This window comes from Mytilus galloprovincialis, chromosome 1 (genome assembly GCF_965363235.1).
Source record: "Mytilus galloprovincialis chromosome 1, xbMytGall1.hap1.1, whole genome shotgun sequence".
Taxonomy (NCBI): domain Eukaryota; kingdom Metazoa; phylum Mollusca; class Bivalvia; order Mytilida; family Mytilidae; genus Mytilus; species Mytilus galloprovincialis.
The window spans coordinates 51414009-51486097 of record NC_134838.1 but is presented as its reverse complement, the minus strand read 5'-3'; the positions used below and the strand labels follow the sequence as shown (position 1 = coordinate 51486097).

General features: G+C 32.1%; 1 protein-coding gene and 1 long non-coding RNA gene across 2 annotated transcripts; both read right to left on the bottom strand.

The window, feature by feature from the left end:
• Nucleotides 1-37317: 37317 nt before the first annotated feature.
• On the bottom strand, nt 37318-40799 carry LOC143080353 (uncharacterized). Its single transcript, XR_012979703.1, has 3 exons — nt 40773-40799; nt 38756-38846; nt 37318-37459 (listed from the first exon to the last, which is right to left on the bottom strand). It is a non-coding gene; the product is annotated as an uncharacterized LOC143080353 (long non-coding RNA).
• Nucleotides 40800-43773: 2974 nt separating this feature from the next.
• On the bottom strand, nt 43774-52513 carry LOC143080289 (uncharacterized). The gene is made up of 10 exons (XM_076256078.1): nt 52359-52513; nt 51319-51539; nt 50632-50782; nt 49383-49612; nt 47941-48195; nt 46759-46854; nt 45925-46017; nt 45286-45327; nt 44829-44932; nt 43774-43962 (listed from the first exon to the last, which is right to left on the bottom strand). Coding segments are annotated over exons 1-10 (1368 nt in total). The 5' UTR covers nt 52361-52513; the 3' UTR covers nt 43774-43788.
• Nucleotides 52514-72089: the final 19576 nt, after the last annotated feature.

The window sequence follows — 72089 nt, the reverse complement described above, 5'->3', positions numbered from 1 at the left end:
CTCAGTCCCAATTGTCGAACAGAGGAATGTTATCGTGGAAATGGAACGTGAATTTACAGTTTTTACGAAAAAAAATAAACAAAATAGAGGTTTAGACAAGTAATTAATTGTAAATCAAAAATTAAAAAAAAAACGGTGATAAATAAAGTCAACAGTAGTATACCGCTGTTCGAAGTTCATAAATCGATTGAGAAAAAAACAAATCTGAGGGAACCACATCAAATATGAGAGGAGAACTACGACACAACAGAAACACAACATTAAAATGTAACACACATGAGATTGGTCATTAAAATCATTTAAAACACCTGCCACGCAGTCAAAGTCAAACAGAAGTAGCCGACGTTTTGCGTAATGTTTCCATTTCTAAAATATTCCAGATCACATGAAAATAAATCGCAACGTGTCCATTATTGTCAAAATATGTTTATTAATTTATGGGCAGTGATCGCCCACCTTAGAAGAAATTAGAAATCAACTTCCTAAAATTTAATATTATTCTTCAATTGAACCTTCACGAAGGCCCCGATTCAACACACAAACACGCGTATACATTATCGGTATTGTTTGGTCATACAAATGTAATAACAAGTGTATAGTATCGCCATTGTTGGAGCATCTTGAGTTGGAATAATATACCGGTTTTTGTTATATTTTTTATATATACATAAATTGATAAATGGCGTCAAATACGTACATTTAATATAAAGTAATTATCAAATACGTAAGAAAACAAATATCACATGTTCATATCTATTTATATCTTGGCTAGCTCACTCGCTGTGTCGGCAAAATTCGGGAAGTAAACCCAATGCATAATTAATGAGATGAAGATCGCAACACGATATGAATTATCAGTTATTATAACACTTCTGTAACTTTGATTTAAGCAGTTTTAAAAAACTTGTTCATAATTTTGTCAAAATCGTAGCTTCTATCCCTTTAACAATTAAGTACAGAAAAACTTCAACTTGAAAAAAAAAAACAACATTACGCCATTTGTAATATCAAATCTAAACACAATATGTTTTTTTTACTGCGAAGACACATGGACGGCAACCTTGTATCTTGATGAAGTTACACATGAAACTGCTAGCAGCATATGCAAAAAGGATGGTGGAGATCTAGTTGAAGCTACAAAAATTTCAAATGATATAAAACGTTCTCTTTCTGCTGTTCCTTGGTCAGATACTAGGTAAGGATTACAAGGCGACGGAGAGGATTTTTTTTTTATAAAATAACTGGATATCAATTTTAAAGGATTATAAATTCCCCACTTTATATCCGACAAAAGAAAAACTCACTTGATTAAATTCTATATTTTATAAAGGAAATGTTCTAAAACTACCTGAGGATAAATGACAAGAAATTTTAGATTATATATCTTACACGTGGTTTTAATGTTTTTGTATTCATAAATTTAACATAGAGATAAATATGTCTCATTCTATTTTAAAAGCAAACAGAGCAGAAAGACGAAAACGCGAAAAACACGAATACGAAAACCATAACGTCGTGTATCCAGCCACTTTAAAAAAAAATTAACAAACACAAATCAAAATTAGGAGGACACGGGTACATGCATGTTTATTCAAATTAGAAAACGGAAAAATTTTTACATACAAAAGCTTATTATAATCTAACCTTCTAAAAACCGAGAAAATCAATTACAGAAAAGTGCAGGTGATGATACTGATGGAAATTTTGTTTTTTTAAACTATTGTATATTTGAATTGTGAAAGTTTTGATATACTTTTCTACATTTGTTTACTATTGTTTTCATTTGAAAGATTGCTCAATGTTTCGAAACTACAACAAAAAGTGTTTTGCTTATCAACAATAATTACGAACATTTATAAAATTCTTAACACATACATTTCGGGAACGATTTTCGCTAGCTAACCAAAATGTAATTATACATATAATTCAATAATAAAACAAACTAAAAATCAATGTAAAATTTGATGATGATCAATAATAATTAAATATGAATTATCTATGACCTAAACTATCTTTATATAATGTGTTTTATTTTCACAGTTGACTGTCATGTCGCAGCCACAGGCTTGTTATTATTTTTTTAAACGTTTTTTGTTTGTTTCTCCCTTGACATGCATTTTAATTGGCCCGTAGCAGGTTTTCAGTTCTGTGATGATCAGCCTATATGCAATCTTGAAAACTGACAAAACATATGATGTATTAAATTAAAATAAATATAAGACATATAACATAAGTATTATTAGGGCTGTGACCAGTTGTTTGTTCAAAACAATGGTATGTCTATGCACATTTACAATCTAAAAATCTTCCTGGTCACACATTTTCGAAATGTCCCACAAATAACAGGCCAATTAAAAATTTTCCCACAAAATCGTAAGCACGTTACAATTTGCCAAAACATACTTATTTTTACATCTTTGTTTTACATGTTTTATTTCTACATTAAATAGTAAATGCTTTAAAATAAAGTTATATAACCAACTCATTATTATGTTTATCAACATGAGAAAATATTTCAGTGTTTCAAGCTTCTGGACAAACCAGGTTGTGCAAGTAGCCATTGAAAGGTCAACATTTCCAAAGGATTATGTACAAAGCAAGGAGCATCTGTGCGTTTATGCTGTCATAAAATATGATCCAGTCCAATTACCTGAAATAGAATTCTTCGTTGACTCATGTAACTCGGCAAAATTTAGTTTTATTTGCATGAGACAAACCAATGAAATTTCTCCTGTCAGGACTGCACGTACAGGTTAGTATGATACAAACTTGTAATGATTGTGTTTTGTTATCATTTTTGTTTTCCCAGCCTTTTATATTTTTTACTTTTCTTAACTATGCTCTTCAGTGTAACTGGTGAAGCATGATCACGAAACACGTTTTGCACACTACAATTATGTATTTGTAGGGAAGTCTCTGTTGCATCTATTCACATAGTGTCTGACCAAAATCGATTTAGAAGGTTATTGAAAAAAAAAGTTAATGTTGGAGACTGAAAATAACGTTATCTGTCTTTTTTTTAAATAGTGTAAAATGATCCAAGACAAAATCACAAATCAAAGCCGAACAATAACAAACATCACCAAAATGACCGCAGTCCGCAAATGCTCTTCCCAGAGACCAAAATATCGATTAAGACGAACCCTATACGAAAGGGGTGTGCTGGAAGAGATCGTAAATGCATGGAAGGGATAATAGTTCGTAATCTGTGATTCTAGTGACATCACCGTGTTCTTAAATGTCAAGGAAACATCCAATTTGTCTTTACGGTACGATATGAAAAGTTCGGGATTGATTAAGGTAAGACAAATTGAATAAATCCATGGTCATTAGTGACATAGTCATTCCATATTGGTCCGTAGATATTTTGAAGGGATCACTCTAACTTAGACATTTTACTTCTTTAGCACGTAACGTAAACACCAATCAATAATATGCTAGTCTTACTACAAAGACAATGAAACATCTCACAATTTTAAAAATGAAATACTCTGTTTTGTCGCAATGTCTGGTTCTTAATTGGCCGTCATTGTCAATTTCTAGATGTAAGTCATGATCGATATGAAATAGACTTAACTTTGCTTTGTGTTCGATAGTTAATTGTTTTAAATCTATATTAGAGTAATACCATTATTGTTTTCCTCTACACGCATTAGTCTTTCTCAAATTTGCACCTTTCAAATAAATAAAAAAACTTGTCATGAGTAAAGTTGTATCGTGTCCAATATACGTACCACACACAAATTTCACATCGCATTTAATTTCATATACTAGGATAAGATTACAACCATCACTGAAAGTTTACCATTCACACTTTTATTCCCTGTGTTCAAGCTTAAGTAACCACTAGAACACACCCGTGATATCGTGGGTCCGTGACTGAATTAAAGTATATAACTATGCGTAAGCCTTATTTTAGTATTGGTATTGTCATCTGATAAAGTCATGCCGATTATAAGATGCACAGTTTTATCTGCTTTCAAACTCTTTCTGTGTGAACCCGTCGACCTGGTACTTATCAATTATTGGTAATATTAATTATTTGGAAAACAAAAGGTCCTGGAATATTTTTTTATTATAAATAAAGTTGAATTCTTTGATTCGCTGTTTTTACGTCATGCCCGGTAACAAATTGAAAACTGTACCTATACGCCTTATTTTACGTCCAGATTTGTAGTATTCGTATTGTTATCTTAGAAAGTATTACTGATTAAAATACTACAATAAGGAACAATTTGACAATGATTGAATTTAGTAGTGTCAACCCTGTGATTATGACCCGTGTATATAGCAAAATCCTAAATACACCGTTAAACTTTGGTGGTGCCCCTGTCAGATGCGGAACGTACAGATAAGATAATAGGTAACAGGTGAATAATTATACTATTAATATCGGTATCGGATTGGACCCGGAACTTGTTAATTATTGGCAACATTAATTATGTGGAAAACAAAAGGGTCTGGAATGGTGTAATTTTTAATCTACACCATTGTCCTAAATTAACTATATATAAAGTTGAATTCTTTGATTTGTCGTTTTTAGCTGATGACGGCTTACAAATTGGACCTCGTTATTTTAGTATTATACAAGTACACACCCGTGATATCGCGGGTTCGTGACTGAATTAAAGTATATAACTATGCCTAAACCTTATTTTAGTAATTGGTATTGTCATCTGATAAAGTCATGTCGATTATCAGATACACAGTTTTCTCTGCTTTCAAATCTTTCTATTTGAACCCGTCGACCTGGAACTTATCAATTATTGGAAATATTAATTATTTGGAAAACACAAGGTCCAGGCTATCCAGGAAAGGGGTATTATTAATCAACAGCATTGTCCTATATTAGTTATCTTAGAAAGTCTTGCTGATTGCTGAATAAAGCTACAATAGGGAACAATTTGACAATGATTGAATTTAGTAGTGTCAGACCTTTGATTATGACCCGTGTATATAGCAAAATCCTAAATACACCGTTTGGTTGTGGGCCTGTCAAATGCGGAACGTACAGATAAGGTAATAGCTAACAGGTGAATATACTATTGGTATCGATATCGGATTAGACCCGGAACTTGTTAATTATTGGCAATATTAATTATGTGGAAAACAAAGGGGTCTGGAGTGGCGTAGTTTTTAATCTACACCATTGTCCTATATTAGTTATATATAGAGTTGAATTCTTTGATTTGTCGTTTTTACCCGATGACGGCTGACAAATTGGACCTCGTAATTTTAGTATTATAGATATGTAACTACCTAAATATTCTATAGAAACGAGTAAAAAAAAATAAAAAATGGTGCACTGAAACACCCAAGATATATGTTTATGACTCTGACATTTTGTATTGCATTGCTATGTAGGATGAATTTCCAACAACTGTCAAATTCAAGAAAACATTTGTTCAACCCTTTTTCTTATGCAACCGGATGTGACGTACTATGATAAGGTAGTATTACACCTACATGTGTATTGTCTCACCACTCTATTGTGGAACGTATAAATAAGACAATATACTAGCTTCGTGAAATTCATCTTGTGATGTCTATTAGTGAAGTCTATGAGTGAAGTCTACCTTATTTACAAATATTTTTGATAACTTTAAAATAAAAGAACATACCGGTGAAAAAAATAATGCAGTTACTTACCATAGGAATTCCGATTATCTCTTGAAAAACATTTCATTCAAATTCAACAAACATGTTATTGATAAAAAGAAAAGCAGTTAGATAAAGTCGGTTTTGGAGATCTAACTGTTTCCACCAGTATAAAAGAGGGGCGAAAGATTCCAGAAGACAGCCAAACTCAAAGATCGAAAATAAACTGACAACGCATTGGTTAAAAAATGTAAACAAACAAATAATTGTACACAAGACACAACATAGAAAACTAAGTTTAATCAACACGAACCCCACCAAAACTGGGTGTGGTCTCAAGACCTCCGGAAACGTAAACAAATCCTGCTCAACATTGGGCACCAACCCCCCACCCACCCCCCGTGGTGCTTATGTTATCAAACCCGGTAAATTGTCTAACTCGGCAGGTTATATTCGTTAAAAAAAGAAGAGGAGTGTAGTTACGACATATGGACCATATCCAATATCATCTGTGAAACGGTTGTTCAATAACCGTCCACCAACACGTGATGGCGTCCGTAAAGTTTACGACGGGATGCTCTCAACTTTTTACAATTTAAAATTCTTTACTTAATAGCTTCCTTGTGAGCAGCAACCCTTTATCAGGGAAATCATGATACGAAATACAAGCTGAAAATATCAATTCAATTGCTTATAAAAGTAGGAGATGTCGTAATATCTAATATTGCCAAAAAAACAACCACCGAGCATGTTTATTGCAAGTATGGTTTGTCTCTTCCTTAAACAATACATTTCTATCTCTATAATCATGAAACAAGGTTCGACCAATTCTTTAGATTTGCTTTCAAAAACTCTTTTTAAGTTTTAAAAGATGAATATTTGTTTAAAGGGTGGATATGAGAACACTAGGAAGCTTCTTCGCCATGCGCTTGTAAGAAAGCTTCGAGTGTGAATGTTATAATAAAGTGTAATTTCTAACAAAACGAGACTTCTTTATTTCACAGGTGAAGCCTATTTTCTCAGGTGGGTAAATATGATTATTGATTTACCATTAATCGAATATAGTGGCAAATCTTACAGCGTTGATGAATGCATCGATGAATGCTACAGGTTAATCAAAACTGGATACGCATGTGGAGCTTTTGAGTACAATTTAGACAATTTTACTTGTCGATTCCTCGAAACTAACTTTGAAACCAATAATACTAAATATAATTCGCCATACTGGGACCATTATATGCTCACAAACACAAAACGTAAGTTGAAAAAACTAATCTTAGATATCAGAAATATAATGTTGTACTCCAGGCTATGAAAATAACATTAATTGGTTCAATTGAAAAAATAACATAATACAAAGAAATCAAAAGCTACGCGTTTAAAAGTTTTACAAAAACATTAAAAAGTAGAGACGATCAATTAAGATATACACTTAAATGGCGCCATGGTTATCATTTATATAACTTGTATCCCTAGACCAAAACAACAGATCAAAGAATAACAATTACAATAACTATCGATAATAATGGAAAAAGTATTTATCACCGAAATATTACTGGTTTGACATCCCTGTCGTAAAAGGAAATTGTCTTCACTTATATTTATTGTATGAACTTAAATATGCGACAATCTGCATGATCTTAATAATTAGACAAAAGCTTTCTCAATTATTTTTTTTCATAACATGCATTTTATCTGCATGTTATTAAGATTGCAATATGCCTTAGAAAAATTGAATATTTAGAATCGGAACAATTCCAGATAATATATATATATATACGTGTAGTTCGCACTAAAATCAATATTTTTTGTTTGTTTTTATTGAGGTTCATAACCATTGAAGATAATGTGGTAAATTTTAAAATATAGACTGAGGACGATATATAACAAATTAAGAGAAATTCAAACTCATAGTAAAAAAAATGACAATTCCCTGAAAAAAAACAACCAAAAGACTAAGTACAGTATGCAACAAAAACAACATAGAAAACAAAATTATGCGCAACACGAATTACCGAAATGTATATAATTAAGCAATCTTAGGCATTGAATACATCATGATCAAGTTTATATTTGTCATCACTGACTACTTATTGTCTTATTTTTACTTTAAATGATCAACACGTTTGATCACTAGAAATATTGACATGTTTTGAGTCTATACAGCACCATATACCAATCCTTTTTTGCTTGCTCTATAAAACTATTAAAGACTTGGCACTACAGCACATATACTTGAGTGTGTAGGTAGAGGTAGTATCTTTGCTTTGCTTACTTGCTAGCTGAACCATGAAATAATAAATAGTCAAGGTCCCAACCATCCTTTGGGTGGAGTCAATATTTAAGCAGAGAAACAATCAAAAGAAGGGACAGCTAGCAAGCAAGGTAACTATACTTCCAAACTCAAGTCTAGCTGCTGTAATACCAGATTCACTAAAACGACAAAATACATTATAATATGACTAAAGACAATCACTTACGATGTTTTTGTATAAAAAAAATAACTGAATTAAACTATGTCTTTCAGCAATTATAGGAGGTTCTATTGTATATGGAGATGAAGGTCTCACAACATCAGGTGGAAGTAGTGGGAGTCACAGTCATGAAAGTACAGCATCGTGTAAACATTTTAGACATACACCTTCAAACATGACTGATAAAAAACAAGGATAATTTGGTCGTATTTTTTTTTTGTTTTTCTCCATGATTTTGATAGTTTCATTTCTCCTTTGTTTTATTTATTTCCTTTTCTTTATCTTTTACTTTAATTCCTTTTATTTTATCTGAGGAAGTATGCAGTGATGATCTATCTTTCACAGTTAGAATTCCTAATCGAATACAAAGTTGAAAAAATTTGAAACCACAAATACAGAATAAGTTATTCCATATCTGACAAAGGCATCTATACATGTGGATATGTGGGTAAGACAAACCAGGCAGTGCATCCAGTAAATCAATTTGTATTATTTATAAGAAGTTAATTTACGACTTCTAATGTCATACAAATGAGAAATTTAGCTAACTTTAAACCAGGTTTAATTCACCATTTTCTACATAAGAAAATGCCTGGACAAATTCAGGAATATGACAGTTGTTATCCATTCATTTGAGCTTTTGATTTTGCCATTTGATTAGGGACCTTCCGTTATGAATATTTCCTCGGAGTTCAGTATTTTTGTGATTTTAAAAGAACCAAGATAAACAGAAACACACTGTGAAGGACAATGAAAAGAATGAAAAAATGAATCATAACAATATTTTTTTAGAATCTCAAATAAACCTGTAATGAATACAATTTTTTTTTCAGCAATTTCAGGAAGCTCTATTTTGCATGTAGATGATTTTCTCACAACATTAAGTGAAAAAAGTGAAATTTTGAACCATGAAAGTACCACCTTAAGTAAGATTTTTCGAAGTCGTCGACAGCTGTATAGTAATTCGATTTAGTTCAAGGCCATATTCTATACATTTTTATGTCAATTTTAATTAGTAAATTGATCCTACTCTGCTTGTTATTTGAAGGAACATTTCTTTTAAAATCTTTAACATAGAGAATAATACATGGCAAAATCCGTATCATATGTCGTATCATCCCAAGACATCAATATCAGCCCAAGGGCCTTTAGACCCGAGGGATGATATTGGTCAAGGGTGATACGGTATGTGATACGGATTTTGCCACGTATTATACGCTTTATCATATATTTCAACAGAAGAGTATTATATTATATGAACTGTTTTCTGATCCATAGCACTGGGTTACCTTCAGTTCTACTTTTGTCTTGTTTCAAAGGCCTTAAAAGAACTGCTCAATTACTTATCCGAAGCACCTGGGTTACCTTACAATTTGCGTGCTGTTGTTTTAAAAATAGTTTGTTTATTATTGTATTAATTTGTGTGTTTTGTATTTTTTAAAGTTGCATTTAGTGTGCCAAAAAAATGAAAACATACAATATGAAAACTTGACGTTCGTGACGTCACATACCAAACAATGACATCATTCAAAAAGTTGACCTATTTTGAGGAAAATTTTTCTTAAGCAAAAAAAAACCAAAACTGACTTTATGAAAAAAAAAGTATGGGTGTGTTAAAGGGTAAGGGTGTGATAAAGGGTATGTGATAAAGGGTATGCTATAAAGGTTGCGCATCAAAGTTGCACGATATTGATTAAACAGCAGGCTATTTATCAAATATGCAAAACTACTGTATTTACTACTAAACATATAATAAATTAATGTAAACACTAAAAATCGCGATCATATAAATAGTGCACATTGAATATTTATGTTTTTACATTTGTTTAGCCGAACAAAACAACGAAACGGAATATAACCCATCATTTAAAGGTTGGTATTTTACACATTTTGAAATGAATACATTTGTTGTTATATTTATATCTTACCAGGCGCGGACTCAGACGAGAACCGACGGGGCAATCTTGCCCTAAAAATAATGTACATGTAAATGCATTGTAAAAATTATAGCTACTATATTGACAAAATATGGTCCTTCTAATTCTCCCCTCCTAACATCAAATCCTGGATCATTAGCATCTGCAGACGATAAGTTTGTAAAATTATGTTCTAGATGGACATTAAGTTATGGCTCGTCCATATAACAATATAATTACACGGCAATGTAAATATGCTTATGTGCAAACTTACCTATGCAACTAAATACAAATACACAATGTGTTCATATAGTTTGTATAACCAGGTTGTGTTTCGTGAATACTCACAATACACATTGACCATTTTTCGTAAGATTGAACTTATTTCATAGAGTCGCCTTTTGTTTAAGCTGTCATGAGCGATTAACACGTAGAATATATATTAAGTAGAAGATACTGCGGCTTACCGTTATGAAACTCATGCATTGTAGCTCATTCTTTAGCATTAGGTGTAGTTTTTTAACAGAAGTGAAAACTGTTGCTCGTCTTTTTTTTTTTTTTTTGTTTTTTTTTTTTTTTTTGCAATATGGTTTTCACAGTCAATTTGCTGCCTTTATGTGTAATATCTATCACAACGGCTTTCGTAGATTTTGTTTAAAAATGAACTAAAGCGGCTATTATGCAGCATCAAATATTCGAACATGAGTTTATAAAAGGACTACTAATTATTAGTGTTGTCAAATCGTACACTTTTGCCTAACCGGTTACTCGTATAATCGTTCGACCGATTAACCGGTTAACCGGTAGTTTAAGGTAATGTTTGAAGGCCTTATCAAAAGTATCCTACACATCGATGTAAGAAGATGTGGTATGAGTGTCAATGTGACTACATTCCATCCAAGTCATACATGTACGTTTATATAATACGATGAATGGAAGTTTGGCCTTTGGTTTTATAAGGCTTGTCTGTGAAGATTCCTGTCGAAGTTTGACTTTTAATAATCAAAAACACGGTATCAATTATGGCGTTTGTACTAACTTCAAATTGAAAAATAAAAAGAAACGTCTTGATCTCGTAGAATTGAATATGTCTGAAACCGATGATTCTTCCATTTTGTCTTGTTGTCTCCAAAAATAATTTGAGGTGTTTCAATTAAAATTAATTAATCCTGATATTCATACCATCAAGTATACATTGATTACATTCACGTTGGTTTACAGTTTTTAGCATTTAGTTATGACAAAGACGTGCACGACGCACATTCAGATGCAGGTCTACATAATATAAGATCAAAAGTGAAATAATGAAGTAAATCGTAAAATTTAAGCGTATTACTGATTAAAAATTACTATTAAAAAAAAATATATGAAACTAATTATGTTTCTTTAAGATCTTGCCCCGAGCTGAGAGACAAGTTTTGATTAATTTTATATTTTTGGATTAACAATATCAATCTGTATACTGGACAATTGATCCGTCAAATTAATTACCACGACAACATTTTTTAAAGACAAACACAACTATTTAATGATTTCAATACAAATTTATATGAAATCTATTTAAATTGAAAAAAGTCCGGTTAACCGGTTAGCTTTTTTGGTATTCGATCGTTCGAACGGTTAACCGGTTAACCGTTGACAACACTACTAATTATATCTCAATCTCTCTTTTTCACAGGAATGACATTTTGGACTATAGTTTTAGCAATAGGAGCAGTCTCCGCTTTTAGTGGTATTTTTCTGATTATACAAAGAATTTTGAAAACACCACAAACACATGATGTAAGTTACAATGTACATTTTTTATCGGCATAAATTAATAACAAAATAATTGTACAATGAAATTTCTTAGTCTGTATAGTCAGGCATGTACGCAATGTATTGTAGGAGCTATCAATGTATAAGAATTGCATACCGAGGCATTTAAAATTTTACCACGGAAATATTTGCCACTTTTTTTTTAGTGTCAACTGCTAGAATTAAATATGAACCCAAATTTTCAATATTATCTTTAAATCGGTAGATATTGGACAATAGAATAGCCTTGGTGATAAAAAAGAATGCTTCCATAAATGTTTAGCATTGAACACGTGTAACTAAATAAATGTAAAATGGTAAATGGATATCGGTTCTGGTGTAATGTTAACACATTGTTTATGCCATAAAACATTATTTTGCACTGTTAACGAAACATTATTTATAGGATATAAGTCAACTATTTTTAATCAATACAAGTTTTTCTTACAGACAAAAATAACAGTTTTGCAAAAATTCAAAAAGAATACAATATATATATATGCAACATATTTGAGATGATTTTAGTTAATGCTTACGGCTCTGATGAAAAGTTCAAAGGAATATTTTGACATTATTCTCATCGAACTTTTTTCTTTATTTTTGCACCTGAAAAAGCGTTCCTTCAAAGAAGATGTAACGATCTACATGGAAAATTGCTTGTCTGTTGATGTAGCAAATCCTGAAGATTGGACCGGCATGGAATATTTGAAAGCTCATAATGTGCCACCAGAAAGCTTTATTGGAATTATTACTATGTTAGTAAATGAAAATGCAAAACTTGACAAATCGAGAGCTTACAAAATTGAATGTTTATAACAATTTATCTATTAAAAAAGGCAGATATGCGTTTTAACGGTGTGTATGTTTGATTTATGTTTCCGTGCAGATTGTAAAGAGAAGCATCATACAGGATATATGTTGTATCATATTCATACAGTCTTATAAGTTTTGTAAATATATTTAATGTGAGGCTAGTTGATATGGGTTGAGTCGACGAAAATTGAAAAACTGTGTAATTTTAAATTTTACGACAGTTATAGTCATTGAAAGTGTTATTCGTCGAACAAATCGGTATGTCTCAGATATCTATATTTAAAATAAAAACTGTATGTGTTTTAATACTATGGTTATCATGTTTCTTACAGTTACACAATATAACAAAATGAAAATTTGATACATTTATGAAATCCAAATTGCAAAGAAACATAATGATACATTTTGAATAGTGATTAATGAATATCAATTTTACTGTTTAGTCTTTTTTATATATACATTTGATATGGTTCTGTACTTCCTGTCATTGAGTTTTTGTTTTGATGATAATTTTTGACTGCTTGTCTTTCCTATTTGCTAATGTGCTTTGTCTGTATGTTTTTTTGTTTTTTTAGTTTTTTTTTTACTATGGCCATTTTATCACAGGGGACCTCAATATCGCCCAGGCCAAAGAGGTTAAAAAATTTGAAAAAGGACCAAAATATCGCCCTCCATCTAAAATAGATAAGAAGAGTGTCGCTACATAATGTAAAACAAATGCTTTTTTAAGGTGTTGGTAGATCATATTGTAACAACTACATCTTGTAATATGTCAATATGCAATGATGAAGAAAATACTTATACTATTTCTTTTGACCACATTCCTTTGAACTGATATTTTTGAAACTACATAAAAGTGAAAGTACCGTATGTGATACTAGCATAGGCTACAGAACATAGTTAATTGGGATAATTTTAATGAATATGTTAAAAAAAGGAATCAATCAAATGTAAATGGTACCCTAAAATCATAAATATACCGTCTGAGTGCATGTAGTGTACAATATGAGTTGCAAGTAAACATGTCATTGGCTTTTAATAGAACAATTGTTTGATCATATCATTTGATGTCTTAGAAAGGCAAATGCACCATTTATATGAAACACACCTAAACATATCCAATACGTTCCAGGATTGAATGAACATGTAAAAAACTCACATGATATGTCATGTGAAGGTTTTATTTCTCTCGCTATGGCAAACATTTCGTAAGTCATGATATTGCCCAACTTTTAGATTAATGACAACTACACTTGTCATGATTGTCTTTTAAATATATATTGCGTAAATATAAATTGTAAAGTGAGCAACATAGAGCTGATGCATTAGCAAATTAACTTTCAAGTAAAGGCATGCGTGGTTTTTGGAACGAAATTAGATATGAACTCAATAAAAACATACGTACAACTTTCACAAGCTGTTAATGGAGCATCTGGTTCTTCCGAAATTGAACAGATATTACGTGATCATTTTGATTCTTTATTAATCTCTGTAACTACTACGACTTTCAAAGATGAAGAAAAACAAGGTGTAGTGTCTGTTTGTTTTCAAAAAATGCATAATAACTGTCATTGAGGTGCAATACATTGTAAAATCATTAAATGATGGAAAAGCTGCTTACAGGAATGATGCAGATATTGAAAATATGTATCGTAACGTCTATGCCTGTTCGTTGCGTTATTTAAATAGAATTTACCCGTGTACTTTTAGTACATATCATCAAATCCAATTCGGGTGATCTTACTGAGAAAGACAATTATAGGCCGATTTCTATTACATCAAGTTTGTTTAAGTTAATAGCAAAATATGTTTTCAATTGTTTTGACAACTAATGTACCTAAGGTTTGAAGGTAGTCATTTCACTGGCCTGTCTTTTTGTATTTAAATACATTGTAACTGTTAATGAATAATTGCATTTAAATTCGATTATTTTAGCCTAAGCGTTATCTACCGCTCAGGGTAAAATAATGGATTATAAAAGACCAGCCCATGGTTAAATGAAAACAAATCTACGGCTGCCATGAATTATTTGATTCTAATAAGACAAATTCGGTAATTTGTTAACCGTTAAAGCATACATACGGTACTGTTTTAGCTGTTCCGTTTTACCCAATTTTGATAATATTAGTAATATTATATAATTCAATGAATTTTTTTTAATCACATTTTTCACTTGTATATTTTCTTCCAATGTAATTTTCGTTCTGAGGCGTACTAGAAGCTTTAAAACGACAGATATTTACGTTTGATTTTTTGGTTTACGGAAACATACTTGTTTCGTCACCTTGTTTCGTAGCCATGTCAAGAAAATAACATCATTTTTCGGAATTTTCGTTTTTATGAGATTTCACCATGAAATATAAATTGAAATGGACTGATTTGTTCATTTTCCTGTAGAATAAATATATTGTATCTGAATCTTGGCCTACGCAAACTTTGAAATTGGGTTTTGATGTCGAAAATTGAGAATATCTGGTAGTATAAATAAGTTGATCCTAACGCGACACAGCCGTTTTTGTGTATAACTGCGTTTGCGCTAAAGATAGATATATTGTGATAATACTGGTTGACGATAATAGGACATCAAATTAGAATTAGTTTTAAACTTAAAGGAGTAGGTCCAGTAAGGGCCGATTTTGGCCTTAAATTCCAGGTTCATCTAACGAAAGATTTTGGACACTTTTTAAACACTTATTATAAGTGTCTATTGCAGTTGATTCAGTTAGTTTATGTGAAAGCTTTTAACTAAGTTAGTCATTAAAAACGCTCCGAATCAAGCTTAAATATGAAAAATCTATCAAATATGGCAAAAATGTCCAGGTATCAAGCTTGGTTTCCAGGTGAGGTTAATTAGGGGATTTTTTTTTGATTAACAAAGGAAAAAAATTAAATAATCCTGTGGGGTACCTCGACGTTACTTAAGGTAAGTTAAACGCTGTGAATCATGTGACTCACATATGTCACTTAGAGACGGATTAACGAAATTATTGAGAAGGAAATTGTACTAAATTATGTAATCCTTTATTTTCTATATTTTGTGAAAAAGTATTTGTTAATTGACTTGTAAATTCTTTATGTAACATAATTTTACCAAACAATGCTATGAAGATTAGAAGTTATGAAACTATATTTTTTCCATGTGAAATCCGATATCTGTAAAGTTATAAAACTTAGAAATGAACTTTTATTATAAAAATCATGAAAATAAGAATCTTTATTAAAACATATAAATATAAACAATAAAACATGCAAATCTGAAACAAGAAGTGAAACGTGAATTTCCGCTGTCACACATACATAACTCTTAATATTGTTCTTCGTTTAGTTATTCTGTAATTGATAATTATGTCAAAATTTGATTACGACTGATACGATGCTTTTTGTCCGCAATTTGCTATTTGTCCTCTTTTGCTTTATGTCCGATAATTTTGCTTTTTGTCCGACACTTTTGCTTTTTGTCCGCAATTTGCTTTTTTTCCGTTTTGCTTTTTGTCTGATAATTTTGCTTTTTGTCCGACACTTTTGCTTTTAGTCCGTTGCTTTTTGTTCGTTTTGCTTTTTGTCCGCTGATTTTACTTTATGTCCGATATAAAAACGTATATATTTTTGCAGGTTTTATTTTGAACTTCGAAAAATCATCAGAAGGGTATCTTATTTAAAAAAAATATATATATGTCTGATTACCACACCTACCAACCAGGATGTACCAATACGACTGAAATAGAACATACGGGGTAAAATTAAAGTTTTGTCTATAATTTTGAAAACCATTAAAAGAGAGAAAATCTGACAGCAGCAGGATGTTGAGCTCTACCAATTGTCAAAACTGTCAGATGACGTCCAAATTATCTGTGTCCCATGAACTCATTTCCCATTTTAATTTAGGATTAATTGCCCAAAAATGACAAACTTTTTTGCCTTCTATCTTGAAAATTATAATAGATAACTTAACAATGATCAGCAAGATCAGTTCTACAAATGAGACAACATGATCGAAATCGTTAATCGACTCCTTATTACAGATAATGTCCATTGATGATGATTTTGCCCATTTTTTCTTCTTTTTTTTTTGGGGGGGGGAGCGTTTTTTTCCTTATATCTTAAGTCTACAATAAAGACAATATGAAGGCGACTACTTATTGGAGTTCTTGCCCTTTAAATGTAGTGTCTTTCGCATTCGGCTTGGATTGTGAATAACAAGAAACCCTAAGGTCTAATTTTTAATCATTGTAGCAAAATTTCATGCAGAAATGCAGAAAACTAATGTGAATTTTTATGTAAAAGAACAATTTTATAAGAATTGAACTGATAAATATAGATTTTTTTACAAGCGTAGATTTTATTTGTTTGATTTTTTATGTTTTTTAAATTGGCATTTTGAGGGGAGATTTTCTGAAAGAATCTACATGAACTTTTGCTGCCTTAAATTTTAGCAGGAAAACACGCACGTGCCTCTTGTATCTATTGATATTTCCAAAGTCTTTTTCAATTCTATAGGTGTAATACCACCATTAATTTTCTTCTATTAGTCTTTGTTAAATTTGCACTTTTCAAAAAAATGTACAGAATTTATCTTTGTTTCGTCACTCATAAAAAGTGTTATCCTGTCCAGTTCTATATTTTATCTGTGTACAAGGTTTAGTCACCATGTAACCTCAAAATTACAAAATTTTCTAAAGAAATCCCAAATAAAAAATAATGGTGTTTTGAAATACCTAAGACAAATGTTGATGACACAGAAATGTTTTTACTGCAATAAAATGCAGGATTAATTACCTGCAACTGTCAAATTCAAGGGAATATTTTTTTAGACCTACTTTCGTATACAACCGGATGTGACGTACTATGATTTGGTGGTATTACACCTAAAATTAGCTTCTGATCACATAATACTGTTTTCCCCCGTATAATCCAAACAACTACCGCGCTGAAGTAAAAATGTATGTCTATTATTCATTTTTCATTATTCAAATTCAATGATGAATAGTTCATTATTCAAATTCAATAATGAATAGTTCATTATTCACGATTCAACGTTAAGTGAGGAATAATGAAATAGTTTATATTTCTGTATTCAAGTTCAAGTGAATAATGAAATATAATAATATGTTTTAACTGTGACACTATATCCCGTGTTTCATAATTCGTCCTTTTCGTATAATCTAACAAATTTTCAATTTAATATGCAAGAAAAAATGAAAACACTATGTGAAATAATGATCTTATTTAGTTTCGGAGGATAAACTAGTGGGTTTTCCTAACTATTTTTAACAGAAATTCCTTGGTTTAATGTATGAACGAACTGAATACCAAAACATATATATACAAAAGTCAAAATACTAAACATTGTCTTTTTTATTTTAACAAGACTTTTGGTATTCTTAATCCTCTGTTTATAGATATAACATGTCGATTGTGCCGCAATGACCACAAGAGGGATTACAAAGGACTTAAATGCCAAAATACGCGTGAAAAAAAATCATAAAAAGCAGCCAATTTTGAATAATGAAATGGATATTTTGAAAGATAGAATGGACTGCTGTGACCCTTCAGCCCTAATAATAGATATACATGTACCTTATGACTCATTCGAAAGCTTATTGTTTTGCTAACTTATACGTCATTCAAAAGCGTACCAACAGAGAAACAAGAGGTGTATAGCCTATATCTATATAAAGAGGAATAAAATGGTTAAATTACAGTATGTTCCGCATTGACCATTAGAGGGCTACGGAGGACTAAAATGCCAAAATACGCGTGAACATTAAGAAATAGCTTATTTTGAATAATGCAATGAACTGCTGCTACCCGTCAGCCCCTAAATACAGAAAATTTTATACACCAGTTGAAAGCCTATAGATGGCGGAATAAAATGGTTATAAAATATATGTCCTGACGTAACCATTAGAGGGGTTGCGGAGGACTTAAATGCCGACATACGCGTAAAAATTAAGGCATAACCAATTTTGAATAATGAAATGGATATTTTGAATAATGGAATGGACTGCTGCGACCCTTTAGCCCCTAATAATAGATATACCCAATACCTCATTCGAAAACTTATCAATAGAGGAACAAAAAGTTTATAGTCAATATGTTCCACAACGCCTATTAGAGGAGTAACAGTGGACCTTAATGTAGAAATACGCGTGAACATTAAGAAATAGTTTACTTTGAATAAGGCAGTGGACTGCTGCTACCCTCGGCCCCTAATTACATAAATCTTTAAACTCAATTTGAAAGCATATAGATGGAGAAATAAAGTGGTTATAAACAATATGTCCCGCAATGACCTAAGACGGGCTACGGTGGACCTAAAGGCTAAAATACGCGTGAAAATTGAGAAATAGTTAATTTTGAATAATGAAATGGATGTTTTGAATAATGGAATGGACTGCTACGACCCTTCAGCCACTTATTACATTTACAGGTATACATTACGTAGCAATAAAAAGTTAATAAATCAATATTTAGATTTACTCTCATAAATAATAGTTGAAGTTATGAATATAGCATTTCACATTTACATGATGATTACCGGTACACTAAAAAACGCAAATGGATTAAAACTACTATTGAAGATTCAGTATCAGATTTATACAGTATGTATAGCAAATATGCATAGCCTGTACAATGTCATTGTTTGTCACTCAAAGAATCGTACACTGTGAACTTTTTAACACTTAACACAATATTTTATAGACTGAAATGCTGAAAACAAAGTTCAAAGTTTTCGATGAGGTCAGGGTTTAAGACGTTAAAAACTGATTAAGATATGTAAACGAAATTAAGAGGCATGAACATCTTCAAGCTTCTCTAAAAATTCATTATTTCTACGATATATATCCTGAAATTAGCACATTGATCGTCGGTGTATAGTATCATGTGCAATCATACCACATCTCCTTATCTTATCCAAAATGTTATGCTTTTTTTTAAAATGAAACCCCAAAACATTCGAATTTGATTAGAAACGTAGACATACTTCATTAAAGGGTCTCGGTGGCCGAGTGGTCTAAGAAGTTACTTCTGTAATCACTAGCGAGTCAACACTGATGTTGTGAGTTCGATCCCCGCTGGTGCGGGTGCACTCGTCTTCAACCTTAATTTCTCCTTTCAATGTTGATCTATTTATTATTTTCATTCTGAATGTCTTCACTTGCAGGACTGAATGTCCAGCCAAAAAGTTTCAACTTTCAAGATTTACAGCCGATTTCATTGAGTGTGAAGCCAAAGGTAAAATCTTTGGTAAGCTTGCTTGTTAGCTGAACCGTGAAGTCATTATAATGTAAGGTTTTCTACCCTCCTTTCGAAGTAGCATAGACCATCAGACAGATAGATTGGTAATCTGCTGGACTAGTTTATTCTTAAAGGAGGGTAGTTAACCTGACCTAACAATGACTTTATGGTTCATCTAACAAGCAAGCTAACTAAAAATATTACCTTTGACTTCACACTCAATGAAATCGGCTGTAGTATTCACCAAGTTCAACCTTTCCGGTATTGAATAAATATTTGAAGTTAATTAAAAAAAATCTTATTTATTGCATTAGGGATATAAGACTGTAGTACTAGTAGTGAAAGTTGTGCCTACAATAGCAAGTGAGAGGGAAAACAAGTTCAACTACTGTTTTTGGTGAATATTTAACAACTACCCTAATTGTTTTTTAAGTAGCAAGAAATATTGACCAAATTTGACATTTTTAGAATATTTGAAGAATAATAGAAATCCGATGGCAATACATGCTTCAATTATTTGTACAATAAACCTATTAGGTGTTAAAGCTGTATCTCAAAAACTGTAGGAGGATAAACCTACTCTTTATATTTATAGCTTGTACCAAAAATACCGGACATTTAAAGAAAATTTTATTAAAAAATCAAAACCCTGTAGACATACACACCTCTATTATAAATAAAAAGCGTTTTAGGTCAAAAACTGAAGGAGATTGCTAGACGTATATGTCCGGACAGAAACAGACAAACGGACGGATGGATGGACGGACAGATCTAAATAAACGAACGTGCTCGACATTTTGTCCCGTGAGAGGAGGGGGGAATGTGAAATAGTATTAAGAGGACATAGTTTCTGTACATGTACATTAAACAGCTAGGTAAGACGTACCAGTGCACTCCAGGAATCGGTATAGGTTTGGCATGAAATTTTGTCACTTACATAGAACTCCAGACAAAACAAAATACACATTCGAAATGGCAAACATACACACATGTTTTTTTCGCGCATACTTCATAAGTTTGTTTGCCATGGATCTTATCCATTTGTAACATAAAGGTTATTCCTGATTAATTTTTCGAATTATTTTATAATTAAAGGCGTCAAGAAACCTTTGGTGACCCCACAGTTTAAATGTCTATCGTAGGTACGTCGTGAACAGTGGTCGTTACAGACAAACGTTCACGTAAATTGTCCCAGTCAATGGATGAATTTAATGTGTCAATCAATGGCCACAGCTACACTGTTTTGAATTTCATTCTAAATAAAAATTAATTCACCATATTTCAAGGGACACAACTCTGTATTTTGCTGCACAGTGTTAGACTATTTTGATCATTATGGGTCTAATTTCACGTACAACATATTTTTTTAAGAGAGTGACATGTCTTGATGACTGGATATGACATAAAACAATCCGTACGTGATATTCTGATCAATTATAGATCCCGGAATGATTTCGTACCCGTGCCGTTCACTGTGACGTATTATAATGACTAGTCAAAATATATAAACAATCGGATTATTTTTCAAATTTTTAGACATGAGCGCCAACGTAGACCACCATGATATTTTATTATGTGAAAGATACATAAGAGTACAGTTGATGGTTGAAAATTTCAAGATGGTCTACGTTGGCGCTGATGTCAAATTTTGTCTCCGAACATGACGAAATTGTAGATTTTTTACACTTTTCGTCGTTTAGGGCTTTTCAAAGTCTCAGTTTGAACATATTTGAGTACATAACACCTTAAAATAAGATTCTACATGGACGATCAGACACTGCAGTTCATTACACAGGCGTGATGGGTTTCAACTTCAAAGTTTAAAAATTCTCGAAAAAGGGGGGCCAGAAACGGTCCTTATCATACCTTGTCCTTTTGGCCAGAAGCAGAATTTCAATCACTTGAAGTAATACCTTTTTGAAACTGTTAACATAACATGTCTATCAAGAAATCAAATAAAAATCATGTCATTCATCTCATTTTTTGGTAAAATTGCGTCAAAACTTTGTGTAGAAAAAGGCGTTTGTAGACATTTATTTACATTCATTTCCGGACCTATGACCAGTCTAGCTATGAAAATACGGAGAGTCAAACAAAAAGTGTAAATGTAGAATAAGGACTGACCGATGAGGCAAAGTGTCGATTACAGGAATAAATGATCATAACCATGACATTGATGATAGAAAATTAGAAAGATAGCAAATTCGTATCAAAATTAAGAAGAATGCTTCTGACATTTCCACACGGCCATCGACAGTTGTTTAGCAATGTGGACGGCTGTGCCCAATGAAGATACAAAACGTACCAATCAATGGGCCAGAGTCTTTTCTTAGTCATTGTAATGACAGTTTTATTCAAATCATCCAGCCATCTACACTTTCGTTGAGATTATTCTACAAGTTCAGACTAGTTACTACTTTACATTACAATTCGCGGCAGCGATAACCTGGTCCTTGTTTAACAAACAGACAAAGAGAAAATGCAGTTTGCCGTTCCAGATACGAAATACAAAGGTATACGCGTGGTGAACGCTACAACTCGAAGAAATTTGTATGCAGCATAAAAAATTTCATCCAGCTCATGCGTGTGTCTAGCGTTTACCTGTACGCTACACGCACGTTATACATACACTAAAAGCGCGTTAAATTAACGCGCTACAGATAAGTTTGAGACACGTTTAGGACACGTTGTATACGCTTTGAGATCGCTCGATTTTAACTAAAACGTATGCGGGTGTGTTTTTAACAAACACCCCATAACAGAATGTCCAAGATAGGACCGGGACGCGTCTCAAATACGTTTAAGAAACTTTTTTCCTTCAGAGCGTGCATTCCAATTACGCCAAAAACGTCAGGCATACGCAACCATACGTTTCTTGAACACCCGATAAAAGCTTAGGTACGCTTCTCGTACGCCCAATACACGCTTATAGCTGGTTGTGTACACGTTACAGATATGATTCACAGGTTGAATGCATCCAACATTACTAGCGTACTGGTAGCGTACATGTTTTTTTACACGCCCGGCGTACGTCAGAGCTAAACGCTGATGTGTGACGCCGGTATACGTTAGACAAGCGCCAGACATACGCCAACATGCGTTACGTGAACGCCCGATGAACGCTTATGTACGCATCTCGTACGCCCAATCCACGCTTAAAGCTCGTGGTGCACATGATACAGATATGATTGACAAGTTGAATGCATCCAAAATTACTAGCGTATTGGCATCGTACATGATTTTTTACCATGCCCGGCGTACGTCGGAACTATACGCTGATGTGTGACGCCGGTATAAGCTTTCTCGTTAAAACGACTTTAAAATAAAATCTAATCAAATTTGAACTAAAAAATGTTAATTTACCTTTAAATTAAAATATCAAGGGCAGCAACCCCAAAACGCGTTGACTAATGTAACTGGAAAAGCTCGGGCCGATAGATCTTGACATGATGAATATTTTTATCCCAGGCTCTAAATGCTTTAGTTTCAGAGATATAAGCCAAAATCTACATTTTACTACAATGTTCTATTTTTGGACATGGCGGCCATCTTGCATACACAAGAATTGCGGACAGCTCAGCTGGATGGCCTTATCAACTATCTCACAGAGAGCAGTTATCATTGAATTTTTTTAACGTTATTGTCTATGGGGAATTATGGCCACTAGTTAGATAAACGAATACTTTGCCTATACTATATATATCATATAAAATGAACAAATTATGGAGATTGCACCAATTTTACAGCTTTAAATTTTAAAATGGTGTAATAAAATTCACTTTATCTTGAAATTTACTGGTGTCCTCATCGTGTTGAACGTTGGGGCATCTTCTGGTTGAATATAGCAAATACGAAGTATACATGTCTAATAAAAAAAAATCATATTTAATTCATTTTTTATTGTAAATTAAATTAATGAATTATACAGTATTGACAAAATGTTTTCCTTTCAAATGGTATAAAAATCATCATTTTAAAATAATGTTTACTTTTGTCCCTACCTATGCTTTTAAAATTGGAACTTCATAATTTCTGTTATGCATTACAACGTAAATTCAGAAAACTACGATTGACCGTATTCAAAGACTAATTGTGGTTGGTGTTATTTAGTTAAATTCTCCTTTTTATGATGTGATTTTTTTGATTTTTTTTACATCCATTATTAAATAATAAATATATCTATTTAGGTTTTAAGCAATACACTAATTGCTGTCATACCAAAGAGGTCTTTAATGTAACAACAAAATTTATTCTAATGCAAGAACGTTTGTAACGTTCATTTTGATTGGATAACGTCACTTTCTTACATGGCATCAATTGACAATTGATGCTATGAAACGTACGCGCAAGCGCAGACGGCATATGACAGATTTTAAATACATGTTTTAACGTTATTTCTGTCAGTTTCATTAGAATGGAGATAACAATATTGTATTTTAAGCTCCGATGGCATCAATATGGGATTTGATGGTCGCAAATTCAGTTTACTGGCGACGCGTTAGCGGAGACAGTAAACGGGCATTTGCGACCATCAAATCCCAAATTGATGCCGTCGGAGCTTAAAATACAATACAGTTATCTCCGAAGTATTGTGGTTCTGTCGACATCTTTGAGAAAAGTACAAAAAAGGGATGTTTTTTTTTTCTAAAAAAGGCTCTGTCTATTTAAACTTGTATAGTTTCGAGTAATAAGTATTATATAATACTTCCATGGTCTAAACTGACTGCAATATAAACACGAATGTGTCAATATTTACATAGTATATAAGCGTTCCATGGGGCCACGATAAATCCTTTCCAGTGCTGTATCACAAATCAATACCATATGTTACTATTTTATCTTATCATGGAAGTATTATATTGAAAATAAAGTATTTCACACACAGGCTCTTGTTGAGCGTCCCCCCTTTTTTCATTTTATTTTGGTTAAGTTTTATTTGAAAATATTCTTTTCATATTTCATTTTTTTCTTTCTTGTAAAACTCTTATTCTGGCGAGTTAAACATACTTATTTATATTTGTTGTCCTCTATTCTTTTATATAAGAGTATTCTTATTTCTACACATAAGAATATACAGAGGGTTATACATAAAAAAAAAAAACGAATTTTATTTTAAAGTGAAAATTAATTGAGAAACGTTGAAATATGAACTAATATTTAAAAAAAATGATTAAACAAACAACAAAAAAGGGGTGAGCTAAACGAGCACCTGACTTTCATGTGTCATGACATTCCTCATTGACAAATGTTTTGCGCTTTTAGATATTTTGTTTCTGTTTTGAATTATTTTCGTGTGTTTGCTTATAGACAGCGGTTGTTGGGAATACTCAATAAAAAACCTAAGATAGGTTACAGTCTTTCCTAAATCACAACAATTTTGTGTCAGGATTTCTGTATATTAGCGGTCATTACTGGTTCTTTGTTTATAAAATGTATTAAATTTCTATTCCGTGTATGTTTGGTAATAATATGCGATTCTCTCTAAACTTGCGAATAAAGAAGATTTCCTACTTTGTGTCTATCACTGTTGGAACAATTAGGTCTAGTTGAGTTTCGAATATTTGTGAATAAATTATTGAAAATGGACGTCTTACTAAACTCCAAAAATTAAACACATAAATTAACTAAAATTTTAAAAAAACACACAAGACTAAAAAAGACAGATCAGGAGCTCCTGACTTGGGACAGGCGTAAAAACGCGGCGGAGTGAAACATGTTTTGTGAGAATTCAACCCTCGCGCTATACATTGTTCCTCTGGCAAATGTAGAATAAACGAATCAAAACTTGTTTATACATTTGTCTTAAATAAAGTATACAGAAATAACAATAAATACATAATTTAATCAAATAATTTTCACATTCAATGACAAAATCAAACTTTACAGCTTTTCTCTATTCCACAACTTTGGTTTTACACCGTTACTTTTCAAATACAATTTTAGAGAATGGTCTGTATCATATATATTGTTACAAGGAAGGCTTTGGGTAACAATATTGTGGCGAATGTAACCCCATCTTTGATGGGATGGGTCAATAAGGTTTTGTCATTATAACCATATAATATGTTGTTTATAAATAAGATTTATTGATTTCATTATACATGTTTTTCATTGTGTTGCTTCTTCGTCATTTTAATAATAAATGACAGTTTTCAATTCTTAAATATTTGTTTGTTTGTCATTCTTTCATCCCATCATGTGTTGACAAAAATGCTAATTTTTATTAAAAATGATTTTTTGGCAAACTAGGCGGTACTATGGAAAGCGGCATAACTCTTTGTTCTTATTTGGTAGAAACGCAAATACCAAGTTATTCCTTCCCCTGATCATGTTATATGATCTCAGAAGGCGCTTCAGTTGCAGTTAGAAGTGGCAGGAAAATTTTGGAACTAAAAATTATACCCACCATCCCTCCCTGGATAGCTAATTCGGATTTTTTCATTATGTTTGAACCAATTTAAATTGAAATATTTTAATTTTGTTTAATAATGAATATTGTGTATTCATGTTTTATTTGGTTAAACAATATGTCAGTGTTTATATTCGAATGTAACACCATCTCTGATGGGCGAATGTAACCCCATCTTTGATGGGATGGGTCAATAAGGTTTTGTCATTATAACTATATAATATGTTGTTTATAAATAAGATTTATTGATTTCATTATACATGTTTTTCATTGTGTTGCTTCTTCGTCATTTTAATAATAAATGACAGTTTTCAATTCTTAAATATTTGTTTGTTTGTCATTCTTTCATCCCATCAAACAGAGCAAGCCTGTGTTGACAAAAATAATCTTCTTGTTCAATTTTATTAAATCAACAGTTAATTTATCATTGATCTCTGCTTCGGAAATTTCTTCTAAAATCAAGGATCATTAATTAAGCTTTATTTCGCTGACCTAGAGTGTTTAAGGTCATTTGTCAACGAATTTGAACTTTTTCATTAGCCTTTTTCCGTTTCTTATTATTGGTATGTCCAGAGTCATATATGTGTGTATATATGTCTCTGGTATGTCCATCGTTAAGGTCTCAGTGGCAAAACTGTTTTTTTCTAATTATTTATTTTCTCGCCATTCATCTGTTTATAGTCACAGTGGGGGTTCCTTCTAAAATCTATTGCGTCTGAAGTTATCGTATACATGCTAAAAATGTATCCTTTATTACGCGATATGCCTAGCCTGGGGTCCTGGCTAATCTTGTCAGTATAGCCAGGCGTGTATCAATATACTGCCTGTTAATGATTGGTTAAAATTTGTCGTGCAATTTTTGTTTAACATCTGTATCCAATCAATTCTTGTTTAATATCAATTAGTAAAAATTAGACTGTAATTATTTTTCTTTATGAATTGATGTATAGTGTTACCATATCTAATTATTAGTATGATGCTAATTGGTAAGCAGAAAAGGGGTTAATTTTTATCAGCAATCGCCTGGTGAGAAAGTTAAAAGCTTAAGATTTCACATAACCAAGGTGTGAATTGGATTTCATTTTTGCTGGTTTACATCAAACATCAAATTTATGCAAATATTTATTCAGCCTCACTTTAGATTCAGAGTCAACTGGCACTGAATCGATCACATGGTATTTGTTCCCCACCTGGCCCTTACGACGCGCAGCTAGATTGTGCCGGATGCCAGGGTAGCGATATGCCTAACGGCAAAGCGACATCTATTGATGGGGTGTTCGTTTAGGGGAGTTATCTTTTCTTATCTTCTGGTCACCAGACGATGAGAACAATATCGGAACCAGAATAGAAAATTCATACGAGTTATCTCGCCTTGAAATTTCCGTAATTCTTGTACATGATTATTGGGCGGGGTCAAAGAATACTTTTTTGAAAAATGTCTGGCGCTTGGATGATTGTGGCCATATTTGCTTTAATTTTGCCATAATTTTAAGATTTTCTGAAAGTTAACGACGACGACGGATGCCAAGTGATGACAAAAGCTCACTTAACCCTCTGGTCCAGGTGAGCTAAAAAGGCAAAACGGACAAAAAGCAACGGACAAAGAGTTAAAGTGTCGGACAAAAAGCAAAATCATCGGACAAAAAGCAAAACGGACAAAAAGCAAAATTATCGGACGAAAAACGAACCGGACAAAAAGCAACGGACAAAAAACAAAAGTGTCTGACAAAAAGCAAAAGCAAACAAAAAGAGGACAAAAAGCAAATTGCGGACAAAAAGCTCCGTATCATACGACGTTAAATTTTCTTGCGTCATCAAAAATCCGAGCATGCCTTAAATCACCACATCTTCCTATATCTACATAAAATCGATCATGCCTTATAACGCCACATAAAACGTGACCATGCCTTATAACGCCACATAAAACGTGACCATGCCTTATAACGCCACATAAAACGTGACCATGCCTTATAACGCCACATAAAAAAGTGACCATCCCTTATAACGCCACATAAAAGCTACTATGCCTTATAAAGCCACATAAAATTGACCATTGCAGTTGGATAGCAGGTCACGGTTTAACCCCAAGTTTATCAGCAACGATAGAGTCACGTGACCGTGAAAATTCAGTAAAAAAACGGACGAGACAAACCTCATTTTTACTCACTAAATACTATTGTCGTAATAAAAAATTATTGACCCAACTAATCGTGAATATACATAGTTTTCACTCGTCAAAACTTACACATCAAATCAAAGTCCTTTATTTTTTATTCTATCTTGAAACTTGGAGTTTGGGTGAACATTGTCAAGTCTCCTGATCGAAAAATCTAAATATTTACGAGGAAACAAAAAATGATGGGCTGAATTTAAATTTAATAAAGCATCTCATTAAGACAAACACTCGATATAAATATCTCGGCAATAGAATGTTGGATACGCAAACGTCAAGTTATTTTCGAATCGAAGCAGTGGTTTTTATGCCGATTTGTGCAACTGGTTATCTCCCCTTAATATCACCAGTCAAATTTAAAAACCCAGCAAAATGCATAGAAAGGAGTTTACTTTACAAAAATTAGAAAGAAAATAAACGAAACTCGATTTACAACTATGTTACAATAATATAAAGGAGAGATACTTCCCTATTTTTCAGAGAAGGACTAAATGTAATAATAAAAAGAAAAAATATTAGTAAAAAAAAAAACAATTCAGAAATGTAGATAATGGCACCTAGATCTACATGTAAACCTAAAAACTCTAGCTATATTGAAATAAATTAGATCTGGCTGATGCCGGAAATATACTTTGTAATATTTATAATTGTATATGGGATCAAACCTAGTAGATTTTTAATTTAATGCAATAAAACATATTTCATACAATCTGAATAATCTTTCTGAAAATTGATAGAATAATAAACCTGATCATTTACATTTTATATTCTATAAAGTGGGACCAAAAGTCACAATAACTTTCTTCAAAGTAGGAGAGCCTTTAAACTGAAGCCTATGTAACTGTCTCTTAGTTGAACAGTAAAATACTGCCTAGAAAATATCCTACAGAAAAGGGATAAGTTTTATACCAAAAATATTGACAGAAAATTCTGTAAAAAAATAATGCTTAAAATTTTAAGTGAAAGTGACACAATTTTGAATTTCGAAATCATTATTATTGTAGAATTTAACTATAAGATTATCTTGCACAGTAGCCCTTTGCCCAATTTCTCATTATATAGATTATGAAAGAAAACTTTTTGAAAAAAATGGGTCTTCTTCTCTTCAGAATGCTGTATCAGCTGCTGTATTGTATATATATTTTACCTGAATAATTGGATATTAATCTCAGAAATGAAATAAAATTGGTGGGACAAATCTTGTGCATTTTACTTTAATAATGTTCAATGATGATTAAATTTGACAAGAATTTGCCAAATAAATTCAATTTTGTAAGAACACATCTTTTGACTTAATAAGCTAGTTTTTGCTCTTATTACTGTAGCTTACTTAGTAAAGAGAAAATAATATAAGCAATATTTTAACTTATAAAATATAAATAGAATTAACGGACCTTCATTTTCTTTTTTAGTATATTTTTTCCTCCAGAATTTGGAAATTGTGCATTTTCTATTGTTATTTTTTGTGCCTTTGTCCATCCATGAATCCATATAGTGGGAGATATTATGGACATAATTGTGCAAATCGTGATCCAAGCATGAAATTTGGTATAAAGGTTGACTAAATGATACTTATAAAAAATCCGCTGCTGGCCAGAAAAAAAAATCTATTTTTCAAGATGGCCACCACACATTTTGGAAATGGCGTCATTACAAATTGGCAATAATTCGTTAATCCTTTGAAAGGTGTGTTATACATGAATGTAAAATCCAATGTTAATTTTGATCAAAAGTAAATAACAGTTCTTAAATTACGACTAGACAATACATTAATGAAACCTCATTACACAAAATGTGGCATCCTTAGGGATTAAAATCGCGTTTTAACAGTGTTTGTCTACTTTTGCATATTGCCGAACATTCTAAAACATAATGAACCTCGTCCTTGATATCACCGGATTAACACAAAGTATACATAAAATGTTCTTTCTGATTATTATGCCATCAACCAATTTCAATAGACATGCTTGTGTTCAAAGTTCTAAATTCTTTAATCGTTTTTCCCCTTTTTTTTTCTTGAAACTCCTGACAGAGTTGAACATTATTAATAGAGACAGCTTCCGTAATTATGTAAATTTTATGTATAAAAAAAAGTACTTCATTTAAATGCATTCTTGAATTCAGAATGGAAATGGTGAATGTGTCAAAGAGACAACAACCCGACAATAGAGCAAAAAAAAAAAAAAAAAACCAGTCGAAGTCCACCAATGGGTATTCAATACAGCAAGAAAATCCCGCACCGGAGGCGTACTTCATAGCACCTAAACAAAAATAGTGTACGTTTGGTCTTTAATGACCATGCAAGTTTAACCAGAAGATGCAATGTATAAGAGAAACAGGAAATGCAGTTATAACGAAATATTCACATGCTAAGGAACACTATATAGACAAAACAATGTTAAGTTGGTCGAGGCTATGCATGTTAAGTTCAAAATATATGACATGGACATTGTAAGCAAAATATGATTATTCTAATCTGGTGATAAGAAGAACAAATAATAACTGTGTCGTTTATACAAGTATAACATTTAGGTTAGTGATATGTACAAACAACAGATATTGTTTGTTACTCAGAATTCAATATACTAGTAATACGTAAAAGTTTGTTCATCTAGAAATACCATATCTCTGTAAAATAAAGTGATTGACGTAATTGATTTAAAATAATTGCCTTATTCTGCCACCGAACAATGCCGAATACAAAGGACACATCATTCTAGAAAGCGATTCATTTTCTTTTGAATTATAAAAATGCTTTATTCAAAAAACTTCCTTGCCATATTCAGTTGTGCAAGATATATTTAGAACTATTTATTTTGCTAAAAAGGGCTTTTCATATATTGTTTAGAGGATTCATTTAATTTTAATGTACAGTGTATAGTGTTGGATCATGATTCGTACAAACCTATCGCTAAATGCAGATCACATTTTCAACAACACATTCTGTATGTGCCTGTCCCAAGTCAGGAGCCTGTAATTCACTGGTTGTCGTTTGTACCTGTATATTATATTTGTTTTTCGTTCATTATTTTGTGCATATAGTGGGAGATATTATGGACATAATTGTGCAAATCGTGATACAAGCATGAAATTTGGTATAAAGGTTGACTAAATGATGCTTATAAAAAATCCGCTGCTGGCCAGAAAAAAAAATCTATTTTTCAAGATGGCCACCACACATTTTGGAAATGGCGTCATTACAAATTGGTAATAATTCGTTAATCCTTTGAAAGGTATGTTATATGTAAAATCCAATGTTAATTTTGATAAAAAGTAAATGACAGTTCTTAAATTACGACTAGACAATACATTAATGAAACTAAAGGTGACTTCCGGTTTAAAAATGCCGGCAAAAAAGTCAAAATTTTTAATTTTTATACTTTCAAGCAACTTCACAAGGGATGTAAATCATTGAAACATGTGTTATAGGTATAATCCAATGTTAGTTAGGATAAAACGATAAAAACAGTTCCTAAGTACGACAAAACAACACATAAATGAAGAAAAATAGTGATTTCCGGTTCCAAAATGGAGGCAAATACGTAGAAATATTTTTATAATTTCCATCAACTTAACAAGTGATAACATTCTTTGTTAAGTTTAAATGCCTAGTTTGGTAAGAAAGACAGGTTGCTCATCTTATAATTATCTGACAATTGCCTATACAACAACCCGTACAAGGAAGGCTTGAACGGTAGCATTTACAGTTCCCAACACAGCTGGATTTTTGCTTCTACATTGCAAAAGTTCCTGACACGAGGATGCAGTCACAGAAGTCCATTTCGGTTTCCAATTGTCATTGATTCTTTCTACATCCAACCCCAGTGTTCATGACTTGGTACATGTACCTGTCGAATACATGAATCAGGCTGAGCCCAACCATCTCCTCCTTGATTTACTTCTCTTTTGATGTGCTCTGGAAAAGAACCTCTTGTAGGCGGAATTGCATCACAATGCCGCTGCTTCCTGGCAAACAATTCACATCGTGCCTCGCTTCATACTTAAGCAAAAAAAAAAACCGTCCTTTACATCTGAAAAAACTTCCATTGTTAGCCAAGCTGACCTCTTCCCTTTCCCACGACAATTCGACAAAGTGTCACATCCAATGAATGCATAGACGAAAGGAAGAGCAGCTACACAAGGACCAAAAGCATTTGATATGTCACGTACAGGAAGCCATCAAAAGTCTTTATTCCTTCCAAAACCTATCCACAATGTGTTCTACCTTGTTTTGCGATTACTGTTATTCTTGATACTATTACATCTGTGTCAGTACTACCTAAAATTACATTTTACAACACTTTTCATAATCATGCCGAACATGGACAAACATTCGTGAATCTGCTTCTTCATTATTTCAAGGGTTAGATAGGAAGTATTCTTATTGAAAATTGCAAAGAACATTTTTACCATGAGTAACATACACATTTTAATTAGTCTCTTAAGAAGCAATTTTGTCAGCAAGAATCTTCATCAGTTTCATTTCGTTGTCATCCTCACAGAGAAAACTACTCAAAACCCTTGGTGTTCTACCAGAACAAACACCTTTCCAACTGTCACAAAAACCTTGCCTTTGTCTTGTCACAGTCTTTAAATTATTCATTTAGTAAACATCAAATACAATGTCTACTCTTGAATACTTTATGTAAGGCAGTATGACATCATTTGCATAATCACGTCATATGTTTGTGACCTGAAATTAACCTAACCATTTCTGCCCCACAAACGATAAATGCGTCCGAATTTGGATCAGAAAATCGCAGAATGTTTCAAGTTAACCCATATGCAGCGATTTAAAGCCACTATTTCAAGAAACATCCTGAGATAAAGACGGAGGAGAAATTTGTTTTTTTATGAATAAAGAAATAGTCCAAGTAAAACTGTCTACTGTGACAAGAAATGAAAAGTCTAGAAAAGATATCGCAATTTAAGGTTCTCTAGCTTTGTTTTTGACAAAGACGTCTCTAGTTTCATATTGCGACCAAAAAAAGAAGTTGTTATTTTTTATTTGGTTATAAAAAGCAGGTTCTCCTTCGTTTTGCATTTGCTTCAAAAGATCTTCGTTTTGTTTGAAACAATATCTTGGAGTTTATTTACATATCTAACCTGTTCAACATTTTCCTTAATGGAGTATTTTTTTATAAATCTGACGACTCTTCTACAAAAACATTTCCAAACTCGTTCATCACTTTACAAAGTCTTTAAAGCTGTTTAAAGACATCTTTTTGTGTTTTCGTAGCGTCTTAATTAGGTCGTTTATCTGTTATAGAATGACCCAAACCATAAGATCTTTCAAATTCATCTTCTAGTATACTGACTCCTGGTCCAGCTACCATCCATTTGTCTAAATTGGATCTTCGGTTAAACTTATGACACCAACATCACCATTCACAATTGCATTATTCTGTTTTTGTGCCTGATCAACTGTGTTATAAGGAAGAAATTTGCTGGTCTTAAGTACAGTGAAATTATCATTTTCAAATTCCATTGCCACCTGTGGGTAATGTTCGGGAAGGGAGGTCATATCTTGGAGATGGGTCGGTAACGATCGAGCATAATTTACACGATCAAGACCTAAAACAATACGCTATCATGCTTTATATGGACTGTTTATAAAGTACGAAATCTCAATCATGAAATGAGCATTATACCAAAATCCGAAGAAGTTCTCAATTTATAATTGAACGCCAGGAATGAAACTGTGGTCGAGATGACTCTATACACCAGTCTTTTAACTCATTGAACATCACAGAGTCATGACATAATTAAACATTCTGAGTTTAGCTTTCGTAATCCGAAATTAACAGTTTTAGCAAAATACATGCAGTTGTCTGATGCGCCTGTCTAGTCCTAGGTACATTTGAACATACTTAAAAATAATCTGCTGTTCTTGATGTTGCAATATTGGCTTCAGTAAGACAACATGTCTATCCCCTATCACGCAATATATCACCCAGAGTTTTATAACAAGTCATTTCAATGTGAAATCAACCAAACATGACGATAAACTTATATTTTACGTTAAAATCAGGCCATTCCCAGTGAATCTGCTTAGGCATTTCCAAAAGTGGCTGATCTGCTGTTACAATTGATGTTTCTCCGGGATTCACCACTTTTTCGGCTTATCCATCGAATACCTGAGAATTGCCTGGTAGTGCATACAAATTATCGCTATTGATGTCTATAAATAGTTTGCACATGCGCAAAAGTGTTAAACACATGTGTATCCTAACCTTGAAAAATGTTATTAAACCAATTCATAATATCATTAGAAATCCAAAAACGATAAATATATAGTAAATAGTTCAAATGTTTTGGAAAGAATTTTGTAACATTTTTGCGCATGCGCAAATACTAGATATGTCAAATATTCATTTTTTAATAAATATGTGATGTAAGGAAGGCAGCCGCCAAACATAATAATTGTTTTTTACTAAAAGAAGTTCAAAGAAAAGTTTTCCAGAAAAATCAGTATTTTCAAACTGAAGAAAACAGCCATTTTAGAAAATCTTGAAAAATATATTTTTTTTAATGACCAGCAGTTATTTCTTAAAAAATATACAATAATGATGCTTTGTGGTAATTTTCATGCTTGTATCGTCATTTGCACAATTCCCTCATTGTACTTGCTAATATCTTCCACTAATAGGCTAACAATAATTTGTCAGATTTGTCAGAATTTCCCGAGACGGATAGTTTCAAACGCAATAAAGAAGATCTTTGTTTGTTGTTTCACTTTTCTAATGTGTAAATTTTTACTATGTACATGACCCTGACACATATTTTGTTTTAACCGTTAAATGACGTATGTTGAAAAAAGAAAACAATGTCACCGTCAATTTGTGTAGGGGATCAAAAGGAGTTTTAGTTACTTTAAAATACAGGTGTCGTACGGAATTGTGAAAAAACACAACTTTTAATCAAAATTTCATTTATATTTTTAATAAAATCAGTATTTTAGAGTACTTTTGAAACAGGTACAATGAAAAGAAGCTAAACTTTACTGTTTTGAAGTAGAAACGGAACTAAACCCAGATACAAATTGACATGGCTGGTGGTCACTAAAATTGATCTATAATAGTAAAAACTGATGGCTTCAAAGTTGTGTAGAAATTTGAAATAGGTTTCCCGGTTTCATTTAAAATTATAATCGCTCTTTTCTGTATTTGGATACGCAAACGTCAAGTTAGGAAAAATCGATTTTTTTGGCGAACAAAAAAGATGGCTATTTTTTTTTAGAACGGACAGGATAAAGGAATAGCAATAACAAGCTATTTTTATAATGTGTGTACATTTGTATGTCGTACAGAAATTATATTGATACAAAAAACCTACAAATTTTAAAATTTAATTATAATAAAAGCATGACAAGTTGAAGAAAATACTTTAAACGTTAATCTTTTAGCCAATTGGTTTGGCGGACTTTATGACGTTACGGACGACTGTAGCGCCACCTAATTAATTCCCCCTGCTATTGTTGCTGATAGAGCTTGACGACAACGGACGTTTCCAAGAACTTGCTTTCCAACTGATTGCTTATAACTTCACATGAAAAGCGACCATGCCTCATTACGTCACATAAATAGCGACCATGCCTTATAACGAAACATAAAAAGGCAACCATGCCTTATAACGTCACACAAAAAGACAACAACATTCGAAAATAATGAATGTATTTGTCTGCATATAAAAATACATGTTTAAAAATCATTAGAAAAACAGATTTCCTGGAACATCTATGTCACATATTCTGAATTGTTTCGGTATAATGTCTTGAAACTTTTTGCGTGAGAAAGAAAACAAATAAATGTACCATGGTGACAGTTATACATTTCATCGAACAAGTCGGTTAAATTGACAACACTTTGGCAAGAAATTACCTTGAATTTGACCTTTGAGCCACAAGGCAGTGAAATGTTGTCTGGTTTGCATTTGTTGAATCATTTATCACTGTTGCGCTTAGATTGACAAAATTTTGAATGCAGAAAAGTAAAATCCGAAAACTTCGAGGAAAATTCAGAAAGGAAAGTCCCTAATCAAATGGCAAAATCAAACGATTGAATAAAAAATGTCAAATTTCTAACTATAGGTATTTCTTTATGTGGAAAATTATGGATTATACCTGGTTTTAGAGCTACCTAAATCTCTAACTTGTATGACTGTCACAAACGCATCAACATGACCTTGACCTTTAATTTTTGAATTAACAGGATACATGTACAAATCTCCTAGTGAAATTATAGTACTTTCAAATTCTCTGACAATATGAAAATTCTTTCATAAAACATTAAAATATTAAACGTATTGAATTATTTTTGAAAGATACTTAAGGAATGCGTATTTTTTCAAAATTCAAATTTAAAAAAAAATGCTTGTGATATTTCGGTTTGATTAATCAGGAGAAAAAAAACAATGAGTGTTCATAGGACACAATTCCCCATTCGCACTATCATATTGCCATGAACAGTAAACCGTAAGAATTGTAATTAGACAGAAAAGTTTCAAGTTCATGAGTCTACAACTTCGTAGTAAACAACAAAGGAAAACAATATCAAAATGATATAGGACAGACGGACGAAATATCATACATAAACACAGAACAGAAAACATTATGCACCAGGGAGTTCATAAGCGGGGAGTAGAAAAAACGCAACTACATATGTTTTAATGATCACATTTTATTTCATTTAACAAATGCGACCGTTACAACACATTCGAAAACGTCGATCATAAGAAACTGTGCCACAACAAGAGCCCTTTGATGTTATCACTCCTCCACAACAACTTCGGAATCGATAATCGTATGACCTTGTTCCACAACATGAGCCTTTTGAAGTTATCACATCTCCGCAACAGCTGCGGAAACGATAATCGTATGACCTTGTTCCACAGCATGAGCCTTTTGAAGTTATCACTCCTCCGCAACAGCTTCGGAAACGATAATCGTAGGACTGTGTTCCACAACATGAACCTTTTGACGTTATCACTCCTCCGCAACAACTACGGAATCTGTGATCATATCGTTGGTGACCACATACGCCTAGAATTAAAAAAAACAAAAAACAGTTAACATTTAGAAAAGGAATGAACTATTTTTTTATTCAATTTTGTTGAGAAAAATAACGCTAGAATAATTCATTTTTATTCCACTATACATATTGTCCGAAATTTGGAAGTCAAAAATAGATAAAGATCTTTTAATGGAACTAAATGTAATTGCTTTGTAAATGGATGTTTCTTCATATAATTCGATATACCATTTACTCTTTGAACATATAAAACTTGATTTTCATCATTGAGAAACAATGTGTAATGAAATAGTCAGATCAATGGTGAATAGGAAATAAGATAAGTTCCTGTTTTCAAATCTCAAAAGAAATGGTGTCTAACATATAAAACTGTAACACCGAATTTGAATAAACCCTTTTGTTTTTACATTATTTCTTTCCTAAATAATTTAGCTAATGCTTAAGGTGTCAGACCACCAATTACTCCCTCCAATTTAGAACGTAAAAGTAGTCCTACTTTGACACAAAATAGTGCTTTTGATGTCATTGTTTACTTAAACTAACCAACAAATTTGCAGAAATGAAACTTTTGGTGAAAGGGAAATATATTTAGACCATTTTGAGCCAAAATTCACTTGTCTATGAGTTTGCATTAAAAATTCAGGATTAATGCGCTACATAGTACACTAATTTAAGATTTCCAGAAAACCGGGAGTTATTTTGGTAGTACCTGTCTTTTCAAAATCAGAAATTTGTTACAAGACTTTAAACATTGGTTGAAAATTGGCATGTAGGAAGGTGATACATGTACAATTCAGGATATACCTGGTTTCCTTGAAGTTAAACTTAAGGTAAAATATTTAGAAAGCTGTGAAAATTGCAAAATTTGGTTGAACAGATAGGGATTTTTAATTGGTGGTCTGACACCTTAAACAATCAATCGGATATGTAAAAAAATCGAAAATTGGTTGATGTTTTTATACTGCGTGCAAGCTTGGAAGATATAAATTTTAACAGCAAAGATCTAGATTTACCTGGATACATGCATGAGTATATTATCCTAATTTTAAAACATTACTCTTTCTTTTTTTCTAAACTAATAACTCGATCTCACAATACAACTGTTTGTCCGTATTGAAATGTGATAAGCCAACTAGCGGTGAGTGAGTATGACCATATTGAATATGTGTCATCGGTGTTATCCAGTATTGAAAAAAATAGTAATACCCATTTTTTAAATCAAATACAAGTGAAGAATTGATATTTAACAACAATTGTATGAGAAACCGTATATATACATGTAGTTTTTATTATATCAAAATATTTACTGTTCGAACTGCGATACCAGCCTTTCACCTCATGCATATGCAGAGTTAATACGATCAGGACAACGGAAAATCCAATTTTCATGTTGAATCTCTGTGAAAGAAAATAAGAATGTACTGGTTTAATTTTGTATTATTATATTAAAACGTATAATTTAAATGATATAATTTTAAAGAAAGCTCATGAGAGGGGTATTTTAACAAAAAACAAGTATCGGATAAAAAGAATTTGAACACTGTTTTAAATAAATGAGAAACTTCACTAGGGAAAGTAAATCCTGTTCTGTCTGCTTGGTTTATAAGGCAGTATATTTTTCTTTTTTTTCAAAGATCTTTACTGTATTTGGGTTCTTAGACTTTTAAAAACCGTTATGACTTATACATATCGGTATCTTATGTGTTTAATAACCTGTTAGTCTATGGAATGGTATAGTGTATATTCTGAATCATTAAAGTAAGCAGATTTACCCATAAAAGATGTCAGGATAAATTAACAACTCCTTTTAAATGTTTGATTTTTCTTTCCAATTTAGATTACTTTTGTTGATCTATTTTTAAATGTATCATTGTATATAGCTTAGATAATGAGTATCTATGAAGAAAAGCATTTTGACTGAACGATGTTTTTTGTGTATTGAGATTAATTATCTTCCGTTTTAAAATTTCCTGTAACAAGTCAGGAATCTGGCAATTGTTATACAAATGTTCGCTTCTGTGTACGTTGCATTGCCGTTTGTTTTTCGTTGTTTTCCTTTTTTAGTTGGTCTGTTTCCCTCATATTTAGTTTGTTACCCGGATTCGTTTTCTCTTAATGGATTTATGACTTTTGAACAGCGGTATACCACCGTTGCATTTTTGAAGGTCTTGATTAAAGCAGTATTGTGGCTCGACCCAACAGAGCGAGTGCAAATGACAAATAGTACACATTTCTAATGAAACAACATGGCTGCAACTTGATTGGTTAATTACTCTTTTGGTAAAAAATCAAATACAAAAAAAATAAAAAAAATCAGTAGAATGTAAAAAATTAAAGTAGAATTTAAAAACTAAAATATTTTTTTCTTTAATTTTGCAAAATTACTTAACAATTCATAAACATAACAGATGAATAGATTATATCGAATAAGCGAATCATCCGTGTTTGAAAATGTGTCGCAGAAGTTCCTCTTTATGTATATTTTTTATTGTTTTTTACCCCGTATAAAGAACAGAATTCTGCACCGGAATAACATACCCTGGGTGTATTCATTTCAAAAATTTGTTTAAAATTCCATACATTCCTGATCATACCACGATTACTAACAATACCAATAGACAACTTTCGAGTTCGATGCATTTCCGTCAAAAACTTTGGTTTTAGTGAACGTCACTCGTGCGTTTAGGTGCGTCGTCACTTCCGTTTCCATGTTGAGCGAGTGGTTGAAAAACTATAAATTAAAGCTATATTGCACGAATAATTCGGCAAATAAAATTCTCATAATTGACAATCTGCACCCCTGTCATTAGGGAATTGTGATTAAGTACCCACTGAACAATCTTTATTTCTAGTTTATCCTTCGAAAGGACAATCACTAAGACGCTTGATGAACGTTTATAGTGCAGGGATACAGGCGAGCCCCTCTATCTGGTAAAATCTAATAATTGACGAGTTTTTTCCGGTGACGGATGAAATCGAAAGTGGTCTATTAGACCAAAGCATTTATTTTTTTCCGAAAAAATGAAAATTGAATGATATTGACAGCATCCAAACAATTGCATTTTTGCGATAAATATATGCCTTAAAAAATTTCAAAATCTTATGTGCTATTTTTTTATTGTGTTTCTCTTTTTTTTCCAAATTAACGACTGATACCTATCCCTTTTTTTAAATTACCTAATTGATATTGCCAATTTCTGCTCCTTATATTATTTTTTATCATCATATTAGAATCATCGGCACTTTTGTTTTCAGAACTAAATTGTTTCAACTTTTTTTTTAACATTTAAAATGAAAATTAACAAACATTAATATTGAACATACCTCTCTGATCTCTCCCGTTTTAATTATGTAGTAACAATGATAACAGCTTTAAATAAATATCAGGTGACATAAAAATAAAAGATAAAGTTACAACATATGTTTCATTTTATATCAATACTTAGAAATACAGATTCTTACATTGATACGAGTGGATTATCGGATTTATCCAATCGAGATAGTTAAATTATCAATTTTTAAGTCCGAGCCTCGGCGAGATTGGATAAATCCGATAATCCACGAGTAACTATGTAAGAATCTTTCTCTCTAATGATTTAAAAATACATTTTCTTTTTTTGTTAACCGAAAATCCCCTTCGAGTGCCTTTCACATTGCACGAAGTTGTCAATTTCATTAACACCTGTCATAGCACATTTTGATTCATCCAGTTAGCTAAAAAGGTCATGACCGTTAAAATCATCCAATGATCTTTTCAGATCACCGGCAAATACACGTTAATTAATTTTTTTTATACAATGGGTTCGTAAAGGGATAAATTTGCGTAGAATTAGAGAAATACATTTATCTTTCACGGAAAAATAGTTAAGCCATCACAACTGGTTCACTTAAGTGCAAGTTATGATGAAAAGTAATTAAAGCGAAATCCCTCCTTTTCTTGGAAAGAGTGGAATATTGTATCAACTTTGAGATACATATTCATTATTGATATACATTTGTAATAATGGAAATTTGCTGCATAACAATGGAAAGCCAGTAATAATTCGTAAAAATAGGATTTTTTGTAGTAAAGTTAGTTCTTAACCGGCCCTCATTGTCAGTTTCTAGTTGCAAGTCAAGACATGAAGCATACTTAACGCAGCGTAAGAAAAAAACATCACAGTTTTCTTTAACAAAATGCCATGTATATGTTGAAAACTAAATGAATAAATACTACTGTGTCAAACAAAAATTCAAACAAATCAAACATCTTGATCTAGTTAGTTCTGAGTTTTTAAGTAAACGATATCGTCTCGTATAATTCACCCTAATAGTGTAAAGTGTTATCGGTCTTCTGTCACAGAGATAAAAATCGGTAAAGGGTTTGTTTCCTTGTGTTTTTGTATTGTTATTTCTTATAGGACGTTTGCACGGTTTCAATATGTCCAGTTCTACGGCAACTCTTTGAGGACGTAATGTTGCACTTTGCTTTTCCATTAAACTTTCATTGTTTTCAAGTGGATTCTGATTAATTACGGGTTCATTTTCGCTATAGCCATCATTACTGTTCTCCACATTTTCTTCTATCTTTACGTTGATGACAACGCTAGTAATTTGTTTCTTCTTGAAAAAAGTACTTTTCAGACTGATTTTTAACCTTTTTGATTTCGATACATTTAGTGATGATTTATTCGATATCGACAATTCGTCGTTCATTTTCATATCTTGCCTCTTAGTTGTATTGTCTTTTTGTCCTTTTCCTAGCTATGACTTCATTTGGATCACCAAGTGCTTCGTCCATGTCGTGGACCATTTTTCAGAAGAAAAAAAATCAACAATATTAACATTTAGTGCTTTAAAACTGATGAGAGCAAAACAAAATCGACTTGGTATGTCAAACAGGTAACCAGTAAAATAGATTTGCTTACCAATTACCGGAATTCCCTTTCAGACTTAAATTAAACGTCAGGGAAATCTAATAATACATTCGTGAGTAACAGTTCTAATATATAGATAACCTTTAAAGTCACATAGTGAGATATAAAGATTTCGATAATGAGTCCGGTAATATATTTGACTCATTAACTCAGGTAGTCTTATCTTTTGATTAGTGAAGAATTGTGCGGTCCTCCTGATTATATGAACATTTCGTTCCAACATTATATGAATTAGCAATACTTTCTGTCGATACCTGTATCTTGGCATAGCACAAGGTCATGTTTTTCTCTGACTGTTTATGACGTTTTTATACTAAATCCATTATATGTTGGATGTGTACGGATTGATGATTTATTCTAAGGTGCATGATTTTTTAATAAGTTGCTAGTGGCTTTGAACTAGCTGTTAGTTAACTGCGAGTACTCTCAGATCTGTTCCTAGTGTCTTTTTTGTTGGGATGTACAAGTACCCAGCCACGTCCACTTGTATGTTTGTCCATCTGATGAGTTAAGCCTTTTTCAACTGATTTTTATAGTTCGTTCTTATTTTGTACTGTTATACCACTGTCCCAGGTTTGGGGAAGGTTGGATTCCCGCTAACATGTTTAACCCCGCCATATTATGTATGTATGTGTCTGTCCCAATTCAGGAGCCTGCAATTCAGTGGTTGTCGTTTGTTTATGTGTTACCTATTTGTTTTTTGTATTTCTTCAATTAAATTAGGCCATTAGTTTTCTCGTTTGTATTGTTTTACATTGTCATTTCGGTGCCTTTTATGGGTGATTATGCGGTATGGGATTTGCTCATTGTTGAAGGCCGTACGGTAACCTATAGATGTTAATTTCTGTGTCATTTTGGTCTCTTGTCGAGAGTTGTCTCATTGGCAATCAAACCACATCTTCTTTTTTTATATATCTTATTTAATATGCACATTGATTTTGATATTGTAAACATAATTTATCAATAATTCGATGAATTCATATATCATTCAAAAGTATTCGAATACTATTATGTGGTTCTTGGTGACACGTTCTTTTAATGTTTGACCGTATCAGTGCTTCCTGGACTCTCAAGTTCTCATGTACTCACGGTTTGAGTTCCAATCGATAACCAAAGGCCTAATACTGATCACTCTATTATCGGTCAACAATTTGAAAAATCCACACTTTCTATGTTAGTAGCCCCTATATTTTAAGATGACACTTGAAATAACGTCATATTCAAGAATTTGCACCTTATAAAATATAGTCTAACCAGAATCAAACCATTCTCTTTTGTTTAAACTTATACGTTATAACATCCTGATAATTCAATGATTCTATTATTGATCAATCAGAATCTGACTAAATGCAACAAAATTGTTTATTTTTTTTATATTCAATATTTATATTTTCACAAACATTCCTTTGTGTAACATTATTATCTCAATTTATCAAGTCTGTATTTTCATTTTCTAAAATAGTAATAATTCCAAAAAAGCTTTCTGGTGGAACATTTTGAGCTTTCGAATATTCCATGCCGGTCCATTCATCAGGATTTGCTACATCAACATACAAGCAATCTTCCATGTAGATCATGACCTCATCTTTGGTGGAACGCTTTTTTATGTGGAAAAAAGAAGAAAATTGTATTAGAATACTGTATTCCCCATTGCGATATCCAATGAACCAAAACAAAAGAAAGTTCACTCTCCTTATGATAGAGTCCAGAAAGTCAATAAAAAAGGTTAACAATACCGGTGACGATACTGATCAAAATTTATTTCTAAATAATAATTGAAAAAGAAATTATTCGTTAAACTGTGTTATCAGAAATATATGTTTTATGTTCCGATTCATAGGGACAATTGTTTTACATATTTGTGAAACTGTTTACATGAGGTAACATCATATCGCTAGGTGTCCAACTGTTAAAGGAATAAGAGGTAAAATAATCCTTTAAAATCTTCCTTAAGAGCCGGCTCGTCAATACTAACTTGAATCATCTAAAAAAATGTTCAAAATATTTGACTTAAATTTTATAAACATATGTTTCGTTTACAATGCAAAATGAAGTAGTAATGTCATACACTATAATAGCTATAAGTTAACATAACACTGCCGATATTGCTTGTTTCATATTATATTTAGTTTGGTATTCAATTTATAAAATTTATGAAGATAAATTTTTATCACAAACTTTTAAGGCTATTTCATTGTCCAATATCTTCCAATAATTAGATGATATTGAAAGTTGAGTTCAGATTAAATTCAAAATGTTATGCTTTCAAAAAAGTGGCAAATATTTCCGTGGTAAAATCTTCCTGATCTTACGTGATTCGGTATGCTTTTCTCAAAGGAGTTATGCTTCTTAAAGATAAAGTTTCCATGCCTCACTTTAATAGTACCTAATGTCTTAAAAACGCATTGTTTTGCCATTTATTTCTCAAGATTTTTCACACTAGAAAATGTACATTGAAACTTACATCATGTGAATGTGGTGTTTTCAAAATTCTATGTATAATCAGAAAAATACCACCAAAACTAGTGACTGCTCCTATTGCTAAAACTATACCCCAAAATGTAATTCCTGTGAAAAGGAAAGATAAGATATACATGTAATGTTCAAATGTCTGATGCTGCATTTTAACTACTCTAGTTCTTTTTATTATAAACAAAGTCAACAAGTATTATTGTTAAATATTATAAATATACACGCAGGAAAAGATCTGCCAATAGCATATGACAAAAAAACCAATGAAAGACAAACAACAACATTTATTTTGTACAAACAAATAAAAACTACATCGAATATTAAAGAATGAGCAATACATGAGTTTCTTGACGGTCAGTACTGGAGCAGAGTATGCTACATCTAAATGCTGGGATAAGCAATTCAAAGTTGTTTCGAAACATACAGCTAAATTTGTGTAATATACCAACCTTCAACTGATGGTTTATTTTCCGGTCCGTACCTTTGTTTAGCTAGATAAAGAAAGAAAATAAATAAATCCATGTGCATTATTAATAAATGCGATTTTTATCGTATTTGAATTCATGTTAAAGAGGCCAAAAGATATCTTCATTTAAAAAACTAGCAGAGAAGAGTCAATTTTCAAATAAAAGTTGACATGATAAAGTGCGAATGTATAGAATAGGGCATTGCACTCATTCAAATTAGGGAACGACAATTCAACTAAAAAGGCGGGTTGGGTGTAATAGTGTTTTCTAAAAAAACGTTTTGATTCAAAAGGATGCAACCCTTAAAAATTAAATAGTTTCTCCCTTACTACACAGCTGCCGAAGATTTCGAAGTTTGAATTGCAACAGCAAATATAAGCAATAGTTTGCTAATTTTGTATATACGGTGGACGGACTTAAAACTTTTTTTAAGAGGATATATCATTTTGGTGTTTAAGCTTTTAATACTATTGTTTTTATGTTGAGGTTGCTTGTTGCTGTTTCTATTACAAAAACACCAATTGTATATAAAAAAAATGACGAGTAACTCTGTGTTAATTTAGAATGTATAACATCACGTACCCTTACGAGAGAATGTTCTTTTATGGTTTAAAATCTTACATGAGGTGGTACCTGTATGTTTCAAATGTTCACTACTTTCACCGGATGTTATGGATAAGTCATCTACATGCAAAGAAAAAATCCCTTGTATTGCTAAAAAAATAAAATTGGAATACATTGGAAGTTTTGTTGGAAAAATTTACTTTTGAATTTAAAAAAAAAATGGTAATGATGATTTTTTCCTATGTTTTTATTTTTGTCCTGCAGTATGTGTTCTGTAATTTTCTGTAACTGCATTTCAAATAAAATGTATATATTATGAGACGCAGAGAAGATTCTACCCACATGCCAAGATGGATGAACTGTCCCAGTTATGGCATACTTTTTTTATGTGTTAGACTTTACTGTTCTTCATTCGATTTTGTATTTTTAACTATTACGTCAAAAGTCTTATGTAGACAAAATGCGTGCACCACAATATATACATTTTCATTTATATTAATAAAATTTTGAATGATTTTAGTTTAAATAATACCTGTCTGAAAACAGTATTAAAACAGTTTCTCAATCATTAGAGCTTTACTCAGTTGTATGCATTATAATACTGATCGAACATGTAAAAACATTGGAGTATCATTAAATATAAAAAAACATAAAAAGAAAATTTACGAAAGAGTTTTAAAAAATAATCCGATACGATACGACACAAGAAATGAGGATTTGTTTCTTTTTTAAGACTTTGATCTCTACATATACCTTTTATGAATAAAAATGAGGAAAATTGAAAAGCAATTAAAAAGTATATAGGAAGGAGATTTGACAAAACCACGACCAATGGAAAAAGACAACTGTAAAATTGCATGTAGTAGTAATGTCGAAAGTTTATAAATTTACACGAGGTTAGTACACGTTCATCACTGTAACTCTCACTACTGCCTTCTGATGTTGTGCTAACTTCATCATCATATACAACAGGACCTCCTATAATTGCTGAAAGAGATCCATTAAAAGGAGTTTTTAGATACATGAACATCGTCCGTGATTCTATTTAGTAATATCAATTAAATATAAATACGATGGGGTATGAGTGCCAATGATACAACTCCCTATAGAAGTCCCAATGTCTACAAAATAAGCAATTGTAGTTCAAAGTACGGTCTTAAATACGGAGCCCAGGTTTCCACCGAACAGCTAACTTTAAAGGGCGTCAAATTGGCTAGCGTAGAAACATATCAACAAACGACAACCACTAAACAACATATTCCTTACTTTGGATAGGTGCCTACAAATGCATACTGTCTAATGTTTTAATCGTTTTGATAGGCCCGAACATCTATTTATTTTGAGTGTTTTGTTAATTTGAGAGATCTTTGATGTTCTCAATTATCAGGACAAAACGTGAATGGTATATGGTTCTTTTTTAAGAAGTTGCTTAGTCCTTGGTTTTTCTATGTTGTCCTTTGTATACTGTTGTTTTATTGTTGTTTGGGTTTTGCCATGCCATTGTCATTTTTTTTTTCGTCTAATGAGTTTGAATATCCCTTTGGTATCTTTCGTCTCTTTATTACTTTAGAAAAAAAAAGTTACTTCGGTGTCCAGAAATCTAAATAAAAATAAAAAATATATATAGTATTGATGTACGTTATCTTGGACATGATAACCTAATGTTATATGTAGATAAGATTTTGTTATAGAAAATGTAAATTGTAGTCCGATTATTAAGATCATACAGATTGGAGCTGATTTAAGTTATTACAATTTATGTACGTGAAGACAATTGCCTTTCTGACTGAAATATTGAAGTTGTACTGTTTTCAGTAAAAAAAAACCCATGTAATATGTATAGTCATTTTTATTATGAGACAGTTCAAGACATAGGTATACAGATAACATTTGTGTAAACTATGGATCTATTATTAGGGTATATCCTAATTGGTTATTTTTTTACTTCAATGTTTGTTTCATAACCTTCTATACTCATATCTATGTTGAGTTAATTGCATTTTCAATTAAATATTAAGAAGCTTAGATAATTACACATTTCCATTGGGTTATGTAAATTGCTAGTTATCTTACGTGTTGTGCTTCCCAGCATATAATGGTCCCAATATGGCGTGATATAATATTTAGTAGCATCGTTTTGAAAATTTGCTTCGAGGAAACGACAGGTAGAGTTGCCTAAACTGTACTCAAAACCTGAACATGCGTATCCATTGTGCATGAGGCTGAAGCATTTATCCATACATTCATCTACGCTGTAAGATGTCCCACTGTATTCAATTAATGGGAAACCAAACATACTATATACCCACCTCATGTAATAGGCTTCACCTGTTTAATATAATAATTTCTGTACGTTACATGTATACCTATTTTCAAACCAAGAAAATGCCTACACCAAGTGAGGAATATGACTTTTGTTTTTCATTCGTTTGAGGTGTTTGAGCTTTTGATTTTACCAATTGATTAAGGACTTTCCGTTTTGAATTGTAATCGGAGTTCAGTATTTTTATGATTTGACATTTTTTGTGACAATTAAAATTTAAATCTAATAATAAAATTTCTAACGTTATATTTTAAAAGTATATGTCGAAGATGCTTCAAGAATTTGAGATCTCTAAATTTTGCACAAGTATTCCTCTCCTTAATTTTATGGAACTAGTCGAACCTTGTTTCATAAAAAAAAAACGATCAACGCATATACAAGCATCTTCCTTAATAGAAGGCAACAGAAGGCACAAATATCAAACTTAAAATTCATATAAACTACTAAAAAGGGATATCCGTCATTCATCAAGATTCTTGGTTGGTTTATAGAAAACATTTGTGTTAATACCAAATTGGAAGATGCGATATGATTTTCAATACGACAACTCTCCACAAGAGACCAGATGACACAAAAACTAACAACTATAGGTCAACGTACGGCCTTCCACAATTTGAAAACTCATACTGCATAGTCAGTTATAAATAGCCCCTAAATGACAAACCAGTTATATAGCCAATATGTGAATGAATGCAAGAAAGACTGCCATTAGAATATAATAATTCTATAATGCAACACGTGTTTCCTGGTGACGCTTCAGCATATACACTCGAAAGAGTCAAAAATATATAAAAGTTGGGAACACAAATAGAGGTCTATCAATCAAAAAAAATCATCCCAAGTTCTTCATGATACTCCACGATACTCTATGGAACAATCTCCTGAACAGTTTAATGCAAAGCAAGTCCCTAGAGTGTTTTAAATCTCAGCTAAAAACTCATTTTTATCGCATTGATTTTTAATTATATTTTTTCTTTTCTCTTTTACGGGCTTTACTTGTTTTGTATCAACTTCTAATACAATATGGTACTAAGGCATTTTTTATTTCAGTATTTGTATCTGACACGATGTATGTTTTATGTTTTTGTCTTTGTTTAAATAACCATGTGAATGTACAGCGCCCTAGAGTAATTGAAGTATTGTTTTTTAATAGGGTGCTTTATAAATTTTCATTATTATTATTATTACTAACCTGTAAGTGCAGTCATAACAGGAGAAACGTTATTGGTTTGTCTCATGCAAATAAAACTATATTTTGAGTTACATGAGTCAGCGAAGAATTTTATTTCAGGTAATTGAAACAGATCATACTGTATAACGGCATATACACATGCACTCTCCTTGCTTTGTACGTGATCGTTCGGGAAAGTTGATGTTTCAATGTCTACTTGCATAGCATGTTGTGTCCAGAAGCTTGGAACACTGAAATATGTTTCTTACGATTGAGAATTATGAGTTGGTAATTAAGCTTTATATATAACCTTGACAAGGCAATGAAGACATATTATGGCATTGGTTAAGATTTTGTTTAGATATGATTGTGTTATACAAGTAGTTATTTACTTTTGAGATGAATACATAGTCAGATCTGATACAATAATATACACTCAATATAAGTTGTTACGACTCTAATTATTCATAACAAACTTGAATAACAACTTTATTTCTTTTATTATTGGTCCATGTCATGACAATAAGTTATTTATTTGTTATGGTGATAAGTATATACCTCAGTTTTATTTCAAGTTTGACTTTGTATATATATTCGTAAAAATTTTGAGGTTTTTATTTTATTTTATTTAAAAAAAAAACCATCTAACTTTGTTTGTCCAAATGTTTGACGTATTTTTTTCTCTTCAGATTAAATGAATTTAATCAGTTTTGGTTGAAAACAATCTTATGATAACAGCATTTTGTCATAATTTAAAGACCGTTCATCATCTGAAAGAAGACTGGATAACACATATAAACCTTATGGTGCAAAATTGTCTATTATGAATGAAGTTACTTATAAAGGTGTCTTTTTCTATTTTTGGTTTGCGTTAATTAGTTTACTTCGGCTTTTCTTTTGTGATGGCCATTTGCAGAAAATTCGAAGATTCGACTTTGATGTTTCATAGGGCGAAACGATAAGGTAAAGAAAAACGCATAAGCAAAAATACAGAAACGCAAAATCGTTCTCGTGTTTTGTGTTGTTGTTTTGTGAAAAATAGAATAAGGATAATATAGGTCAACGTCAAATGAATTTACAAATGAATATTAGAGCAAATCATAGTTACAATTTTCATCTTTTATTATCAGAAAGTTTAAGAAAAATTCCTATAACAGAATTTTTTCAAGCAAGTTTTGCTTTCGATTTAGGAAAACATCAACCTTTAAAAATAATATACAGTTATTTTTTTAACCAATAAAAATCATGTTAATCGCCTTGTTATCCTTACCCTGTGTCTGACCAAGGAACATTAAAAAGAGAAACTTTCAAATCATAGAGAAATTTTGTTGCATTGACTAGATCTCCACCATCCTTTTCACATATTATTTGAGCTGTTTCGTGTGTAACTTCATCAAGATATAAGGTGGCCGTCCATGTGTCTTCTCAGTTTAATTAAAAAAAAATACATTTACATCATTTTATAATTTCCTTTAAATTTCTTCTTACTAAGTTATAAGCTATAAATTTAGTGTTGTTACAGCAAATATGCAATAAAGATATTGTTACGTTAAAAAAATCATTTATCACATTGATGATTAAGAAATGTAAAAAACGATAGATTGATTAACTGATTGGTACTTGTTACCTTGGAGATTTTTCTTTTATGCATGTTTTCCATTCAAATAGTCTATCTACTGCACCACGTAATACTAGTATTTACGGATTTCGGCCTCTTTTGTTTATACGTTGGGTTTTTTTAAGTATTGTGTGACATATAATGATAAAACAAGAAAACAAAAACACAAAACACAAAACACACACAAAAACAAGAAAAAACAAAAAAAGATAAAATAACAAAGCCATAGAAAAGAAATATAAAGCTAAGAAAAAGGTCTACGACAAAACAAAACAAATTCCCACAAAAACACTCTGGAAAAAACAATAACACAAAAAGATTTCGTTACCATATAATTACCTTGAAACATTACTCCAAAATAACAGCAATCCCCAATCCTAATACTTTCAGTATTGCACTCTGTAGGAACCCATCGAAAATCGGTGGTGTTTTTGTTATAAATTGCATATATACAAAATCCAGCTTCACCGTCGTCACTGGTGGGAAATTCTGAATAGTATTCTTGTCCTTCAGTCAGTAAAGCTTTACTACCATTATGATTTGTCCAAAAAGCAATTTCCCTAAAACATATTGAACATAAACGATTTTTCAGCATCAGTACCTAGTTTTCTTCGACGACATTTTTATCCTTTATACTTCATTGAGAATTATTTCTTATTGATAACGCAAAACAAATTTAAATATTTATTGTGGCATGATAATGGCAGTTGGGCCACAAACTAAAGACCAAAAAGCAGTATTTCAATAAACAGGACATTGTACATGTATTTAAAATATTTATTTATGGTTCATCCTACCTAAACTGATTTTTAATTATTTATTTTTTGACAAAGTTTCTACATGTATTCATTCGCACAGCGCTGAGGTTTGAATAATTAACACATCAGTATATGATGACATAAACGTGTAGTGAAGTGGGAGTTGTTGCTCCTTCTGAATGCCTCAGTATGACTTTGAGACGTTTGTTTGTTGCAGCGCGTATCATGTATGGTAACTACTTAGCTTCTCTTTCTATTGTATGTATGCTATGTGCTGTTTGTTGTTGGTTATTTCGTCTACACCGGCTTCATCACAAAATAAACATAAACGCACACAAACATAAACATAAACATACACACAAACACAAAAGCATAGAATCATTTTTGGTTATTGAACTTCTTAAAAAAAGAGCTGTTAAATTTCATAAAACAAACAAAATATTCACAGAAAATATGTCAAAGTCCTTTGTAACTTGAACTATAATTACTATTACTGTAGATCATTTGTTCGGTTTTCGTAATGCGAACATCATGATCACTCAACAGCCTTATAAATTTAAAATGAGTTAATGAAAAAGATTTATATGTATCAAAATTAGTAAAAAAAAAATACCAACTTACATGTACGGTTTGTAGTAATCATCAGTTGAAAATATGTCGGACAGCTCTTCCTGGACACTAGCAGTCAATTTACATAAGCTGGCATTTATTCTATCACATGAGTCTTTAGCTTCTTTGTACGTGCGTGGTTCCAAATAGACGTCATGGTAAGTGTGTGATACTGAATAAGTAAAATTAATCTTGAATATGTTATGTATATGTATGGTCGTATGTGTTTTGTTATTCGGTCGTGAGACTTGTGTCCCTTTGTATGTTGATACATATATATATTTGTCATTTGATGTTATTTGTCTTTTTGTAGTAAACATGCCAAAGGCCTTAAGCATACATGACTTTAGTGGCATGGGGAGCTAAATATATGTCCCCAATGTATGTAAAACAGGGGCGGATCCAGCCATTTTAAAAAAGGGGGGGTCCTAACCCAGGACAAAGAGGGGTTCCAACTACATGTCCCCATTCAAATGCATTGATCGTCCAAAAAAAGGGGAGTTCCAACCCCCGGACCCCCCTGGATCCGCCACTGTAATAGTTGGTGCTGGTTACATCTAATATACATCGTCCAAAAATAAAACAACTCCAATCGCTGATACAAACTAAATGATCTCGCTGTTTTTTAAAGCTAATTGAAAGCCAATTAAAACTAACAACTAAATCATGGTTTTTTTTACGTAAAAAGTGAGAGCCAAAAAAAAGCACAGAAGCGTTGAAAGTAGCGTTAAACACCAATCAATCAGTCAAACATAAAAAATTTATCTGTACGTTAACTCGAATGATTCAGTGCCCCTTATTGGTCAGTGTCCTCTCGGGTAATGTAGCGATCCGAAATGTAACGATTGGATTAGTCGGGTTATCTGTACGTACATGTTCTTAAGGATTTATTATGAATACGTCATAAACAGTCTGGGGGAAAACATGACCCTTTGGAATACCGAAATATAAGAAGTATCGTCAGGTTGCAAGCTCCCGAGTGCTCGTACCTGAATAGCTTCATACATTTGTAATAGTTTAAATGTTTAAATTTAAAAAAAATAACTGTTAGTATGTATAAATCTTGCTTTCTATGTTACATGGAATCTACCCATTTTTAGCTGAAACTTTTAGAATAATCCATTTTATTCCATATTAATAACATTTTAGTAGGATTTTTCAAAATGAAAGGGATTTTGAATAAATAAGTATACACCGCGCAAAACGTCACGTGCTTTTGCGTGCATAATTGAGGTATACAACCGTTTTTAATGAACTGTAACAATTAGTTTTGGTAAATAATTGCCATTACATACATTTCTCTCAAAATATGGAATAAAGCAATTACTGTCTTTTGTTTCGGTAAATGTGTGGTTTAATTGTCTTTTAAAACGCTACATACATGTACAGTATTTACCTCATCAAAAGACAGTCATTGTATAATATTATAAAGAGGCAACATTTACTTTTTGGACATTTTGATACACAGCTTGCGAATAGTGTCAGGGTATTATATATGTTTTTATAAGGTTAGAGCTTTATTATCTTACAAGTTCAACATGTATGCATAGTTTACATTAGATTATTTGAAATTGAATATAAAATTTTACCAAAAACATCATATTAATTGCATTATTACAAAGCAATCTTAGTTATTTCTAACATTTCTTGATAGAATAATATCACAAACCCAAACTTACCCTGAAAACTATCGAAAATCAGCAGTATTATAAAATAAATCTGTAAAACTAAATAAAAGACAATGAAAACATATGTAAAACAAGTCAAAAGACATTATATCTAAAAGCGACAACATTATGGTCATAATATTCAAGTATATACCCTCGGCTTAGCCAAGTTAAGGGCATTCTGTACATGACACAAGTCAGGATCGTGTATTTCAGTGGTTGTTGTTGATTCGTGTCTGTCATATTTTCAAAAAGCATTACGTTTCTCGTAAATTTTTTTGTTATAAATTAGGCCGTCCAGTTTCTCTATTAAATTGCTTTATATTTTTCATGTCGCGGGTTTTTATAGCCGACTATATGGTATATACATGTAGATATTGGAAGATGTGGTAAGAGTGCCAATGAGACAACTCTCCGTCCAAGTAACAATTTATAAAAGTAAACCATCATAGGTCAAGGTACTGCCTTCAACACGGAGCCTTGTCTCACACCGAACAGCAAGCTTTAAAGGGCCCCTAAAATTACTAGTGTAAAACCATTCAAACGTGAAAACCAACGGTCTAATCTATATAAAAACGAGAAACGAGAAATACGTATGAACACACAAACAGACGACAACTACTGTACATCAGATTTCTGGCTTAGGACAGGTGCAAACATTCTCCCTTTTCTGAAACAATAGTATAACATCCCAACATAAAAAAAAACACACTATAAAATATCAGTTGGAAGGCTTAACTCAATCAAAAAACGCAAATTAATAGTCTTTTCTCATTGATGAACACCGTACGGTTTGCTAACGCTCGGTATAAATATTTTGACAAAGATAATGTTTACCCATGTTAAAATGAGCATATAGCATTGCACATACAGAATTGTTGTATTTGTCCTATTAGAATGGAAATAATTCATGGGTATGAATTAATCGTGATTTTACCACGGGGTTTCCCTTCATACTAATAGTTTACCACTGGCTGTCGCTCGCGGATAAAATGTAAAGGGTCTGCATGAGATAAATGCGTCCTTCATGTCCATGTATTATGTTTTATACCATTAGTTTGTTCTCCGTATTTGTTTTGTCCATCATTCTCAATTCTTTATATTTGTTTTATTCTTTATGGTTGACCCATTATTCCTTATTCTAACCCAACCAAGCAGACGCTCCTGTATCAAAGTAATCATTATCAATGGTGATTTATTACAGTTTGTTACTTACTTGTAACGAAGATGCATCTGCATGCATTAATATCAAAGATGACTAAAACTATCTGATGCACACTCATCTTATACTTACTTTTTGTATTAGAAATTTTGATATCCATATTTAAATTTACAATTAAAGCCAGCAATCAAATATTCTAAAAATGAATCCTTTATAAAACTGTGTCATTTATATAAGTCAACTTGTCAGTGAACCGAAAAAATTTAAACGAGAAAAAAAAACCACCTTGGAAAAATGTTGGGTTTTTATTACAAATTGTAGTGCTATTTCGGAAAATTTTATTGATAAGTGGTATCTCAAATTTTGTTTCTGTACATAATCTCGAATTTATCACTGACTGCTCTATTCTTTTAAAAGTCTCAAGAACTGAATATAAAAACCAATATAACACACCATGACTTAGATATTAAAGCAAAGATACGAAAGGTATTAAATTTCACAAATAATAAGGCCAAGCTAGAAGGAAGAAAAACATGTATTTTTTTTAATTTATATATTTAAATAGATAATTTTACCATTCTTATCTATGTTGATAGTAAGTAATATTGATGGTTTAAATGGACATGTTTTTATGGTACAAATGTCTTAAATGACAAACCATTGTAGTACAATGGCACATATCGTATACTTCCTCTATTGATATCATGACTATTGTTGATAAAAAAAAAAAAACGATTACTAGATCGCATGACAATCGCATGAACCATAATCCACGAAATTGACTTCAGTTTAATTTTACACTTGATGATCTTTAAATCTATATTAAAAAACAATGGTATTTTATAATGGCTTTTATTATGCAAACTGGAGTGGTAATTGCATAATATTTATAATGAGTGCAATACATATCGTTTTACCGACAAAAATATATTAAGTGTATGTACATGTATGTACATGTATCATAACAGTATTCGGTTTACATGTATCATAACATCACGGCCGACACTCGGCTAACCGAGAGATTGGTCGGTTAATCTATATTGAGTATGCGGCTATATCGGCGGTTGGTCTGTTAATCGGGTTGGCTAAAGTCTGTTAATCAGGTGTTATCGAGAAAATCATTGAAAGTTCAACATGTTTCATTGTATAACTTTCTAAATATATTTTCATCATAAAAAGTATTCATGTCTAACAAAACAATTCAATGTACTGAATTCAGTGGTGAAATTATTATTTTTCTAGCTTCGATGTACGATCTATAAAATGAAAAGGCGTGTTACTCATCAATAAATTTATACACATTTTACACACATAAAATGTACACAAAATGACACATTGGTTAAATTTACTTACATTCAATATTTTGAACATCGAAAAAACAAAGGCATTTTGTTCGTTAACCTATTGATACCATTGTGTGAAAAATCTACACGAAAATCTGTATTTTGGTGACATAAATTAATCTTTATTTAAAACCTGGTCTGTTAATGGTTCGGATGTATAAAACCCGGTCTGTTAATTGGTCTGTTAAGAGTTTTGAATGGCAATAAAAGTATAATTTTATTGCTATATGGGGTGTTATCGGATCAAATAAGTAGGCTCAAGACGAGCGGCTAAAATATACGAAAACAACACATGAGCAATGAAACATAACATATACGGAAAAAACACATGAAATTGAAAATTGATAAAAATGGTTTCAAAAAGTGTAATATTAAAGTAATATTAATTTCATCCAAGAATGATCGCATATATCATGTTGATTCTGTTAAATTGTCATGAATGACACAAATTTGTCAACTTCATTGGTAACCAGTATATAAATCAGAGATAAACGTCGTAATGTAACTAAATATCAGTAAGTAAAATATATTGGGATGACAAAATATGAAAAATAAAGAAAGAATAATGAGTAACATAAATAAAATGTAGAAAAACAATGACATAACAATTTAAAGAATACAGAAATAAACAATGAAACATGAAACATGAAAAAACTTAATTAAACGCCTATTTCTACATATACAATATGTATTCAATGGCGTTGTACATAAATGACATATAAAATACAAAAATACTATACAAAAATACAATATGTATGTACTATACCAAAAATTGAAAATATACACTGTGATACACAAGAAAAAAGTCAGAAAAGTTCAAAATAATTTTCGAAATACAATGTTTTCAACCGACATTTAAAAGTATCCAAAGGTTCAGAGTTTCTTACATTTGTACCTAGTTCATTCCACAATTTTGGCCCAATAGTACTAAAGCTTCTATCTGAAAATGTTTTCTTTTTGTTATATGGGACTACATAACAACCAATAGATGACTCTGACGACCTTAATGAACGTTTCGACACTTGAGGATTTAACAAATTGATCAAATATGACGGTGCATTACCTACATGACAGTTGTACATACATGTTCAGATTTTGAATGTAATTCTGGCTTTGATCGGAAGCCAGTGTAAGTCAAACAATTATACCTGCTTGGCACTATCATACTTAGAACGGTTTAACACAAGTTTGGCACACATATTCTGTATACGTTGCAATTTATATAAATCAGTTTGTGAAATTCCAAAAAGTATAACATTGCAATAATCAATAAACAATACCCCCAACCCGGACGCTCATGGTATACACGAGAATCTGGATGGAAACGCAGAATATAGAATAATATATAAGGACAGTAGAGAGTGATACATTGCTAAAAACGAGAGAAAAATAATACTGGTTTAAAAATACACACATGAAACAACGATGGCTGTTGAAACAGTAACGGATTGCAAATGTACTTATATTGGTGACAAATTTTAGAAGTTTACATGCGGACAACTATGGTGGCAGGTTAATGCAATTTTGCGTTTTAACGCTTTAGCGTTTTCGCCTTACATATTCTATGGCGATAACGCGAAATTGCGAAGTCGAAAACGCGAAAACGCGAAACCGATTTCTCGTTTTCGACTTCGCGATTTCGCCTTTTCGCGATTTCGCGTTTTCGCTCTATAGAATATGAAAGGCGAAAACGCAAAATGGGCTTCACTGGCCACCATAGACAACTGTAGTTCTCCTCTGCACTTATTTAGAAAGGAGCTAAACGGAATAAAATGAATTGAAACTTAAAATGACCAAATGTAGCTGCATTCGCTCCTTTCCGTTTACTTCTTTAGAGTGATTTGTAAACAACATATGATTAAGTAATAGAAGAAAAGAACCAATTGGATGATGCTGACGAATTAGGGTTTAACGTCCAGTGACAAATATTATGTTCATATGTGAACGAGAATACGTTATATGTACCCTGTGTTGTATTAGAAAGACACTTTCAGTCGGAATTGAGAACGTGCTACTTCGAACAGACACAAAAATTAAGGCTGATTGAAAACGTCAATAAAAAATTCATGCATATTCCAGAGGCCAATCCATATCACGCTATATTAAAGTGACACACCCTTCAATAAAATGCAAAGAAAGTCAAAATAAAAATGCTCTTTCTAGGATACTGTGGCACCGTATTATCATTTTTGTTTACTCAGGAACATCTCATTCTTAAATTTTTCAAGGGGAAAATATAAAGGTAGCAAAATTATTGTCGTGGCTAAATAACTCTTAACTGACACAATTTTAATTGTCCAACCCATTAACAGACTTTATTCCCATAATTTTCACTAAAACGTGGTATTATTCACGTTATTTTACAATTATGAAATATTTACTAATATCAATTTATTTTTTAGAACCACAGTACTATTTTTTGTCCTTTAAGTGCTATCTAAATTTGTTTGTTTCGCCTTTTATCTAAAAAATTGCTATGCGTATCAGCATAAATACTACATACTTGCGCGACGCCTTTTAGGTTTACTGAAAACTGCGCAGACTAATACATGTTTTTACGAGTGCAAAACGTTCTATGATAGATATCATTTTGTCAGACACTTTTCTTTTTTTTTGATTTGCTTCTTATAACATGCCAAAAATCTGTATATTTAATAGAGTTTAACATTAAATTAAGCGTTTTACTCTTAACAGACGTATAACCAACCCGATTAACAGACCAATCGCCCATATAGCCGCATACTCAATATAGATTAACCGACCAATCTCTCGGTTAGCCGAGTGTTGGCCGTGAACATAGACCAATCGGGATTCTGTTTCGGCAAAGTCAACTCTCTTCCCATTACGCCATCTATTTTTTCAATCATGAAAATGGAAGAGATGACGCACTTTGAATCTAGGACTAAGGTAAAAAAAACCCGATAAATTATGATGAAATATTTCGTGGAAGGGCAGACTAAAAAATCTGAATTTGAAGTTTAATTACCATAAAAACCACACATAAATAGAAGATTGTTTGAATCTACGCATGAAAAAAATGCTATAAACTATCAATTTCAGGTTCCACGGCCATCTCTGCAGTATATTATATAGAGTCTCCATCAACGCGAAAAGTATTGTCCTGTCCCCGAGTACTCTTATGAAAATTATTTGAAGGTTTAGATCGCTGCTATATTATATAGAGTCTCTATCAACTAGAAAATTATTGTCCCGTCCCCGAGTAATCTTATGAAAACTCAGAAGTCTTGTACGACTTAAAAGTTGGTCTGATGACAGAAACAATATCCGGACGCCTTAGGAGTCAGACCACCAATTAAATGTCCCTATCTGTTCAACCAAATTTTGCAATTTTCACCGAATAGAGGTACCACTAAAAATTATTGAATGCAAACTCATAGACACGTAAGTTTTGGCTCAAAATGGTCTGAATATATTTCTCTTTCACCAAAAGTTTCATTTGTTGGTTAGTTTAAGTAAACAATGACATCAAATGCACTATTTTTTGTCCGAGTATAGGCCTACTTCGGAGGGAGTAATTGGTGGTCTGACACCTTTATTTTCGTTTTTCTCCCAAAATAACCCAAATTGAATAATCATAAGAAAAGATTACAAATGCGGCTATGCATGGTACCTATAACAGAACACAGAGGCATGATGATTTATGTATTGTAGAAGGAAGAAAAGCGACACACAAAATGAGGTCTTCTCATTGAATATCATAAAATTGAACGAATCAACTGAAGTGAGAAATACACCTCAATATGAAAATTTGGAACTGTAACTCTCCGTTCTGTATTGATTCCTGTGATATTATAAATAATGAAAGCTATCATAGTTATAATACAAATAAATGCAATCATTAGGCTCGGTTAGTTACATGTAACTGGGTATAAAAATATATATACATGTAGTCATCACAGGATTACAATCATTCGGCACAATCGAAAGATGTAGAGGTGTGTGGTTTTGTGCGGGATGTAAGACGTAAGATATAACACCATCTAATCGGGTACGGTAAAAAAAATAACATACAGGAAAGTAGTACATATTGAAAACAAAGTAGTTCCTACGCATAGTTGAAAGTCTTAAAATATGTAGCATATATTTTAGTTAATAAAGTATCAGATGAAAGTTGAAGGGCCGGTGAACCCTGTAGTTCTCACAATTTACTGGTAATTTTGAATTATATAACAATTAATGAATGGATTCTTAAATTTGTTCATAATAAAGCTTGCATTTGGTTGCGCTAATGTTTCACACAGACCCAAACGTCGCAGGCTAATTGTAACAAATTACAATAATTCAAAAAATCTTTTTGAACAGCTTCACCCTCGGAGCATCGTTATCTGGAACACAATACTTCCCGGTGGTGAGTAAATAAAAAAAAACCGCTATCTCTGTATTTGTAGTGTAATTTTCTTTCTTTCAGGTTTGTTTCTCTAATTTTTCTTCTTTTGATTCGTCTTGTTTAACCGACAAAAGAGAAAATGTCATATAGCCGTGATTAAAAGAGAGGTTCCTTAGATCTTTTAAAGTCGATATATTTTTTTAAAATACATGTTGAAACAAGATTGTCTTTGTGTTGTACCATTGTACAACGACATGTGTGCAGTCACCACTTCAAGATTTAATAAAAATTATTAAACATTTAAAGGATAATTATATTCCAAATCCTTTTTATATATCAAATATTTTATTGTCATATAAACTTTACAGTTTGTGACCAACATATATTAACACAATAAACACAATAAACATACATATTAAACATACACAATAATAACAGCATCAAATTTTTTTTTTTAACAACAAACAAGTTGTTAAGGGTCCCCTGCCCTCAGTTCTAATGACTTTTTCAAGAAGGATCCTAACTTATTTTTTTGTAAAGGCGATGATGGATTTAGTAAATATTGAATTTTTTCTTCTTCATTTAAATTATTAAAGTTATTATTTTCAGTACATATGTGATGAAAAAAAATCATTTCTTAGAGTTTTATTATACTCACAATAGAGTAAAAAATGTTTCTCATCCTCTAGTATTTTACATTTATGGCAAATTCGTTCCTCTCTTGGGATTTTAAAATATCTCCCCTTTTCAATCAAAAGGGAGTGATCACTTATTCTAAATTTAGTGATTAATCTCCTTATCTGAAAATTAGATGTATTAAGATAAGATTCTAGTTTGTAATCTTTTTTAATTTTTTTATAAAGAAAAAAATTACTTTTATCATCAATGTTTTGAAATTTATTTTGAATTAAATCTTCATATCTATTTTTCATTTTTAACTTTATATCGTTTTTTATTTTATTTACATCTTTTATGTCCTTACAAGTAGAAAGAATATTAAGGTCAACATTAGTCTCTTTAACAATATTTTTTGCATATGTATACCATGAGTAAGTTCCTGTCAAATCTAGAGACTGTGCTTGAGAAAAAGCTTCCTTTATCAATGGATTAATATTATTATTATATAGTCTAGCTAAATATAAAAGGGTTTGTGTTTTAATGAAACATTCGATAGGCAATCTCCCTAATTCAGCTCTTGCTCCTAAATTGGATGCATTTTTTTTTATTCCTAGAGTAGATTTACAAAATTTAAGATGCATATTTTCAATGGGGGTTTTGTCTATAAAACCAAGTTGATTAATTTCTTTTCCTGAAGATAAGGCTCTGTTATGGGCTCGATGAAAAGAAATATATGTATCCAAATATGTTACTTCTGAATTATAGGTCATAATTGGTTTTACTAAAGAATCAAAAAGATTATTTGCTACTTTAATAGGTATATTATTCAATGATTTAGTATAGGATTTTATTGCAAAAAATACTTTTTTTGCCTTTTTTGTCAACTCTAAAGTACTTTGTGATAAATTTCCATTACATTTTATCAACATTTCCAAAAATGAATATTCTGTTACACTCTCTATGGCTTTATTCTCATAGTAAATATGTGATGTTTCACTATTATGTTTTGACTGACTAAAAATCATGGATTTAGTTTTGTTTGTATTCAAAGAGAGTTGCCATTTGTTACAATATAATTTAACATTATTTAAACTGTTTTGAAGACCCTCTTTTGATTCTGACAGGATTAAAAGATCATCTGCAAAAAGGAGGCATCCCACCTTACTATTTATAAGCTTAAGGGGACTTGAATCATTTCCCTCAAAATTTTTTACAATATCATTTATAAAGACATTAAATAAAGTGGGGCTTAGTGTGTCTCCTTGTTTAACCCCTCTAGCAATATTAAAATATTCTGATACATAATCTTTATATTTTAAAGATGATTTAGTATTTAAGTATTGTTGTTTTAAAACTCTACAAAAAGACCTGCCAACTCCCATTTTACATAATTTATAAAGTAAAGCAGTTCTCCATACTGAATCAAAAGCCTTTTTCAGATCTATGAAGCAGGCATAAATCTTTTTTTCTCTTTATGTAAATATTTATTTATCAAGGACTTTTATAAAAAGATGCTATCAGCTGTTCTGTGATTTTCTCTAAAACCAAACTGACAATCACTTAATTGTTTGTCAATATATAGATATATCGTGTTATTTAAATCTTTTGTTATTAATGATTTGCGACCTTTTTTTACTCAAGCCTGTTTGGGTTCTAATAAAACCCTCTCTGAACAGTTCTTAAAAAAAACATGACACAAACTTGGTAGAAAATATAAAAGATTCTCATATCAGTGAGGGGGGATAGGACCTTTATCGGGATTTCGGGATTGAGCCTTTCGTGATCCGGGAATTCTTTAACGAATTTCGGGATGTCGGGATTTAAATTTATTTAAATTCGGAACCTCGGGATTTCATATTTTTAAGCCCGGGATTTCAGGGCCCCTCCTACCCCACCCCACCCCAATCAGTGGTGGATCCAGACTTTTTTTATAAAGGAGGGGCCCTGTATGACCTTTTATTAGTCATGCTTCAGTGATTCCCATATTATCAAGACAATTTTCCCCACGAAATGCCCCCCTTTTTTTACCCGCCTATGAATATGACGTTCTTATTTGGCTTTGAATAAAACACATATGTTCCAAATTCAATTATACATTGACTGCACGTGAGTGACGTCATAATTGAAAGTTTAACGTCATTGATTGAATTTTAAACGACGCCGGAGATCAAAATGGACATTTTTGTTGGTGTTGCTCGCTAGGAAATTGAATATAATGATTTTTTAAAAGTAAGTTTTAATGTATCTGTTCATTATTATCGTTACATTGATGATTTGCTATAACTTTTTTAGTTAATCAAATAAAAAAATGGCTCAGTGCCTTTCGAGCATGTTACAGATCTGCTTCGAAGTATAACTTTCAAAATTCTCCTATGTCTCCTATGAATTTAGAATCAGAATAAGTCTATCATGGCATCCTCTATGCTAATTTTAACATCGGTATGGCTTTTTATTTGTCAACATTCAATACCTGAGGGGGGGGGGGGGATACCATTTTCAGGTCGCCGAGATTGCCCGATTTTAGCAACGGGAAATCGGGATTGCCTTGTTTAAAGATCGGAAATTCGAGATAGAAAAACATCGGGATACGGAAAAGCCACGGGAAATCGGGATTTTTATGTTGAAACATAACGGGATTGACAAAAAACTGTACCTTGGACAGATAAAAGTGCCATTTTCATTATACTTCAATCAGAATCGCATCTAGAAACATAGTAGATCTAAATCAGAGTACATGTAATTCATACCTGTCAATCACTACTAGAAAATTGGCCCATTATTCATTATTATTGATTTTCCCAAGGTCGCTCGATCAGCTTCTTGTTGGTTATCAGTTGTGTAGTTGCATAGGGGGTATCATTTCCGGATCCCGCTTACTGTTTTGTCATATTTCCGTATCCCGCTTACACTATGTACGTAAGCAATTCTCATTTTTTGTCATTTCCCGGGTTTCGCTAGACCTAATTTCCCGTTTTCACGACACAATAATTTGACTTTCCCGCGTCACGCTTACCAAAAAACGGCAATCCCGCGTCACGCTTAGATCCCAATGAGACCCACTGCATACATCCGTAAGCATAATCATTTATTCTAACAAGTATCTTAAAATCTGATATTTTTTTTTATTTTTAATTTTTATAGTGTAAAGCAGCGTTTCGACTACTTTATAACCAATTCGATACTCGATATTACGTTTATTTTTTTAATGATCACTTATTGATTCGATGCCAATCAATGACGATAATGATGCACATATTTCTTCATTTTTAATACTACTTAAATCTAAAAATGTTTAATAGGTAAAAAAAAATAAAGAGGGGGCGAAAGATACCAAAGGGACAGTCAAACTCATAAATCGAAAATAAACTGAAAACGCCATGGCTAAAAAATAAATAGACAAACAAACAAATAATATAGGCTACCTTTCGCTTCTCTCTCTTATATAAAATCTTCTTACAGAACTATTGTACTTTTCGAACACACGGCTACTTTTTCTTCTTTCAGATGAAAACAGAGACGATTAGCAAGATATTGTTGAACTTAGCATATCATGGGAAGCCGTCAAACCACTATATAATGAAAAACCCGACATACATGAAATTTGTCAAATATCTTTGAATGATGCAAAGAAAGATGATCTCTGACTCATTGACGAAGAAGAAAATATCCAGCCAATCGTTGGAGAGTTTGGAAAAGTTTGGAAGTATTATTGAAACCGACAACAACTTAGCATCGTCCTTCACAGTGGAAGACCCAATAATGGCGTCCAATCTCCGTACGATTTTATCTTTTACAGATTTTCAGCTTTCTGTATCTACCACTAACATGTCACCATTGCAGCCATTTTGTGAGATTCCATCAAAACTGTCATCGACATCTTAACCAGGGATATGTTTTCATTCTTTAATAACGATACAGACACCACCTCTTTCTTCTTCTCCTCCAGCACTATCAGTAACTTCTTCTGTGATCCTGCCATCCTCGCAGTCTTCCACAACGATACTTCAATCGTCATCTTTTCCCAGGATGCATCACTCACTATCGTACCAGAAATTTGAGGTATTAATGGTATCGTTGCCATTTTCTTCGCCATTGATACAGACAACTGCCGTGATTGTGGTATCGCCACTGTTACAGACAGCTGCCGTACTTGTGGCATCGCCTTTGTCACAGACAGCTGTCGCGATTGTGGCATCGCCGTTGTAACATACAGATGCCGTAAATGTGTTATCACCAGGTTTACAAAATTATGTCATTATTCCGCCAGCACCATCAGTCCAGACTTCGGTTTGTATGCTACCATCGCCAACAATTTCTGCTGAAATGCTGGCATCGTTATCTTTACAAAATTCTGCAATTAAGCTATCGTCGCTCTCACTACCATCTCTTTGGACACAAGCGGAAACAAAAACCAAACACATTCTAATTCCAGATTATCAACTCAACAAGACCAAACTACAAATTCAATCACCGCAGCAATATATTCCCGGTTTTAACATCAATATTATCAGTTTTGAACATTCCGACAATGGTAATATAAAGGTGCTTGGCAATGTGGCGACAGCTGAGGCTGCTGCAAGGCGATTTGCAAAATGATTGTTGGGTAAAGAAAATTGCTATTAAACTTTTTACTAATGACCAGCACAAAAACGTTAGTTACATTTCTCAAGAAGCGAGAATACTGCAAATTCTAAATTACTCGAATGTGACACCCAAAGTCTATGGAATAATACAAAATAATAGCTTTCCATTATGTTTAGTAGAGGAACTAATTGAAAATTCAATGGAATTGTACAAACTTTTGTCAAACCCTTCTATAACACACTCTGCATGGCTTCATCACCGTGGGCTTCATATTGCTAAAAATATTTCAAAAAGTTTAAAAGTAATTCATGACGCTGATGTTCTTGTTAACGACATTAAAAGTGATAATATCATGGTCAATACCCATGATCTATCGACCAAATTCATCGATATGGGCCATGCCAGCCATAAGAAAGGTCGGAGTGTTTATCTACCCGAAGCAGATGCATATAAATACCCGCACATGGGCCCCGAAATAAGCTGCGGACAGAGTTACGACAAAAGCAACAGACATCTTCAGTCTGGGATATCTGCTAAGGATGTTCCCGACAAGCCCTTTAAAGGTACAGGGACAACTGTGCATGCATCCCTGTCCGGCACATCGACCACTGATCGAAGAAGTAGTTGAATATATATCTTTTCGCACATGAAGTAAACTATTCATGTTGTAAATGTTAAGTTAAAAGAATATTTATTTTGTTTTCTATTGGTCAATTATTTACAATGTAACTAAATTTCCCTCTTAAAGAGCGGATACGCAGTGCATTCCGTAAACATATTAAATGCTTTCAATGTCTCAGAAAATGTATTAAGTATTATATTTTTCTTAATATTTTAAAGTGGCTCGCTCATATTAGTGTAAAACATTTAGTTCTTGTAGTTGTAATTCTGGGTTGGTCATCTTAACTAAAACAGAACCGCCATTTCGTGTCATCTGATTAGTACATGTAGTTAATTTTTCAAATAATTGTTTTAGTTATTAAGTAAACAATCCACGATTTAGTTGTTGTTTTTGTATCCGAGATTTGTTATGCTTACGTGTTTGTTTTATACCTTTCAACGAGCATTAACCATCAAATTAATAAAGCAATATATTGGTCAAGTCATTTTTTGAAGACGAAAATGAATTTGTCTGATAAATAATGCAATTATAACAGTATTTGTCAGCGAAAGGAGCCTTAGTGGTTTACATTCGACTCGTTTTAGTCATAAAGTTTCTTATAAAAAAGAAGATGTGGTATGATTGCCAATGAGACAACTATCCATAAAAGACCAAAATGACACAGACATTAACAACTATAGGTCACCGTACGGTCTTCAACAATGAGCAAAGCCCATACTGCATATATAGTCAGTTATAAAAGGCCCCGATAAGACAATGTAAAACAATTCAAACGAGAAAACTAACGGCCTTATTTATGTAAAAAAAATGAACGAAACACAAATATGTAACACATAAACAAACGACAATCACTGAATTACAGCCTCCTGACTTGGGACAGGCACATACATAAATAATGTGGCGGGGTTAAACATATTAGCGGGATCCCAACCCTCCCCCTAACCTGGGACAGTGGTATAACAGTACAACATAAGAACGAACTATAAAAATCAGTTGAAAAGGGCTTAACTCATCAGATGAACAAAAATACAAGTAGACGTGGCCGGGTACTTATACATCCCGACACAAAAAGACATAATGAACAGATCTGAGAGTACTCGCAGTTATCTGACAGCTAGTTCAAAGCCACTAATAACCAATAAAAAAAAATCATGCATCTAAGACTTAACTATCAATATATTACATTACAGAGTATGTGGACACAAAGTAAAAGTTTAAATAATATTTCATTTACAAACAATAACAATACAAGTTACACGATTCCGCACCGAAAGAATTCCATGTTGCATGTTTTGGCAGTCATTTTAAAAGATTTATTGGATAGTTGATTTACGTAGAATCACGATTGGTTGGGTTTTTATATGTTTCCTATTCCGTATCAATAATAAAAAAAAAAAAAGAGGAAAAGATACCAAATTATTAACTCAGACTAACATTGCAAGCAATGGTACCAACAAAAAAATTAACCGAAAAAAAGAGAAATTCATTTAAAGTTTTATTATACTGATTTCTGTTTTATTTTTGTTTGATGATTTAAGCTGATAGTTAAATCTAATTTGACCACTAGAAGTAATATTGAAATCCTTTTGCGCCTATTTCTGTTTTTCAGGGGTATCCTTTGCGCCATTTTTTAAAAAAAAATTTTGCGCAAACGTATTTCTTCCGAAATATGAAACGTTTACGTTATAATAATTAAAAGAAATATTGTTTCAGTCTTATTTAATATAGAACTAGTCTCTGATTTTCGTCTTTTACCGTGAATTAGGAATACCTTATATTTGAAATTTAAATCTGCAGTCTGCACCGTTAGCCACAAGTCCGATGCCCCAGACTGGTAAAATTTCATTTGGACTAGTAAGATTTTACAAATCTTTGTTTTGACACATAATATAAATATTTTAACGATTGGTCACAATGGTGTTCGGACTAGTAGTTGAAAAAGAGTTTGGTGCCGACTGAATCTGTATTTTTACGATCTAGTTATTATGTACATGTAGCAATATTTTTTATTTTTTTTAATAAGCTCACTATTTTGTTATAAAATCCGTGATATTAAAATATGTTTTTAACGATTTTGAAAGTGACTTGTTTTGGTTGGTGCATCTTATTGGTTTAAAAAAACATATTTGCATGATACACTGTTATTTATGTCTTTCATTTGTGCTCGATCAACATACAAAATGGAGAAACAAAACATTGATACGTGTGGAGTATCCATCCATGACACAAAACTAGAACAAACACACAGAAAGCAAAGTAAGCTCTTTTAATGTTGTTTTTCATCTCAGAGTCATATGTAACCGTCAACACGAAGAAACAACACTCTCACCTCACATCAATTATGAGACTCCCCTTAGCACCGGTTAGAGCAAACTGATTCGGATAGACTTTCGAAGATAAACCACATTAAAATCGGCCCTGGTCAACACAGTTTTAACTGTGGAGGATAGTTGTCGCATTAGCTATCATACAACATTTCATTATAATATTAACAATAAGAAAAGCTCAGTAAACGCATGGTTTGTGTTACTCAGCATTTTTGGAATGATTTATTTTTTCATACAACCAGTTGGTCCAAATGTTTTCCTGGTGACAGTTTGAAATAAGATCCTTAAACTGATAAAATAAATAGAGGCAGGAAACACCAAGAGGACACTGAAATCGCATAAATAGAAGAGGAATGGAAAACTCTATACCAAATAATTATCAACTTGAAAGCTAGCAGGCCGCTTATAATTTAATACGCCCGACACGTGTTTCGTCTATATAAGACTAATCATTGACGCTCAGATCAAAATATTAAGAAAGCTAAACAAGTAAAAAATTGAAGAGCAAACACTAAAAGGTCCGTTTATAAGAGATGGCATCGCCTCCTGGCACTCTATTCATGTCCAATGACTTATTTCCTCGTCTCTCGATGGGCTACTAGTGTAACGTGAACGCTGCCATTTTGTTTATTAACGTCTGTGACGTCATTTCCATGGGAGATAACTCGAGTGCAAATCTAGACACTAAAAAGGTTATTCGCCGGTGAATAATAGGATTATTCAACGCTGGTGTAAATTATAAGGGTTATTTGTCCTTCCTTGCAATTAAATGAAAATTAACTGAATTATTCTGTGTCACGTGATAAGGTGTTAACCAATATAATTGTTTGTAATAATGTAAGGTATAATAACAAAAAATAAATCGCCTTTACAAATGAGAATATATTATACGGATTTCTGTTAAATTTTCTTTGTTGATTTAAGCTGATAGTTGAATATAATTTGACCTATAGAAGTTATATTAGCGTATAAAACGTTACCTTCATAATTAAAATGAATATTGTTTCAGTCTTATTTATAATCTATTCTCTGTTTTTCGTCTCTTAGCATAAACATTTATTTAATTAGACATTTATTATATCTAGTCTTTAGTTCTGTATTTGTTCGATCGAGTAATTATTTAGCATTATTTGAAATATTTTAGAACAAGCTCAAACTTTTTTTCTTCATCTCAGAGTCATAAGAAACCTACAATACGAACCTACAACACTCTCACCTCACAGCAAGTTTGAGACGGCCCCTAGCACCGGTTTGAGAAAAATGATTCGGAAAGACTTTCGAGGATAAAACACAGGCATGGTCAAAACAATTTGAACTGTGAGTATAGTTGTCGCATTTAGTCATGCAACATCTCCTTATTATTATATTAAAAGTAAGAAAAGCTCAGTAAACAAACCGTTTGTGTTACTAAGCATTTTTTGAAATGTTTATTTTTTTCAAAAAACCTGTTTTTCCAAATGTTTTCCAGGTGACAGTTTGAAATTAGGTCCTTAAACTGATAAAATAAATAGAGGCAGAAGACACCCAGAGGACATTAAAATATCATAAATAGAAGAGAAACACCACTATACCTAATAATCATCAGAGGTACCAGGCTTATAATTTAATACGCCAGACACGCGTTTCGTCTATATAAGACTCATCAGTGACGCTCATATCAAAATATTTAGAAACCCAAACAAGTACAAAATTGAAAAGAAAACACTGAATACATGTACGACAAAAAAAATGAGCCTACATAACTCTTCAGGTAAAACTAAGTTTCCTATCATGATTTCCTTAATAGAGGGTTACTGTTCAGACGTCAGGCAAAATGGAAGGTTGGAAAAAAAATCGGCTTCACCTCGGCAGTAGTTTTTAGACGAAAAAGTGTCCAGACACAATATAAATCAGGGAAAAAAAGTTACAACAGAAAGGATGATATATTCGCTTATTTCTGGTAGGACATTTATTGCACTCTTAGCTAATTTTCATAGAAAAAAATGAATAGAACATAAATCTCTACATCGTTGAATTTGTATGGACTGCAGTATCTAGGAAACAGAACGTCACAAATTAACTTTTAATTGTTGCGTCGTTAGCAACTATTGTTCTAAAAATGGCGACGTCCATATCTCTTCAAAGTGAACAAACATTAATTGCAAATGAAACTATTGCAAAAGATTATTCATTAAATAAACAAAGATCTCTTAAAAAAAAACTTGATGCAACCCAAAATGAGCATTTTCGATACAATCTAACAGGCGGTGGACTTAGAATATGGTTAAGCGCTAGCTGCTATGAATCATTTAGATGGGCACTAAATACTTTTTATGATAACAAAAGAAAAGAAAATGAAGGAAACATCATATACAAAAAGGTATTTGATAAATCAGAAACTGTCAATGTTGAAGATCAATATAAAATAAAATGTGAAGGATTTGATACACGAGGCCGAAATATAAAACTTAGTTGTTTTTCTATAAATATGTACCATACAACTTCGTCCTTACTGGTAAATGGAAAAAAGTTACTTGTGTTCATCAATGATCATCTTCCAGAAGTACTTAACTGTATGAAAAACTATCAAATCAATGGAAAACCAGTTGATCTGAATATGCTTAATAAATGCATTTATGACATGATTTCTGTAAACTTTCCGGAACAGGAAAATCATTCAAATTCAACCAAGACAAATGAAAAATCATGTGAAAACATTGAACATTCGCAAGCTAAATCTATTATGTCTATTACATGTACATCTAATACATGTTCAAACACGGAAAATAAGAATATCAATGAAGAAAATTCTGAGATATCAACCAAAGATAACAGTAACATAAAAAAGAAAGAAGATATAAAAGAAATTCACTCCGATACAGTACGCCAACCATTACAGAATGTTAATGAATTGTTACATGCACGTGAAAATATCACGCAAGATGAAAATTCTGTCAAATCACTTTTACATCAACTATTAGATAAAACCGACAGTTTATTTGAACTCGTTAAATCAATAGACAAACAATGTATAGAAGACAAACAAGATTTCCAAAATAAGATCGATCAAGTCAACGATAGGATTACCGCTTT

Excerpts from the sequence above, each read along its gene's own strand:
- LOC143080289 (XM_076256078.1), bottom strand. Across the intron at positions 50,783-51,318 it reads TTTTGGAGTAATGTTTCAAG|ACACATGGACGGCCACCTTA; the intron begins GTAATTATATGG and ends TAAACTGAGAAG. Across the intron at positions 48,196-49,382 it reads TGTTATGACTGCACTTACAG|GTGAAGCCTATTACATGAGG; the intron begins GTTAGTAATAAT and ends TATATTAAACAG.